Source organism: Corvus moneduloides, chromosome 4, assembly GCF_009650955.1.
Source record: "Corvus moneduloides isolate bCorMon1 chromosome 4, bCorMon1.pri, whole genome shotgun sequence".
NCBI classification, from domain to species: Eukaryota; Metazoa; Chordata; class Aves; order Passeriformes; family Corvidae; genus Corvus; species Corvus moneduloides.
Window position 1 is genome coordinate 29,299,918 of NC_045479.1, and position 71,052 is coordinate 29,370,969.

Sequence of the window (71,052 nt, forward strand, 5' to 3'; positions counted from 1 at the left end):
TCTAATTTCAATTCACTGGGCACTGCTCTTCCATCTTCCAATTTAAGCCTGAGCCTGGTTGCACTCTCTCTCTCCAGCTAGTGATAGCACCATTCATCTCCTTCAAAATTTTTGTTCTGCAATTTTTCAGTCCAGATCATCTCCTTCCCTCCTGCCTCAGGGATTTCTCCAGAGCCATCCTCTGCTCCCATCAGTCTTGTCTTCTGTCCTACCAAGAAAATTACTCCTGCTGCTTATGCACCTCAACCTGCTCTATGCTCCTGGTGCCAAACAGGTTGACATAGTAGTGTAAGCTCTTGCTCAGGTCCGCCCAGACTTATCATCCTACAGCATACTTAATCACCTGGCTCTGTTGACATAGAAGGAACTATGAGTTATGAGTTGCAATGGAGATAAATTCCCCACCTGTGGCTTGCACTTTTCATTTCCCAGACCTGCATAATGTGACTGCTGCAACCTGTCTGTAACAACACAAACCCCTGCATGATTCCTTGGCAATACATCACTGTTTTGAAAGATGAAAGGTAGAAAGCCTCTGGAACATCCTTTTCTTCCATGGCCACCGCCACTTCTGAGGAGGCTCAGAAGTGTGGGAGCAGCCCACACCATGCAGGAAAAAGCCCTGAGTAGCTCAGAAGTAGCCATGGGGACTCAACAGGTGCCTGGGGACTAGAAGTCCCTGCCTAGACGCTCCCACTTGGAGGAGAGAAAATGACAGTGGCAAGGTGAGCAAAATGCTTCCCTGTGGCATGTAACTCAGCACTGAAAAATTAGAAAGATGACAAAGATCAACTTCCTGCACCTTTTAACATAAAGACATAGATATAACACTGCCTAGACAGATGTTTGACTGCTAAGAGTAGATTATGCACTAAATACCTTTCAGTGAGCATTTTGGTGGTGGTATAATCCTAGCAGCTCAAAATGTGTGTCACTTTTGAAATGCATTACAGAAGGCAGTGTGGTAGTCTTAAGACACTGTCATGCTGCTTTCTAAAACAGAATTGTTCTTAAGTTGTCCAAGTTCAAAGTGCAGAAAATGACACATGCAATATTTTGTAGTTCTTGCAACATGCTTGCCTCCCAGATTAGATTCAGGTAAGTAAAAAAATGACTGCTCAGAAGTGCTCCACCCTTGCTCTCCTAATGGTCCTTTGCTGACACCTAAAAAAGTAATGGTCTGGAGGCGAACAGTAGATGTGACTGTGTCTTTTCCTATTTTCAGAGCCCAAAACTGCTGTTGAGGTATGGGGACCGGCGCTATTGAACCCATCAGACCATATGGGAGCTAAGCCAGTTGCCAGGAAAGAAGGAAAAACCTCTTAAGTTTGCGTGGCTCCATCGCTCAGTTACCAGAACAGCCGATAAAACAAGAAACGTCTTCAGAGCTGAGTGACCCGGGGTTACTTGCGGTAACTTAAGTCTCTTGTTTGAAACCGAGCTGGGCCGGAGGAGGGCTGCATTTTGCAGCTTCTCTTCCACCCTCTCCGTCTCGACAGCGCCCCCGGGCTCGGAAGCCGAAGCCTCCGGGGGTTGACGAGGGGTAGCCCCCTGTCCCGGAGCGCGGATCTCTCTCTGTCTCCGGGCTCCAGCCCGCCCGCCTTGGGCTGCCGCGGCGGAGCCGCCGGGGCTGCGGGGACGGCTTGGGTGTGTGCGTGTTTGGGTGTGTGCGTGTGCGTTTGTGTATGTATGTGTGTGTGTATGTGTGTGTATGTGTGTGTATGTGTGTTTATGTGTATGTATGTGTGTGTGTGTATGTGTGTATGTGTGTATGTGTGTGTGTATGTGTGTGTATGTGTGTGTGTGTATGTGTGTGTGTGTATGTGTGTGTATGTGTGTTTATGTGTATGTATGTGTGTGTGTGTATGTGTGTGTATGTGTGTGTATGTGTGTTTATGTGTATGTATGTGTGTGTGTGTATGTGTGTGTGTATGTGTGTGTGTGTGTATGTGTGTGTGTGTGTGTGTGTGTGTGTGTGTATGTGTGTGTGTGTGTATGTGTGTGTATGTGTGTGTGTGTGTATGTGTGTGTGTGTGTGTGTATGTGTGTGTGTGTGTGTGTATGTGTGTGTGTGTATGTGTGTGTGTGTATGTATGTGTGTTTATGTGTATGTATGTGTGTGTGTGTATGTGTGTTTGTGTATGTATGTGTGTGTGTGTGTGTGTATGTGTGTGTGTGTATGTGTGTGTGTGTATGTATGTGTGTTTATGTGTATGTATGTGTGTGTGTGTATGTGTGTATGTGTGTGTACGTGTGTGTGTGTGCTTGTGTGTGTATGTGTGTGTGTGTGTGTGTGTATGTGGACGGGTGCCCTCCGCTGCAGTACCGCGCCCGGCCGCGCACCGGCAACAGCCCCCCGCGGCGCCGCGGCCCCGGCGGGAGGGCGGGGGCCGGGAGGGCAGGGCGGCGGCGGGCGGGGCGGGGCGCGGGGCGGTGCGTGGGCGCTGCGCGGCGGGCGGCGGGCGGTGCGGGGCGGCGCGGTGCGCGGCGGGCGGCGGTGCCGCGCGGGGCGCTGATGCCGCGCGGGGCCGGTCGCGCCGCGGGGCGGCGGGGCGCGCAGGGCGGGCGGCCACGGGGCGCTCGGCCATGGGGCGCGGGATGCGGCTGGCGCTGCTGCTGCTGGGCGCCGCCGCCGCCGCTGCAGGTGGGTCGTGACCGGCCGCGGTCGGCGTTCTCCGTCCTCCGCGGGCGTGCGAGGTAGATACGCGCCGTGTGTGCGTGTGCGGGTACGCGCGTGTGCCGGAGTGCCCGCGCCCGTGTCCGCGGGGTGCACGGGCGTGCGCACGCACGGAGCGCCGCACGGGCGTGTGCGCACTGTGCACACACGCGTCTGTCTCTGCACGCACGTGTCCGCACACACGCACACACGCGCGTACATACGCGTATATGTGCGCACAGGCTGTGTGCGCGTGTGTCCGCACATGAGGTGCGTGTCGGTACGCGGTGTGCGCCGATGGGTGTGGAAAGGCAGGGGCCGGGATGCGCGTTCCCCCCGCGCCCCGCGCCGCAGACAAAGAGGGGTTCGGCCGCGCCGCAGCGCGCTTCGCGGGGCCGCCCCTGCCCGCGGAGCCTCGGGCGGGGCGGCGAGGCCGGGTGGGCTCGGGCCGGGGCTTCGGGGGATGCCGCGGGAGTGGGGCCCGGCTGCGGAGCGCTGCGGGTGGCAGCGGCGGGGCTGTGGGCTCCGCTGGCGCTCTGGGCGGCGGTGCCCCGGGTCGTCGGGGTGCGGAGGAGGGCGGGCAGGGTTCTCAAAGCCCCTTCCCGCAGCGTAAACACTTCGCGCTCAGAGCTGCCCGCAGCGGGGTCCCGCAGCGGAGACACCCGGGCATAAACAGTTTGCGTAACGCTTCCTCGGCCGGGTGCAAGCCGAGTGCCAAATGTCTTTTCTAAAAAGAAGGGAAAAAAAACCTGATGGGAAACAAACATTTAATCAGGCACAAGATATAAACGAAACATCACAAGTTGGCATGTGTTGCTAAAATGCTTAAGCAGGAAGCATATGATTTTCCATGGATGTTTTTCCAGGTGAGTCATGGTATTCTCTGCATGCTCTTACTCATTACTGAAGATCCCAGTCCGGTGGCATGTACAGTGTATAGAATGGGAAGATTTAGTTGGGCAGATGCATTAAGTCCAAGCAAGGAAAAGCACCTCTTGCAGTGGTGTGGCAGAGTAGTCGTGAACCTGTGACTGCCAGCATAGAAATCTCTATGCTCTCAATTTGTCCTTTTACTGAATTCCTGTGGCAGCCAGCGTTACACTAGAAAGATGTCACTTTTCATAACATGAAGTGCTCTGCATCGGTCATGCAACTCTTTTCCAATTCAAGTGAAAACAAACACCCTTTCAAAGGGGGTTTCCTCTCCCCCCTTTCTGGCCCTGGGACCCACATCTATGTGCCAGCAGCATTTCCCAAATCCTACTGGAGCCAAGGTCCCTTGCCCCAGATCTGACCCCAGGTGAGGTCAATGCCTGGCCCAAAGACAACTGCGGTAGTGACAGTGCATGATCAGGGCTGGAGTATACCCTGAACTGGGAGCAATCAAATACTCTGGGCTCCCAGGGTCTCACATGAGATTTGGTAGCCAACCCCTCCCAGCTGGGGTTAGCTTGTCCCTGTCCTGGGGCCAGCCATGCCAGCCCTACCACCAACTGCAGTCACGGGGAAACCTCCCATTGACCAGGTCCTCCTCCACTGCATTCCTGGAGGCAGCAGTCTGGTGTGCAAAAAACAAAAGAACTTGATTACACAAACAGTAATCTCAACCTGTCTGATGGTGCTGACTGAGCCCTGCTCTTCCTACCACTTCCCAAACCTGCTTTGCAATCCCACAACTGAGGGAACCGCAGTAAATGTTCATCTATTTGTGTAGCGGCCAACTGCACTGTATAACACGTAGCCAAAGAATCCAGGAAAGCAGCCAAAGACATAAATTAGGCCAACTACTGGCTAGCCTAACTGATAATATGATAATAGCACTTAACTTACCTACCCCTCAGGAGAGCTACGTAGGTTAATGTTTATAGAATGCTTTGAAAAGGATGTTCAGGAGTTGTAAGTGATATCATATTAACCTTACAGTTCTATTTGTTTACTTTTCTAGAGCAAACGTCTTCTGCACAGTTACTATAGGTCATCTCCAACACAGCTTTACCAGCACACTGTAGGAAGCTAACTTGACTGAGCATTTCTTGTTCACCAAAATTTTCCCGAGACTGCTTACCCAGTGAAAACCAGAGACTAGATTCAGAAGTGCCTTGTACTGGGTGCATAGCAAGCAGTGGTCTACAGCTGTTCTGAGGGAATGCTATAGAAAACCTATAGAGAGCTTTGGTGGTAGAAATGTTTTTATGGAGTGTTTCTTGAGGAGCAGGAGAAGTGGGGAATACTGTCAGGCTTGGAAGGCTTAGCACTGCTAGTGCATAATATAGCTTAATTGCAACTATGACACTGTAGGCAAAAGCTGAATAAGCCCCAAATAAAGGACTTACTGGATACTAAACTGAAATGACCTTCAGACATAACAAAAATGCCAAGAAGACATTAATTGGTGCACAAAGCTGACTGTGTATGACTGGCCTGGTGATAAAGAAGACATTATGCTCCTCAGGATGCTTTGACCTGCACACATCCAAGTCAATAGAGATTTTTTTTTTTTATGTTAAACAATTCACCAAATACCACCTTGACCTACTCTTACAGTTATTAATAAAAAGTTGGAGAGCTTCTAATCAAGCATTCCTGCACCAAGAGTTACATTGATTACATGTGGAAGTTACATGGTTTCACAGTAAAGCCCATGGTGATTTTATTTTTCTTTGACACTTTAACTGTGGATTTTAAAATTGACAGGACTTCCAGAAAAGCTTGAACAAAAACCACAGAGCCTCAGCTGTGTGGCAGCTTGCCAGCATAATTTCAACCAAAACTTCTTTTTTCTTCCCTTTACATACACCAGTAACAGGCTTTCCAAACTTAAGCAGTGCTACAATTAAACACTGATGTTGGCAGAAGTTTCTGACTGTGGGAAGATTTGGGGTACAGCTGGAGTGGTGGGAAAGGGGTGAGGACTTGAGGTCATTGCTGGCAGGTGATATTCCTGTGGGCTCTCACATCCCGGACACCTGATGTGCTGCACGGTGGGCTGGGTTGCAGCAATGCTGTTCCCCATGGCAGCCTCCTGGCCTTGTGGCAGCAGGCTGCCTTTCTTCTGCTTTTCTCCACTTCTCCAGGGCCACCTGGATCCCCTTGGAGGCCTCGAGGCATGGGTGGCATGGCCCTGAAGCCTCAGCCCTGCTCTAGTCCCTCAAGGCGGGAGGGCAGGGTGTACTCATCTCTCCTCCTGCCTGCTCTCCATCTCTTGGTAGGGATTTTCCCAAGTGCAGGGAAACCCTGAAGAGTTTTGGGGTGGGGTTTTTTTGCTTTTAAAGACAACACTGAGCTCCACAGAGGGGAGAGCTGAGTAGCGGTGCCACACTCCCACAGCCCTTCCAGGGCTCGGTGGGTACCAGCGGCACACGGTTTCGGCGGTGGCAGCATCCCGCGTCTGCTCCGACGGGATGGGGTGCTCCCACCTCAGGAGCCGCCTTCAGCGCCCCGCTCTCTGCCCCGCAGGTCTGGGCGGCGTGGCGGCAGCGAGCAGTCCCTGCGAGAAGGCCTGCAACCCTCGGATGGGTAACCTGGCGCACGGGCGGGCGCTGCGCACCGACACGTCCTGCGGCCGCGGCGCCGCCGAGCCCTTCTGCGCCTACAGCGAGGACGCGCAGCGCCGCTGCCGGCGCCCCTCGTGCGGCCGCTGCAGCGAGGCCCAGGCCGGGCTGGCGCACCCCCCCGCCGCCATGGCCGACTCCCCGTTCCGCCTGCCCCGCACCTGGTGGCAGGCGGCCCAGGACGCCCCCCGCGAGACCATCCGCCTGGACCTGGAAGCCACCTTCTACTTCACTCACTTGATTATGGTCTTCAAGTCGCCCAGGCCGGCTGCCATGGTGCTGGAGCGCTCCCAGGACTTCGGCGAGACGTGGAAGCCTTACAAGTACTTTGCTGCTAACTGCTCGGCCACCTTCGGGCTGGAGGATGATGTGACGCAGAGAGGAGCCATTTGCACTTCCAGATATTCGAGCCCCTTCCCCTGCACTGGAGGAGAGGTAAGTCTGCCTAGGTTGGGACGAGAAAACCCCTGCTCCAGCCCCCTTTCTCTCTGCAATCTCTGCACCGGTGTTTACGCTTCATATTTCACTACACCAGCATCTCTTGTCATCGCACAAGGTGAATTAACGTAATTCATTCCTAGGTGATGTAAGCACCGCCCTGCCTCTTGCTTTGCGGAGTTCGTAGTCCCTCTCTTTTCCAAAAACTTCCTTTTCTTTCACCTGGTGAACTCCCCTGCACAACTGCAACCTAGGCAGGTGCTGCTAATTCCTCAGGAATGCATAAGGGAACGTCACTCTGGACAGCTTTCTCCAGATCTTGCAGGCGTGTGGTTTTGAGGTGATGCAAATCAGTCTGACCAAAATGCAACTATATTAAAATTAATAATCACCAGATCGACTTCTAATAGTAACTGCCTTCTTTGAGAAGTAGGCGTGTAACCAGCCAAAGCTACTCACCACACACTGAAGTATGGTTCCCATAAACCGGGTTAGCCAGGTAATTTTAAAACTTGTATCTTGTCTTCTTTTTTCCTGTGCACACTTATGTGAAAAGAACTTTGGAGAAAAAAAAAAAAGGAAGAAAGACATCATATTTGCTAAGGAAAAAAAAAATATGTGAAAGATGATTTTCAGTATCAGAAACAGCAGATAACAAATGATGCATTTGGAGGCGCTACCAATAATACTCTTCCCTCAGTGCAATTCTGTCCCCCAGTGCTGGAGAGCTTCCCCTCGGAGCCGCGGCCATGGGGCCGCCCTCCTGGGTCCCCGTCTCGTGGGGACGCATCCCCGGCGGCCAGCTCTGGACTTTAAAGGCTGCTCCCTCTAGTGGCCTAATTTAATAAACTTGCCTAAAAGCTTAATCAAAATTCCCCTCCGGTCTAACACGGAGAAAGGGTAAAATCTGGTTAGTGAATCAGGAGATCACTTACATCATTGTAGTTTCTGCTGAGAACTGGTTTTGAGGTGAAAGCCCGATCCTTGGAGACCAGCATTCATGTTGAGAAAAATCATGTATTCAGACCCCTTTGCAATCATTTGTGGTCACCTCTAGCCATGCTCTGGCTAGGAAGCCACTCTCTGCAGAAATACTGAGAGCTGTTTTTTCACCAAAGTGCATCTCTTAGCTGTGTCACAGGAGGCAGCCAGTGTCTTGCCCTAGGAGAAGTTGTTCCATGCTCTCGTCAGCTCAGAAACATCCAGACCTGTCAGACAGATCCAGAATGACTATTCCATTACATTTTAAATCAAATGGTTGGTTAGAAAAAGTGCTATCTTTCTTTCTTTTCCTGACATCCTTTGCTTGTGCCCCCCAAAAGCTGCCTAAACTTCCTTTCAGAGTGCAATATATAAAGGGGCTTACAGGAGAGGTGGAGAAAGACTTTTCAACATGGCTTTTTAATGACAGGACAAGGGGCAACCATTTTATACTGAAATTGATTTAGATTGGACATAAGACATTTTTTGATTATGAGGATCATGAGGCACTGGAACAGGTTACCCGGAGAAGCTGTGGATGCCTCATCCCTGGAAGTGTTCAAGGCCAGGTTGGATGGATGGGACTTCGAGCAACCTGATCTACTCAAATATGTCCCTACCCATGGAAGGGATGCTGGACTAGATTATCTTTGGAGGGCTCTTCCCATCCAAACAATTTTGTGGTTCTGAATCAGGGCTAACTACAAAGTGAGACCCACAAAAGAAAGGATGTATGTACCCCACTGGGAATTTCTCAGGCCCTCAGTATTTGTGCCAGCCTCTGTATCCCACCACCTGAATCCTAAACCTATGCCAGCCTGTGATGGAGTGTAGGGACTGAGATCCACAGCTCTTAGGCCAGCCAATGGGACTTCTCTGGGACATAGGACTTTTTCAGCTTTCCAGTGATTTTTACTCAGGGGTGAGAAACCCAGGACATCCCACAAGGCAGCATTTGCCTCATTGGTGTTGGGTCCCATGTTGCTAGCACCCTGGTGCAGTTTTCATTGTGGTCACTGCACACCAGGATGGGGGTTGTGCCTGGAGAGAACCTGTGCAAATCCTGGCCTCGGGCCAGCTCCTCCCTGGGTTGGTGCAATGTGTGGGGACAGTAGAACCAAGGTCTTGTGTGCAGAAACCAATGCCTGTCTCAAGATGAAAAGTAATTTGGTAGTGTTTGATGCATCTGCAGTAGCATGCTGCAAAAAGAGGCTATGTACCAAGCTTGCTTCTGTGGGATCTCTTCTTTTGGCATGGCTTTAGTCTGTGTTATTGCAAAGAAGCATATAAATCAAGAGCATTTAATTGTTCCAGGTTTTAAACAAGTATTGCATCCAAGGGGCTGGAGGTTAGAAGATTTTGCTCGTATGGTACACTTCAGTTTCCTGCAATTAAATACCACTTTTTACCTGCAAAGTAATAGCAGCAGCTCTCCAGATGGCAAGCCTGCATGCTTAGCAAATATCCCATTTAATTTATTACAGTGTGCTGCATTCCAGCAATTACTAGTAGCTGCCAATAGCAACATGTATCTGACCTAAAGAAACATCAGAGTTTTGTGTTCTGTTTGGAGTTATGTTGTGCTTTACTCCCACTTTGGAAGCACTGAATTTCAGACATACGGAAACAGTAATTTCTCTTGAAACAGTGGTTTCAAATATGCAGTCATCCAAAATGTTCATGTCTGAAGGGTATTACTCATTACTCTGAAGGGTATTACTCATTTTCTTTAAAGCACAACTACAAATTCTGTGACTGCCATGGGATTTCTTTTTTAACTTTTGAGATTTTTTTTTTTTTAACTGTGATGTAACAACTGTAACCCATGATCCAAACTGTGTGTCCCACTGTCTGTATACTGCTTTCTCACACTTCAGACATTTCAATGCCACATGTGCATTTCCGGGCATGGTGTTAAGGGCTCGCAGGATTTTGCAGGATGCTGGGGTCTCTGTATGCTGCTAGCAGCTCACTCACTGCTATCCCCTTGGATGAGCAGTTTGTCTCAGGTGAGGCCTCAGGTGGTGGTGACTCACCCCAAATGTCACTGGAGGTAGGCACAGACCTATGGCTTGTAGGGCTGGTGGTTTCTGGTTTTACCCTCTGCAAAGAGCAGGCGGTGCTGATCCACCTGCATTTCTGCCGATTGTTAAAGAGCCTACAAGCCCCAGTTCAAGGCATCGGAGTGCAGAACCCCGCAGAACTCAGAGGCTTAGGGCCTCTTTTCAATATATCACCTGTCTTAATTTGGGTCAAAGGTGTATCTGCTTCACTTTTGATTGAAAAGAAAGATTAGAGTTTTTGCATTCTGCCCTCATCATCATGAGTCATTCCTTAGATGCTGACTTCAACTCTTACGACAAAAATCCTCCCTCATCAGAATTTACCATGATGTTGATCTTGAGGAGATTTATGGTAGTGAAGAAAACAAGCTGCCAAGCCTCTAGGTTCATTTCAAAGATTCAGACCTCAGAAATGCTGAAATAGCTCTGGGAGATGCCTTTCATCCTTCTGTAGCAGTGTGGCTCTGGGCTTCCCTTTGCAGTGGTGGGACTGGGATGGTGGAGAGCACTGGGAGAGAGATACTTCTGGAAAGTGGCACCATGCTGCAGTCACCTAAGCTGGGTGCCACCTCAGCAGCAGGAACCAGACGAGAAGTGTCACACGCCATGTGCAGCACTTGGAAGGTCTATTGATAGGTAGAATCACCTCATCAGGGACTTGGCAGGTCCCTGCTCTTCTTTACTTCCTGTCCCTAATGCTGCAAGTCCACTGAACATGGTTATCTCTGATGTGGATGTGGCTCCAGCCTGAGGCAGGCAAGAGATGGAGGATCAACCACCCAGTGGTGGGATTAGGAAGGAAAGGACAAATCTGGGCAGAACTGCCAAGCAAAGAGGTTGAAGGCTGTACCGATGTTTGGAACACTGCACTAAAATGCCATGGGTTCGGTCTAAATGGTTTTCTTGGTGGAAGTAAGCATGAGTTCACAGGTCAGCATGTGCCCAGAGAGCTCAGGGGCTCTGCTGAGCCGAGCTCCATACCAGGGCAGCCTGGCTGTAGTCTGACCTTATGCAAAGAAGAAACACTGTTTCAACAACCAGCAAAGTAGTCAGAGATTTCTCTGCAAGGATACAGAAGCTAAACAAACCAACTGAGCCTCTCCTCCGTAGAGAGCAGGAAAGGGGGGCAGATGGTGGGTGCCCATCTCCTGCCCTGGCATCCCAACCTTGGTATAGCCAAGCTGGGTTTCCAGCAAGGTTCAAGCATCTGCCTATTTGAGGTGAATTAATTAATACAGTGAATTAATTGTTTCACAGCAGCAGTTTGTTTAGCATAGGCAGAAACCTCTAAATGTTAGCTTTGTATCACCAATGTTTTAAAAGAAAGGCTACGGCCAAGTTTTAGCCTGAATCATAAAAAAATGCTACAAATGCTGAGTATCTTCGCTGTTTTTCAGGGTGTAACCCTTCAGCCACATTATTGCAAGGGAAATCAGAACTGGATTCACCAGCCAAACATAATCTGATCCCAGTAAACAAGATGCAGAAATAAACTCTTTCAGCTTCATGCTTAGACAAGAATACTAATTTTACCAGTATGCATAAAAGGCTGTCTTCCCTCCCATAGTTCAGATCATATTAGTATTTCCTTTTTGACACTCTAATCTTAAAATTATCCTTGGCTAGGGATCACTGTTGAGGGCTCATCCACAAGGGGCCCTTAGCAGATGTTAATTCTTTAACTGTGAGTGAGAGTGACTGTCCACTCTGCAATGCAATTATCTCATTCACTTTACATTCCCATCTGTGGTCAATTCAGATTAGCTCGCCTGAGTGTCCCCATTTAGACAAGTTCCAGGATAAAAGGGCTTACTGAAGCAGAGTCTCCTTGACAAGATTTTAGTAAATTAGTAACTTATTTTAGTGTTCATCTATTTAGAATACTGCTAATAAATCACTTGGAGACCTCAGCTATTGTTGCTGTGTGCTATTTATAGAAGAGGCATATTTGCAGCTTGACTATATTCCAGCAACAAATTCTAACATGCTTTTAACTTTTGAAACATCACATTACCACTGTCTTGCTGTGGGATGCGTGTCTTACTGAGCATTTTATTGATCTCATGCCTTCCGTAACGGAAAAACCTTCACGTTTTGCCTTTCACTGTTGCTGCATGCAGCCTGCCTCTCTTCCTTGAGGATGTGGACACCAGCCCTACTGGTTTTGCCTGAAATTAGCTGCATAGAGCAGAAGTAAATTGTGTCTTTCTACTCACAAGTCTCACCATGACAGACTGTGAGTGGTTGTAACACTCGCTGCTGACACAAATAGGAGTTAAAGACAGTCAGTAACTTTTATTTTTGAGTCCTCATTTTGAGTTGTAGAAACTTCTGTCTGGTTGGGGTTTTTTTACCTTTTAGGCCCGAATAAGCTTGGTTTTCAAGCTTATCATCATTGTCCTGAACTGAAGATGTATTTTCATTGTGCTGAGATCCTTTAAGGATCTTGTGGGTAACAGGAGATTTGAGTTCAGTCACTTGTAGTGCTCCACAGAAAACCTGGGCAAATATGCAAGAATAACCTCAAAACAGCCTGGGATGTCAACCTATTAGAGGGCTGCAAACATCTTTTTTAATTGTCCTGTGCCACCAATGTCTGCACAGAGAGAAAACAAAGGCCCAAACTGATGAGAAGGAAAGAGGTATCCTGACAGGCGTTCAGCAGTGCTCAGGACATGCAAGAACATACCCAGGGAAGTATGTTTTCATCTCTACATTTTGTAGAAGTGCCCTTTGTAGGAAAAAGACCTCTTTAACAGCATCTTCCTGATCATCCTATCATTGGAAAAACACAAATTGTTGGGCTCTGTTCAGAAATGCTATGTGCAAAGGAGAGTCTGTTCAGCTAGGGGTGGTTGGGGTGATGGCCAAACCCTGTCCAGCTCTTTGCATTATATCACTGAACCCAGCAAGACACAGGGACCATTGTTGCAGTGCTAGGTTTGGCTTAGCAAGCTGCAGCTTTCCCAGAGAGCTCAGCGGAGCTGCTTAGGGCAGAGTGACCATTTCACCCTCCTGCAGTCCACTTCGGACAGCTCGCACTCTTGTTCCTGCAGCTATCAGCCTTACAGCACAGTGATGGTGAAGGAGGTGAGAAGGGTTCCGCCACGAGGGCTTCAGAGGGCCTTTAATGGTTATATCTTTTCCTGGTGGTCCCCAGAGGCAGAAAGACCCTGTGAGCCAGTCGCAGGGCGGTTTTGTCAGATCGCAGGGGCGGTCCATGGGCGGAGTTGGGGTACAGGAACCAATAGGGAGAGCCTGAGGGAGTGGCCAGGGCTAGGGGCAGGGGAAAGTGGGGAGGGAACAATGTGAAAGACATTTAATAAATGAATCAGTGGGAAATACAAACCCACAGACCATTGTTCCATAAGCATAAGAATAATGATTTCTAGGGAAATCGTTAATGAGGTGAAGTACATGAAACTAGAGTCAATAAAATTATATAGGAGCCTAGAAATCCTAGGCTGTGGCATCTGGCAGTAGCAGCACACCAGCAGGACACCATCTCACCACCAGCCACCTTGCTGATGGCTGTGGTGAGGTGCATCCCTTGGTTTGGTCCTCAAGCTTTCCTTCCTGGCAGGGAAGCCCATCTTCCCAAGCACTGTGGAGGGTTTACAAGCCAGTTCAGATTTCCAGCAGTGGAGGAGATTCTCCCTTTAAATAATGGGGCAGCAAAAAGCGAATCAGGGGAAAATGGGAAACTTTAGCTCCGTTTTCACTTGTGCCTGGGAGGACAGGAGAAAAGGGCCATTCTGGGCACATATGGAGACGAACCTTTGGTCTCTGACGAATTTTACCATAAAAGATACTTTAGAGTTCAGTCACCAACAGGGCTGAGCAACACAACAGTTGTTTTCAGGGCACCAGCACCTGCCTTTAAAGTGTTCTGTATGTGGAGTACCAGGCATGATACTGCCAGATCTGTGGGCCAGGTTGTGATAAATCCCTCCCCCTCTCCCATGGGCCATCCTAGAGGAGTGACATGGCCGCTAATGAGGCCTCCTAGATGCTCAGCATCTCTGAAGGACAAGGGCATGTGAAGAGCAAGATGCTTCTCCAACCTGCCCCATGATCCTCTGCATGATTTCTCCCATTACAACTAGCCCATAGGATCGTCTCCTTTTCTTCCTGGATTTCCCAGTGCTTTTGGCACTTGGGGGTTGGCCCTCTGCTTGGCCAGCTCTCAAAATGCAGCTGCCTTTGGGATGGAGCATAGCCAGTGTTTAACAGTGCATATCAGCAGTCCCGTTTGGAACAGCAAGTTTCTAACAACTGCTTCTGGATCCACCTCCAACTATGGGTAAAACGAATTATTCTTTGGAGGGAGCTTGACCAGTCTATGAAAGGGGATATATTGTAGGCTGCCAACAGCAGGAGGGAATGGGTCCCAGGGCTCCAAGAGACCCTTTCCAAACGTCTTATGTAGGATGTGAAGAGCGCTGTACCCACATGAAACAAGAGCAGTTTGGGTAGGCAGAATTTAATTCTGTAAATTGGCATCTGGCCTTGTTAGTGGGACTATTGCTTCCCTTGAGAAAAGTGCCACAGGATTTTAACGGTGCCTCCAGAGCCTCTCTTCAGGCACTGCACCCCACTGCTTCATTTCACAGTTCATTTTTGGATGAAGAGAAGGCTAGCTCACTTATTCAGCTTCCAGTTCTCTGGCTGGAAAGTAGGACTGCCACATTTCTCTTTGAGATTCCTGGATACAACTGGTTACATGGGAAGCGTGTAACCTAAAGCAATGTATTGACATGTCTCAGAAGTTTTGGATCAAAAGCTCCTTTGAGATTAATCGCCATGCAACAGTGGGTGTCGGTGTGAGACACCCAGTCTAACAACGTTCAAAATCCTACACAAATGGTGAAGTTCTCAAATTCTCCCTGGGTAACATTTTACAGGAAGAAGTTAATACCCAGAACCAAATTTACTAGATGCATATGCTATGAGTATTTTACCACCAGTCTCTCTGCAGCATCCCTCATTCCAGTAATCAAAATCTATAGCTATGGGTTGAAGGAGGGGTGCTGTTCCTTGTGACCTTTTGGACAGTGTGTAGTTACGTAGAATTCAGACAGGTGTTCTTTTTCCTAGAATTAAGTCTAGCTCGTGGTAGCTGGGTAGTTTAAGCAACCTACAGACACAAAGCCTTTTCATTATAAACAAGAGCAACTGAAAAATATTCATGGAACTGTGTTACTCTTGGGCTGAAAGAAATCCCCTTGATCCTTAGTACCACTACAGTTACTGAAACACTAACCTGCTGCCTTTCAGGCTTTTGCAGTGGTGTGTTGTGCTCAGAAGCTGTTAACGAGGTTATTCTGCAGCTCTGGGGAGTGAGCCAGCTTTTCTTACAGCCCTGCCAATGAAGAAGCAAGTCCAGTCCTTTGTCTGGCTCTTTGGAGGTAGCTCCAGGTTTTTTTGGTCTTCCGCATGCACAACAGGTACTGCCGACAGGCCAAGGCTGAGAACATAAATCTTTTATGGGGATGGGGAAAGGAGGGGAATTGCTGGAGGGAAGAGTATTTAAATACCATCTTTCTTGCTGATGGGTCAAAGGACTTCATATCATCAGCTGAGCTGTGCTGGTTCATTTTCCTGACTAAGCTAGTGCAGCCTTGGAAATGGTGATTCTAAAGATGAGAAAAAGGCAATAATTGTTTTTCTTGGTAGTTCATAGCCAATGATATAATGCATCTGGAGGGTTTTGTGAGCCTAGAAACTGAGTGTTTCTATCTGTTTGATGAGTGAAAGTAATGGTTAGGCAAAATAGAGCCATTGTGGAATAAATTGTCAATTATTGGAGAAGCACTATTAATCGGAGATGAAGAAATCCAAGAGTTTTGAGCTGTAGAGAGATTTTTCTGATAAGAACATTACTTTTGTGATCATTGTCTGCATGAAGACAGGAATGACCTAGCAGTGTTTCATTTTCATCTAATGAAATTGTGTAGTTGGATGTTAAAGAGAAGCTGAGAAGATGGCTCTCATCAGATTGATTATTGCCAGAGATTTCAAGGATCCTGGAGAAATCCCAAAGGTCTTGCCTAGCTCTCCTTGTGCCTTTTCCAGCCCCTCACTGGCCAGCTGCTGCATGTGAGTAGGAGCTCTGCCTGTACAGCTTCTCGCTTTTGAGAATGGCAGAAGAATGCTTTGAGTTTCCCAAAAGATAAAAGTTACCTTGGTATAAATTAATTTGCGAGGGCTGATTATTTGAAATAGCTGGATTTTCCTCCTGAAATCTTTGTAAGATTGCATAACTTTCGGATGGTGAGGCAAGGGATTATTTGCCTTGATTTATGTGCTGTAAAAACTGCAGAAGGGCTGGAGGCATGGGCCAAATGCTGTCTTACATCAAATTATATGAAGCAGTCTTGTTAAGGTTGCTGCAGGAGTGACATTTCTCCAGAATCTCAAGGAGCTCAGGGACTGCTGCTGGTGGTATGCAGTGAGTTTCTGTCATGGTTGCTTGGGGATGTTGATCAAGTGCTAAACACTGTGACCTGCAAGATTCCAATGCTCACAGTGATCTTAGTGTCTCTGATGGTCTCCTCTCTGCAGTGGCAGAGGAAGGGCAGGTTTTCCAATTTCTATTGCTGTTTCACCTCATCCAGGAGATGCTGAAGTATGCACCTCTCCACAAGAAAAAGAGACTGTTCTTCCCTGCAGTCCACTTTGTCTGACAGGCAGAAAAATGAAGAAGGGTTTTAGAGGAGCTGGTGGGTAATACCTGCCCAGCTTAGGCTGATGAACTTTCCACACCATATGATTTATTTGCAGCATCTGCCAAAAAGACCAGTCTTTTTTTAGCCTAGGGTCATTGCAATGAATATAGCACAGAAATGCACAAAGGTTTCTCTCCTAAAATCTTGTTGCTTGGTGTGGTGATATATGAAATAAGTCTGTTTTGTCAGTAGAAGGTACCTGCATTGTGGCTCTAGCAGCCTTCTTCACAGGGGGTAGTAGTCCAACAGGCTTGATTTTGTGAAGCAACGAGATTGTTTTCTTAAAACTTTCAGGAGCTTAACACCTTTAAGGTGTATCTCCAAAAAGTGGTTGAAATTAGACAGTGGTTTCAGAGGTTTTTAGAGTGGACTGATGGGCCGGGACTTGGATACACACGCAGTGCAATGGCACAGGGCCCTTTTCTGTAGGGAACTAATTTTGCAAGCAAAATATTCCTCTGCAGACACAGCTGTCCCCTCCAGGAAGAGCCAAGGAGAGCCTGGCAGATTTTGACCACACTGATGCAGAAAATCACAGAAACTAATATACTGGCCAGGAGGGTAAACGCTAGCATAGAGTTGCATCCTCAATACTGAAAGCGGGAGACAGAAGAAGCTGTCTGCAGAGTATCTGTCACTCTCAGAAGGCATACGAGGGCAGGGAATCTGCTGGTTGTTGCCAGCACTTGGTCTGGTGTTTAGACCATGCATCTCACAGTCGGCGTGCCTGAGCTGATCCTGCACTGGCAGGGCTGAGGGACTGTGTTAAACCAGGCAGCTCCTGTGCCTGAGGCTTCCCACTGTAAAAAAAAAGGTCCCCAAAGGTGTCAGGGCAGGTAGGACTGTTCCTGTTCCCCAAGGGTACCAAATTAGATTCATTGCTGCAGCTTGAGTCTTGCTGCATGACACAGCAAACCTTGAAAGTCAAGCCATCCTCATATGAACAGTAAGACAGTCTCATCTCAGTCTACCCTGCACAGGTTCTGGTGTGAGAAGCTTAATTACTCTTTCCTGGGAAGGCACAGGGGGACAAGCACAGAATGGTCTTAGCTCCAAGATTCCTCTGCAGCACTGAAGGTGACTAAGCAGGAGTGTGTGAAAGAGGTGTGAGAACGCTCTCTTTGAAGGGGGAGCACCTGACTGGCGTATTTCTGCAGCTAAATTTACATCCAGCTCCATCAATCAGGCTTTTGTGGTGATGATGAGCTTATTGCTCTTAATACATTTCTTGGGTGGAAGTTGAAAGCAGACACTGTGCCAGGTTGACAGCTGGCATGCATATTGCATCATTACTAATATTTTCAGTTACACTTTTCTGGAAACCAGTCTTATTGCTGCCTGGGAGCTTTCCATAATGTTTACCAAGAGAATTTACTGCTTATAACTTTTACATCTATTGAGTAGGAAAGCTCAATTGCCATAAAAAAATTTCCCTACTAAGCTTCTCTGAACAAGACCAGCCAAGGCTGAAAGCAGTTGCCACTTTCGGGTAGTGCCTACAGGAGAGTTCCTGGGCTGTTGGATGGGCTGCTCTGGCTGTGGAGGGAGGCGCAGGGGGACAGGGTGCAAGCAGGCAGTGGCTGGGGGATGGCAGAAGCGTACCAGGCAGTGATATAGCATGGCCCATCTCAGCTTGTGCCATGGTTTGAAGTGACAGCCAAGGCCTGTGAACACAAGCAGATGTGAGGCAATGCTGGGCACACAGCTGGGAATCCCAGAGCCAGGATGTCAGAGACAAGGGCTTACTTTCACCTCAGCCCCAGCCCCAGGCAAGCAGTGTCTAGCCTCAGCTGCTTGTTGTGCTGGAGGGAAATTTTTCAGGAGGCAAAGGGTTGAGGTCCTGGATGTGCTGGCAGAGCTCCACCACTGCATTTACTGCCTACATTTTCAGAGCCTTGTCCAGGCACTAAATAAATCAGATCACTTTCAGTGACGTGGAGATTCCACAGGGCCCCAGAATACAGGCCAATTAAGCACATTTATTTAGTGCCTACATACCAAGAGTCACTGCAGACTCCTAATGCAAACCTTAACTTTTCTGTTAAACACTTACTTAGACATCATATGCCTTTTTGTAAAGTGATGCACATCCCTCACTGCTTTTGCTGTCTATCTGGATAAGACAACAAACTTTTCATTCTCTTTATTCATACTATTTTTTCTTTTGCTCCTGTAAAATACATTGAAAGGAATAAATCCACCAGCAAATATCAAGTAAACCAGTACTGAATTTATCAAATGCCCCTGAGCTAATGAATCACTAGTACGGGTAGGTCATTATTGTAGAGTACTTACAGATACATTTTCATGCATCCAGGTCAGACAATACAGGGTAGAGTGCATCAGTCTCTTTTGGAAAGAAATCACACATCACTTCATGCAATGTTACCACCCTGGTTTTCATTTACAACCAAGTAAAAATGTGGTTAATGTTTTTAATATTTGTTTATTGCTTTTATTTCTGCTGTATTCCTGTTTGTTGGCTTGTTCCCATGTGTATATGCTTCTTGAGTCCCCTATCCAGTTGTTCTCTCTGTAATTTATCAATGTTGCCATTTCATGAACCATCTCCTGCTGCCTTCCTGGCTGAGGCCAGGCTCCCAGTTGGAGGTTGGAGCGTGGCACCTCTGGCCAGGTGCCGGGACCCAGGGAATGAGCACGTGCATGGCAGCTGCAGGACCCTGTCCAAAGCCTCTGTAACTGTGCCTGTTTCTGAAGATCTGTGAGGAAGAAGCTTTTTGTGGATCGCCCATGTTTCTTCAATGTCAAAGGCATTTGTATCCTGAAGGATATATCCTGATCCACTTTATTGCTCTGGACATTTGCATCTTGACAAAGATCCGGGCCCTTGCAGCTTCGTTCGGTGGAGGTGAGCCCGTGACTCATCAAGAAACTTTTACTCCTGGAAAATCTTTTGTTGGTTCTGTTGACTTCCTCAGGCAACTTCGACTTAATGGCCTGTTTTGTTGCTGTTGAAATCATTCATTAGCATTTTCCTTCCCACTGTGGAAGTTTATATATAAAGATGTCCTTTTGTTGCCTCTCACATGTAAACATATTAGTGTACTTCTTGCAAAGGGACTTTAGGTATTTATATATCAAGGTCATTGTGGTGCAAGTGGTTACTTGAGTGCACCATGTCCATGGCTGCTGCTTTATTTATATACAGGGCTACATTTCTGCATCTGCGGAATGATGAGGAGCTCAGGCTTCTTCTCCCACTAGAACCTGTGAAATAATCAACAGAGCAAGAGTCGCTCATGACAGCCCATAAGGAAATGGAAACCCTGTGGAAATTTATTAGAGGCTGTCTATGTAATGATGTGACCAAACTGCAGACAGCTGCAGTGGTCTGACTGAAGAGCAGAGCAGAGTATTTTTACTCCATGGTACTTGCAAGGCACTGTGAAACAGCTTATCCACTCCTGCTCCCCTGGGAATGGAATGGCCTTCCCCTGGGAGTGGAGTGGGCTCCCTCCTGCAATCAACAGGCATCGAACTAAGAGGGTCAGGTGAGCCCAACCCTCTTGAGGCACAGCAGTGGCATTCCTCACTCAGAGACTGCAGACTACAGCTCCTATTTGGCTGTGTAGAAAGACCACCACCATGACAAAAAAAGTCTCTGTACAACTTTTAAATCGCTCCTCAATTGATGTTCCTTCATGCAGAGGTTGCTGTTACAGCACATGGGATCCAACAGCATCATTCCACATGTCACAGAATGAACATTACCCCAAGGACTAGGTATTTTGTTTCTTAGTGGTTCTATTTGCCTCCTGGTTGGTGGCATGAGTTATTGCTATATACTTCATTTTCAATGGAAGCTGAGATAAAGGTTCAGTTCCTGGGACTGTATTTAAGAAGAATCCCAAATATCATAAGATTTATAGTGAGCTAGCAACACTGGGAATGAAAACATCTTTCTGATAGGATATAATGTGGATGCAAAGCACAAAAATGCTGGGGGCTTCAATGTATGACTTCCAACTTGTTTTACAAAATATTAAATTTTAATTAGTGCATACATTTCAGAGCTGCTGGTGTAATGATCAGGGCCTTCCACACTTTGCTATCATATGTGGGGCTGACTACTGCACAAGTCACATCATCTGCCTAACATTGTGATGCTGGGGTTTGATATTTTGTTAGTAGGCCTCATACACAGAGACAGACTTGAGTGGGAAAGACGGAGGTCTGGTCACCATGAGGTGCTTACTGGTGAGGCTTGCTGCCAGCAGAGCAGAATCCTGGCTGGACAGTGGCACCAAAGGCCTACCCGGTGGCACCAGGGAGACAATGGGCTTGCAAAACCTCATCAGATGCACAAACATGTTGACAAAATGTTCTTTTCCAATTGTTCCTACACCCTTCCCCTACACTGTTAAAACTAAGCAATATTTTGGTTGAAGAGACCACTGACTACAGTAGCTGGGAGTTGCCAGCAGAACCAGAGGCGTGAAAACCTGGGCAGGTCTGCTGTGCAAGTCATGGTTCATTAGTAGCCCTGTGCCCATCCTACTGGTGGGACAATTGCATGGAACAGCCCAAGAAGAGGTAAAAGCAGTAAATCTGGCACTGCCCATGTGTGTATGTGTGGCTGGGCTGCTGGAAATCACCCATGGCAGCTGTATGAGACCAGTGTGGCTCCAGTCATGTGCAGACTCCTGAGACCAGCTGGGATAAATCAGTGATGTTAACAACTGAAAAGGGAAATCTTGCTGGGAAACGCATCCTTAACCTTATTATGCATTGTCTGAGGGCCTGTAGAATCCCAGCTGAATCTGCTGTGTCAGAGCAGAGAATGGCTATTTGTATGATGCCCTACATGTTATAATGACCAGTTAGTATTTTATTAAAGCAGAGCTGCCAGGGTCTGGGACGGAGGGATGGGGATGTTTACTGTCCTGGCAGCGCTGAGACCAGGCTCACTCTGTTACACAGCTGCAGGGCACAGTGTAGCTCCCCAGGCCAGCGCTGCTGGGCACAGCCAGAGCAATACAGGACAGCCGGGGGGAGCAGCTGAGAGCCCGCAGCCCCTGGGAATTACAGATAGAGCTCATGTTTAGCATCACTGTTTTCATGTAGCCATAAAAAGAAATGTTTGTGGCATTTTAGGGTCTGAGCAGGAATACTGGCTCCGTTGAAATCAGCAGCACAACTCCCCCTGAATTCCACACAGACAAGACTTAACTCTGTCAGTGCAGAGGCACTCAGGGTTATTGATTTCCTTGCTGCGATTGTCTTTACTAGAACCACAAACATCAGCCACATGCATTAAACAGGGATAGATAAATAAGGAAAACTGAAAACATGAGAAGAAAGTCTACAGCTCCATCTAGCATAAATTGTTCCCATTTATATATTTTCTTCCCTGCTCTCATCTGAATTAGGACAAAGAATTCTCTGAGATGCAATTTATGTAATATCAAGACACCCAAAATGCTAGTTTTTACTGAAAATTCTTGACCCGGCATTTTCTACCAACTCCACTAAAAGGAAATCAATGTCTCCAGTTTGGATTTTTCCCAAGGAATTTTCTTTCCATATCTGAAAGCATCTTGTGTTCACAAAACCACTTACAAGTAAATGTGATCAGAATGACATTGATTTAAATTTGGGTAAATAACAAGCCTTGGGTAGAAGTGCAGGACTTGGTAGTTGGAGTTCACTTGGGTTCCTATTGATATCTGGTTTATATTTTTATTTTAAGAAAGAAGACAAACTCTCTATATCCCTAAAAGAGAGGGGGGAAAAAGACCTCTTTTGAAGTGTGTTACTGTTTATTAATACCCCTCACTGGACTCAACACTTCTGCACAAGGAGCGCGCTCAGCAGCCTTGTCCCTTGACCACCTGTCCCAGTTAACCTTCTCCTTTACCTGTGTCTTTCTGGCAGAAGATGCCCAGATACCTTTGGGAGGGAGTGTTTGCAGCATGGCAGTGCAGAACTGCAGCCACGATGGGTTTGCCAGCATGCAACACCCAGCTCCAGCACAGCTGAGCCCCGCTGCCACCAGCATGCTGCAGCAACTGTGCTTGGCAGGCTAGCGGGGCACGCAAAAGCATGCTGCCGCCATTCAGCTCCAAAACAAGGGCTAAATCTCCTTCCAGGCTGAGACAAAGCTTCTTCTGGCTGGATTCTGGCAGCTCTGGAGAAAAGCCAGGTCCCAGCCAGGAGCAGTGCCAGCAGTGGTGGGGCTGATGGAAGCAGCAGCTGGTAGGCAAAGCTTGTGGGCAGGCCAGCTGGCAGCACTGTGGTCATTATTTCCAGGATCTGTGGATCCTGATCAAATAAAAGGGAAGCCTTCATCAGCTGAAGCATATCAGCTGCTTTCTCTGGAAGGAGTGGATTTAGGGGTAGGAAGCTGTGATCCCTGATAGCAACAGCAGAAATTTTGTGCCCTGCCTCTCACCAGGTGGGAAATAATAGCTACCTTCTTGCTGCCTGCAAGAGGCTGGCCAGCATTTTGGGTGGCGTGGGTGGTTTCAGCAGGGCAGCAGGGTAGTTTGAGGAGGTTTTAAATCACTGCTGGGTGTAGTGCATTGAGTCATTAGGCTGCATCACACCCTCAAACACCCAAGCAATTTGCTCAAATGTTGTTTTTAATTATTGTAGTTCATCAAGCCATCAGTGACTGTTCAGTGAAAAACTACTGAACTATTCAGAAAGTGTCACTGTAAGTTGAATGTACCAGTAGCTAATACAGGTGTCATAAATGTGTTATTTTATGTCAATGGTAGTCATATGAAGTATATACTTCTGTTTTCTCATTGTAGGCAGCTAGACCAAAAACTTTAAAATAAACCTTTTCAAGAAAATTGGTAATTTTTATCTAATGCTCTCAATATTCAGCTTGAGCCAATATTTACCTATTCAATCAGACTGAAGTTAAAATAAAGAATGAGTGATAAGTATTTATTTAAACTTTGGAAGCCCCCCTCTTTCCTTTCTTTCTTATCTCGGTTTTCTTGATTATCAGCTTGCTGTCACTAATTGCCACACCTAATCACTTTTCTACTAGGAAGCATCCTGGAACTGATAGGAACCAAATATTTGGAAATATGAGCTATATTTGTTTAAAAACATACCCATTCTGGGAGAGGGAATGTTAATGAAGAGTACCCCACATGAACATCACTTGGCAGGGTGCTGGTCCCTGTGCTGGGCCACATCACAAAGCAGGGGCACCCACCCCTGATTTAAATTAATGGCAAAGTGTCACTTGACATCCATAAGGTCCATACTTCTTGTGGAGAGGAACATAAGGGTTCATGGGGAATCACCCTGTGCACACTGAGTTGGAGGTGGATTTGCTGCGCCCACCCCTTGTAGAGGGGAAAGAGCATCATGAGAGCCTGGCGCATGCTCCCAGAGGATGCTGTCGCTGCCATTCCACCCCATGGCCCACCCTGGAGCTGGCTGACATCCTTCTTTCTGCTTCACCTGCTGTGTTTCTCTGCCCAGGTGATCTTCCGAGCCCTGTCACCGCCTTATGCCGCGGAGGACCCATACAGCGCGGAAGCCCAGGCGCAGCTGAAGATCACCAACCTGCGCGTGCGGCTGCTGGAGCGGCAGGGCTGCCCCTGCCTCCCGGCCAGCCCAGCCCCACAGCCCCCGCCATCCCTGCACTATGCCATCTATGACTTCATCGTGAAGGGCAGCTGCTTCTGCAATGGCCACGCTGACCACTGCATCCCTGTCGCTGGATTCAAGCCCATCAAGGCGTCTGGGGTTCTCCATGTGGTACGTACATGCACCCAATGATGTCTGCACTGCAGAAAGTGGAGTTTTAAAAACAGTCAGGGATGGTATAGAGTATGGTACAGGTCTAAGCATGCCATATTTGACATGTGATGCCCTAGATTCCAAGCACAGTGAGCAGAAATGGTCTTTACAAAGGAGGTGGGTCTCCATGTGGGACTGAAGTGCTGAGCTTCCTTTGTGTCTTGGTGTGGGACTCTCACCCTTCAAAGGTGCTCCACGTAATTTATTAATTTCAGATAGATCTTTAAAAATATTTAAACTGCTGACACCCTTCTCTGCCCAAATGCTAACTTACAGTAACAGAATATCTAAAAGATAAAAAATGTAGGGCATTCTGATAACAAAGAAGGAGGAGAGCTTCTCTGAAGGTACCAGGTATCATGTGACTACCATTGTTTCTGGAGGATCCAAGGATATTGGGTTGGGTCTTGAACCAAGGGGATAGAGATGGATTTTGACTCTCACTCACGGGCTTTCCATTGCACTTTGCAATACCTCTCTCTGGAAAAAAACCCCTGTGCTCTGCTTTCCCATCACAGAAGCTCTGAGCTCAAATCCCTAAGGACTCGCCAAGACCTAAACTCCAGGGAAGCAAGAGCAAATAACCCATAGGGCAGGTGATGGGCACAGCAGTGGCCAACACATTGGATGCCTGTGGCATGGCATGCCTGCACCCAGCCAGTCCAGGGACACTTGCTGCCCCCAGCACATCTTATCCTTTCTGCCCATCTAGGCTGGCTCTGACAGCCCTGGCTTTGCTGGCAGAGGAGCAGTAGGGAAAGTCGGAGCAGCCAGACATACTGCACTGAATAATGTTAGAAAGAGAAAAATCATTAAAAAAAAGAAGGCAGTTAGTCAAGGTAAGGGGTCCAGCTCTTCAGAGAGCTCTCATTTCACTTAAATTACAGTCTCAGACATGAAGCAGACAGCATGTTTCCCTTCTAATAGAGCTAGCCTTGCAATATCTTGAAGGAATACCAGCTTGAAAGTGTGCAGCACTGTGATTGATAAGACTGTTTCAAGTAGCAGTACTCTGCTTTCCACAGATGTCCCCTGAGCGAAAGTCTTTGAAAGGAGCTGTTTGCTCAGGATTATTTTGGTGGGATACAATTGCACAGGAGCGTGCCCTGGAGCACCACTGAGAGTTGTAACAGAGCCTGCAGCCAAATAGGCTTCCAGTATGGCTACAGCCTACGGCAACTATAGTGTGCAGGTAACAGGCAGTGCTGTGGGAACGAAGCAAGTGCCAAAATCGCACTGAAAACAGAGCAAGAAATAGCAACAAACCCCTGCACTGGCCCCGAGGGGGAAATTCAACTCTGGTTATAAATGTTTATGTGGCAGGAGTCCCAAAGGTGACGTTTCTACAGTGAGGCTGACTCATTTTACTGTATCATACACCTCATCCTGCATGTCCTGTGGGAGATGTGCCAGTGTAGGGGTGACACAGCCCCATGGTTTGCAGGGAGGATCAAAGCACGGTAAGAGCTTTCCTCTCCCAATACCACATTTTCCATCATAGAACTGGGGCAGTTTTGGCTGAGCCTAGACCGTGCCAGGCTCCTGTGGGCATGAGGCTACTGCTATTCAGGGACTGCAGTGACAGCCGCCTCGTGCAACCCAGCCTGGGGTTTGCCAGTGCAATGTCTGTGGCTGTTTAAGTGGTAGAAGTCAAAAAACTTCTGAAAAGACAGTAGGATTTCAGAGAGGGAGCATTTTTATATATTTCACCTGAAAAACTCACAGAAAATATAATTCTGAAGAATTATGACCAATCATTCAAGAGGGAGATGGAGGCTTCAGTATAGTCTTTATGTAACTCTATCCACCAAGGGTTTTATCAGAACCATCACTGCAAAACTGAGGACAACAAAAGCAGGGAAGCACAGTAGCATTTCACAATATGATTATAAAATCTGGCTCTGTTTTTATGCTTGTTTAGACAAGAGCACTGCTGAAGAATATGCCCTAAGTTAGAGAGTCAACATCAAAATTTAAGTATGTTTAAGATTGTTTAAAAAAAAACAAACAACTTTTCAAAAAAAATCTATGTGCAAGTTTTCTTAACCCCCCCCACTTGTTCTCAGCCTACAGGCAAAATCCTAACTTGCAGCCTTAGTTTCAGTCCCTGCTTGGCCAGCAGAAGACCCAGGTGTGATACATTTATTTTTCTCTTGGGCTGCTTTGGGCAGTAAGTCGGGGTATCCCAGCAGCACTAAGCCAGGTGCCAGGTCTCAGCCAGATCTCACAAAGTGACCAGGAGCATTTCAGCCACCTCACCCAGAGATGATCTGACAAAACAGCGTGGGTATGTGAGAATGCTGGGGGCTGCTGCTCTGGCAGGTTTGGTGCAGGGTTGTGACCCAAGGGGCCAGGACGGTCAGCTTGGGACATGGGCCCACCTGCTGCCTCAGGATTCCTCCTGTTGGATGTATTTTTTCTTGAAATCTTGACAATTGTGTGCTGAGAAGGTGGCAGCTTTGAAGGTAAATATTGTGAATGGCTGAAGTGAGACTGCAAGTCCACTTGGCCATGAGATAATACTGGCTTCGGACACCTTCAGGGATGCAAACAGGGTGGCTTCATGAGCAAAGAGGGGCTCCTTCCACCCTGGCAGAAGCAGCTGTAGCTCCATTCACTGGAGTGGGGAAACCTCAGTCTGCAATTTGTCTGAGTCAAGTCAAAGCAAAGTTCAACTTTACAGAGTCTGATAAGAGATTTGTTTCTGTGCCCTCATCACCATCTAGCTGCAAAACTCTCCATGATGCTCCTCTCTTGCTGGCAATTCCCCCACCTACCATTTCTCCTAAAATATAATGGAATTTGTGTAGGAAAACTCTGGTTTTGTTTGAGTATCAGGAATGCCATGTCAGCCTTTAGGTGAATTCTGAATATACATGTGGAACTTCTGCTCTAGAGGAAGATATACTTCCATAAGCTCCTCAGGAAGACTACAGAGAAGACCTGGCTGCCTTCCTAGGATGGCAAGGGCTGCTCCTTGTGGGTAGTACGATCCTGATTGTCCCTTGTTGTACACTTGTGTGCAACAGACAACTGTCAGGTTGATACAGATACACTTTCTCTCTTTCCTACTTCTCCCAATTTTATTCAAAGGGTCACTACCCAAATCTCATCAGCAACAGCCCAATGCATACCCAGGAAAAGATATGCATGGACAAACAGACGTCTTACCATACCATGCTAAGCAGTTGATCACTTTGTGAGCTGCATTACATGGCAAACCATAAATATGAGCAGACAAAAGAATTCACATATATAGGAGATCCCTCCTGATCTTCAGTGGCCATGAGAAAACTGTTTCTTCCTCTGATCTGTGGCACAGGAGCTTCTCACCCTTTGCCAGTACCTCCGCACATGGGGCCGTTGTAGTGCATGCTTGGCCTCTTACCAGCTAAAGCATCCCTGCTTGCAGCTATGGCAAGTGTCATGCAAGAGGAGAGGCAAGTGTTGTGCAAGCCTGGAGATAAGTAGGATCTTGCAATTTAGGGCTCCAAAGTGGGGAAAGCAAACCCAGAGGTACCTCACCTGGGTTGTGCAGTTCTGTCTCAAGGTGAGAGCTGGAGTTCATCCATCTCAGAGACTCCTTGGCCCTCCCTGGATCTGGATTCGTGCAAGTTAGCCAGCTGATCTCGCCAGGCTCCTTCCATAGTTATGAAGGTCAGGATCCTGGGTGGACTAAGATACTCCGCTGAAGCACTTCTGTGTAGTTAGGCAGGGTGAATATTCCCCCCCCCCCGCTTCCCATGTGGCCAACCCAGTGGCTGTTATAAATTGTTATCATGCTACTGACATCAAAAGATGTTCAAGGTCTTCCAGAGCAACGCTGACAGAAGCCTATTGTACAAGGAATTAAAAAAAACCCACCACACAGCCCCCACACCCTGGACAACAAGCTTTGTATTCTCTCCCAAGAACGAGATAGGATATGAGAATTTTCTCATGCATAAATTTGGTTGTCTGGTGCTTTGGGAAAAGAATACCTCCCCGTGTGCTGACAGCCACCAGTAGGCATTGGTTCTAAAACCGGCACAGCAGTTTGAGCACAACAGAGTTTAAAAGCTATGGCTAGAGACTCAGTGTGAATGCTGCCATTTTCCCTTAGGCTGGTACCATGCCCACTTTCCATGAAAGTAAAAAAAAAAAAAAAAAAAAAGGAGAGAGAGAAAAAAAAAATACAGTTTTAGCAGTTCTAAAAGGAAATTCTATTAAAAGCAGTTGCCCCTCCCAGCTATTTAGACTGTTTATGCTATCAGGTCTTTGGGACATTGATTTTCTTTTAGTGTGCATTTGTGTTGGACTCCACATAGTGGCTGAGTTCTTACAATATAAATCAATTCATAACAGGTGACTGAAAGCATTTTTCCCCCAGCGCAGCATTCTTTGTCACTGCCCAACATTTTGGAACATGATAAATATGGGGGAAAGTATTTTATAGGATTTGACTAAAGAAAAAGCCCTATGTATTTGCAATCCGAAAGGAAGCGCTGGAAAATTATAATTTGGCAACAAAAGGCTCTGGAAGGAAGCATGCCCTAGCAACTGTCTTTGTATGGAGAAATCAGTCGCTCGTTTATCTTACAGAAGGCAACTTTTGTAACACTGTTTGCATTGTGCCCTCTAATGACTGACGTTGCGACGGGGCTGTCAAGCTAAGAAGGGGAACAGTGTGAAAGTGAACTGGGATATAAAGACCCCATGACAAAATGAAAAATGTTATAAGAAGGCCTTGCTGCTTAAATGAGTCAGGAGCCGTGTGAATGCTTAAAGGAGTGAGACATGCTGGGAATTGTGTCTGTGTATTTAGTGATGCTCCATAATGACCCTAGTGGGTACGCCTTACAGTTAACTATAAGTTGAAGTGAATGAAAAGGGAGGAAAATATGTCCTCTTTCCCCTGTCAATGCACAGGGATCACATTCTGCCTTCACAAAGGTGCTGAGATGCTGGAGAAATCCTGAAGGCCAGGTATGTCATTTCCCCCGTCTACCTTGGGTCCCAGCAGAGCTGCTGGGCTGGTTTCTCAGCCTCGTCTCCCAGCTGCTCCATGGCATGACAGGGCATTTGCATGGCAGACCAGTCTTGCAAGTGGCCCTCCTACAGCTCTTACAGACATTAATTTGCCCAGTGTAGGCAGTCTGTTGGCTGTTTTTCACCTGCTGCCACTTCCCTTCTCTTTCTATTACCCCTTCTTGTCCTATCTTTCTCGTATTTCTAGCTCTCATAGTATTTCTTTATAACTAAAAAAAATACACATCTACCTATGGGCTGCAAGAAAGGGCTTGCTAGTATCCACCTTTTTTTTGTTTCCAATGCATAAAAATGTTTTCTGTCATGCTGGAATTATGTAAAAGAAAGAAGATATTTTCTTCAATGGGATAAAGCTAGGTTGGAGAGACTTTAAAGCAGAGCTATTTTGGGGGTAATCATTATAATGCTATTCTGAGAGAATAAATACATCAGCTTGAGGCAAGATTTTTGAATCACTTAGGTCTGACTTTTCATTAAACTTCTGTGAAAAAGGAATATGGAAAAGAAGGTACTAACTGAATGGTTGCACTGAGAAGCAAGCTGTTAAAGACTCTGTTTCCCTCTGCTCACTGGGTTCAGCTGCCCATTTAGCTGTTTTGCTTATTCATTAGTGGGTCTGCACCCCACGCTCTACCTGGCCTAGAGGGGTTGGGGCCACTATGAGATCTGAGGGGACCTTGGAGAGGCAAAGTTTTCTCAACCTGTTTAAGTAGCAGGGCTGTAAAGGCACGGCACCATCAGAATTGGGAAACCTGCTGACTTTTCCAAAGCTTACTCCCAAAGATTGGAGTCTGGGTAGTGCTTCTGATACAGAAGCGGGGTCAGCCAGGCCGTTGCATCCCATAACTCTGCAGGTGTTCACCCAAACTTGAATCCCACTGAGATTATGAGTCCCCAGCCCTGCAGCGAGCAGGGGCACACAGGTTTGCACTGAAGTGTGCATCACAGGCTGGGCTACTGAAAAGCCATGCCAGGCCCTGCCCAGGTGAGCAGAGGGCATGTGGGATCCACAGTGGGATCTGCACTTGGGAAGGAGCAGCTGATGGCGGCTGGTTGTGATAAACCCTGAGGAAAGGTAACTGCAAAGCAGCATCGTTATGATAAGGATGGGGAACACGTTCCTCCCGGCAACAGTTTTTAAATTACATACAACCTCTTTTTTTGGAGTTCACATACAGATTAATATTAATATGTTGGTGCACAGCTATTCAGTGGTTTACTTATTAGCTCTGCATGCCAAATTAATGGTGGAACAGTAGGTTCTTGGGATTCTGTTCTGTTGTATTTTCACCCTCCTTCCTTTATTCCAGCAATGCAGCATGCTCTATTATACTGTACTTGGGTTTTCAGAAAATCTGAGCTCTTACTCTTTGGAACCATGAATGCTCCTTGGCGGGGCATTTTGCCTTGCTCTCTGCTGGTGTCTTGGGATGCTTAATTCTTTGAGGGTTTCTGAGGTGCTGCTGAGTTTCAGATGAGTTTTTGGATTATTAATGCTGAGCAGCCGTTGGATGATTGATTGGGTCCCCACTGATTCTTTGTATGGCTTTGGCAAGGAGTAAGCTGAATTTGGAGGGTAAGGCTACAGGCTGTGGGCACAGGAAGGGGAAGCACACATCCCTAAAGTAATCTCAAGGGTCCCCATGTCTGAGACAATTTCTGTTTGCAATTCTTCTCCCACGTCCTTCTCACTTTGGCATCATGATTGCAAAAGCACCAAAGGACCCCCGGGTTTTGACCATGGCACCCTCTGACTCCTTCAGGTCACCTTCTCTTCCTGATCATGTATGTCCTGGGTCTGGTGGGTCCCTCTACCCTTAAAGCTGGGACAGTCCTGTGAGGAAGGATTTCTGAAGGATTTCTGTGGTCACAGATGTGGTTCAGGCTAGTACAACCTGTCTAGCCATAACCACTCAATGGCCAAAGGGCTTGCAAGAAACTCCTACCAAAAGTGGCATCAAAGAGTTAGGACACCATCAAAACTACCACAAGATGACCAGTACAGGTTTAGTCATTTTCTATTTCCAAGCAGGTGTGTATGCTTTCAAATGTGTGTGAAGTGAATCTGTAACGTTGGTTTCTGTGTGGATCTTGTCTAAAAAATATGAGAGAGAGAAATTCAGTGAAGAGCAGTAATTTAGGAAAGTGAGGCATCTGAGAGTTTGAAGAATATTTTGTTGGTGGTAGCAATAATGAAAATGTGAAAACACAAGACACACTTTGAGAACTAAGTATACCCTCCAAATCTGTTGTTTCTTTTCTATATTTACTTCTCATTCTTCTCAAACATGAGCACACGTTTAAGCTTATATCAATACGGTAAGCCAGACACACCAAGTAGCATCTGCAGTGAGATCAACTAATACCTGTGATGAGGCCAGATAGCACAGAAAACAATGTTAGCTTAGTATCTTCACTTTGGCTTAGATGCTTGTGCGTTCTGACTCCATCTGTACCTATCCATTGCTTACACAGCCCAGTTGCTGTTCTGTATTGTTTGATGATCTGACATTTTAACAAGGCAGGAATGAATTTTAAATGTTTTTGAAAGATTGCTATTTTCATTTCTGCTGAAAAGTCTTTGAAGGACTTTCCAGGTCAGTTTTGACATTTTTTCTGTGCTGGTTACATTTGACTCCTGTGAGATAGCAGCTGAAATCTATTCATTATGAATGAATAAATCAGAAAGTCATCATTCACCAGTAGTGTGTGTGGTGTGTGCATGCACATATGTAACAAGCAGGAACTGTTTACAACATGTTCAAGGTCCTCTTCTGTTTTGTTTACTGTTGAGGCTTTTCAAAGGAACCTTTTGTGGCGGTCTCGGCAGCAATTCATGCAGTTAGGAACAGCGCACTTGTAAAACCACAAGTTAAACAGCGTGGAAGGGAGCACTTTCCAGCAGCAGTTAAAGCCATGCCCCAGCTCCGGGCTGGAGCACCAGGCATCCCAACTATCCTGTGTTCCTCTTGATGCCAAAAGCAGCCAGCAGCTGGTGCAGCTCCATTGGCTTTATGGCCAACTTGTGTCATGAGCACAGGGCTACTGAGGCCCCCAGCTCGTTACTGAGCAGCAGGAGAAGCTGAACCATGTACTTAAAAGCAAAATGTGGAGCAGAGTAAAGCTACAAGCACAGGCACATATCAAAATGGCTACAGTAGGTAGCTACCTGCCATGCTCCATGGGAAAAGGCAGGGCCTTCAGCCTTGCCAGCAGAGCCATGCTGCTGCAGAGCTTGGTTTTGTTGCAGCCAGGCACTGCCAGGCTGCTCATGCCCTCTGGCTACATCCTGTTTTCGTTGCATTTGCCAATAGGGTGAGTAATGCCAGCGACTGACAGAGCAGCTGGCACTAAGTGTGCTGTGCTGGCTTTTCATCTCTAATTACCCCCTTACACTGGGCTGTCTAGCTGTTAAATTATCTGTCATGAACATGTCCGAGTATAGTCAGTCATGGGCCTTCTGCTATCCTTGATTCTTCCTTTGTGGGGCAAAAATTCTGCCTAGGATGAGTAGATATTTATGTTTCAGGGGGTTGGTTTTATTTTTTCTCATACTTATTTGTGTTGGAGATGGCTGGGGATACAGAGCTAGGTGCTGAGATTGTAGGTGCTATTCCTGCAGTACTGCAAAGGTGTATTCATGTTTACGAGAGAGAAAAAGAGAAAGGTTTTACAGTGTTTCCCAAGGATGCTTTGAATCTTGGCTTCTTTTAATCTCTCCTGGAAATTCATGCTGCATCTGGAAACTGCTAAAGACCCTTTTAGATCTCAAAAAGGAAGAAAAAAAGGTACAATTCTACAATACCATGACATGCAGATCTACACGTACTGACCTAATTGAAAGTGTAACTACAGAATATTTGCCCTTGGCTGAACTAGACATCATGTTATATCCCTCTTTCTAGTCAATGCAATAGCATGTAGCTGGCCTGCTATTTCCTGTGTGTGGGCATTGCTTGTGCCCCAGAGACTCTGGCCTTTGCTGTGGGTGATCCTTGCTCTCTTTCCCCTATTAGGTCCATGGGAAATGCATGTGCAAGCACAACACCGCAGGGTCCCACTGCCAGCACTGCGCCCCGCTCTACAATGACCAGCCTTGGCAGGCTGCCGACGGCAAAACCGGAGCCCCCAAAGAGTGTCAGTGTAAGTAGCCAGTCAGGAACGGCGTCTCCAGAGCCTCTGCCAGAGTGAAATCCTTCCTCCATGCGTGCCTCTCTCCCATCTGTCCAAGAGGCAGCACATCCTGGGGTGGGTGGGTGGTAGTCTCCAAGCAGCTCAGTGAGTGAAGAGCCACTGCCACGCCCCTGCCCAGCACCCACCACATGTTTGTGTGGCAAGGACAGCCCTGTTTGCACAGCCTCTCATGTGGAAATCCTCACGAGACCATGATGTCTGTTGGTTTGGCCTTTCTCTGGGACCCAAGTGCATCTCCTGGAGATATGGTCTGCTGCTGTGGGCAGACTGCAGGCTGCCCAGGGTACCTAGGAGGTGACAAGGGGCCAGATTTTTCCCCTCCATAGACACCACTGACAAACACGTTTGCAGGAGGTATGGCTTTCTGCTGCTGGATGTGGGCTCTGCTTACCCCTAGGCACTGAGGGTGGGAGGAGCCTTGGGCTCTGGAGGTTTGAGGATTAGTTGTGCAGTGCCAAGGAGGATACTTAGGGTGAATGCTGGAAGCAGGGGAATGCAGACGTCATGGGGCCGTCTGCTTCAGTAACAGCAGCAGTCTAGTCAGAAGGGCGCTGAGGACTAACCACACCATCCCTCACACACCTCTCCTCCACCTGCCTTTTTTCTCCATCAGCTGCAGGGAACATCCTGACAGCATGCTCATGGCACACGTTGTATAGGGCAGTGCTGATTTCTAAAGCTGAGATGGAAAGATCCTTCCTCAGCACGACCCATGAATGTAGGAGTCTCTCTGTCCTGGCCTGACCACCTGTGGCTGCCCTTGTACTGGAAAAGCTGTATTGGGAATAAAAGAGTTAAAGAAAATACTTAAATGTTATCTCCAGATGTTGGGAAGTGTGGATGAAAATGTAGTGATACTTCATGCATCTGAATGAATAACAGGTTCATAGGTCAAGTCCCCATTCCAAAATGTGGTTTGAGTTTTTGTGTCTCTTTTCTCTAAATCACTATGTGTCACTGCCTTAATGAGTCTTTCTGTTCTCTTTGGCTTTGCCTCAGCGTGCAAGTGTAATGGGCATGCCGACACTTGTCATTTTGACATGGATGCGTGGCTGGCATCGGGCAATCGCAGTGGCGGTGTCTGCGACAACTGTCAGCACAACACAGAAGGGCAGCACTGCCAGCGCTGCAAGCTGGGCTTCTACCGCGACCTCAGGAAGCCCTTCTCTGCCCCAGATGCCTGCAAACGTAAGTCAGCCACCTTGTACTAGTGAAGGGCTTCTCAAGTGGGAAGGTATCAAATGAAAGGTGAGATCTTCCTGCCCCTCCTTGGAGGAATCTTCTTGCTTCAGTGAAGGACAGGGAGCTCTTGGAATTCTCTTTGTGATACTACTTGCAAAAAGCAGTGGTGATATTTGCAGGGTGAAAGTCTGCAGATGCTGTTGATAAATCCATCCCAAGGATCCCTGTAGCCTGAGGACAGGGGAAGAGAGATGATTCATTTACTTTCTCCTATTGCTATTTTTGGAGAGGAAAACTGCATCTTGTTTTCGTGCTTTCCTTGTTTGGTGATTGTTGCAACCTCAGAATCAGGTTCCTCAGCCAGCAGGGGTGCAGCCGATAAACAGCATTGCCCACCAGTTCATGTTCACAGCAGCAGCAGGTGGGTATGGAAGGACAGACAGGAAAACAAGTTAAGTGATATTCCAGGAGGTGGGACACTGAGGAGGCAAGACTAAAGGCACTGATTCAGGCACATGTGAAATTAAATCTTTCCCATGCAAAGAAGCAATCCAAAAGTCACACTCCCCAGGGACCACTGTGAGGATGGTGACTCACCATGGGGGACTCCAGATCCCCAGATCATGCTGAGAACATTACACTGGTCAGCTAAATATGAGGTGCAGGCATGCCCTCCTCTCTGAGCCTACAGCTGCCCACTGGCTTCACCACATTTCTCCTCGCTGACTCACTTACTGTGAGGGGGACCTTCATAAGTGACAGAAAGAAATCCAGCTGACACCCTGCCTGTGTCTTTTGAGGAGACACTGAGCACATCTCTCTCCTCTCAGGGAGAAGTACCTGCATGTAAAGGAAGAGGAAACCCTCCTGCAGCGGGGAGCTGCACCCCAGGCTGGGAGGGTGGTGAGGTTTCACTTTTTTCATTGAGGTCTCGTGGGGAACAACTAGTTTTGTCCCTCTCCCTTGCTGCATATCATCCTCATGAGATTCCCAGCAGCCCTACCAGTTTGTTGCAGGGGTCCTCCTCCTCTCCACCTTTAACTCATTGCAAGGAGGGGCAGCAACAGCTGAACTGCCTGTCTTACGAGCCTAGTTCTCTGTGGAAATAGAATTGATCACAGTTCCCCATTGCTTGTGTAAATAATTACTTCGCTGCTGTACACAATTATTTTTTTTAAAAAGTGAATTTAATGACTTTAAAAGGTTCATTACCTACTTGTATACATCAAAGTTCTAAGTCTCCTCTGAAACATCAGATGCTTTTTCTCCTTAATTATTGCCAGAACTTAGTCAATGAACTTTTGGGTTGGAGTCTCATTAGTAAAAAGACAGGTTTAAGTATTGCATTTAGACCCAAAGCAGAGGCTATATGGTTTTTTCTAACTCATTGATTCATCCTTGCTGAATAAAAAAAGAACTAATAGGATTAATTGACTGCTGGTAGATAATGCAGAACAGAAGATTGAAATAAATTCTGCATGGGACCCTCAAGCTCTGAAACATCATTGTACTGTGGTTCTGCTACCTTTGCTAGGGTTATAATTCCTGCTATTCTTTATGGTCCAGCTCCCATCAGGGAAGCTGAGGCCATTGAAGACAAGTGAAGTTTTGGCACTGAGTTGAGTGCAATTTTCTGGACACCTAAAAACACCGCCCTTCACCTTGAAAGCAGTAAAAGCGGCCTCCATCTCCTCTGTCACCTCATTCAGTCCATTGAGGGGATGGAGTTTCATGAAGGACTCACTGTAGGCTCGTCCTTGTGCCAGAATGCCCAGTCCATAATCTGTGGCTGTTTGCAGGGTTCAAGAGAAAGTCAAATGGCACCTCCTGGGCTGGCCAGCACAGAGCCTCCTTCCTTGCAAAGCCAGACGGAAACAAGAGGTCACAGGACATACTGCTGCAAAAACAGCCCCAGCTCGAAGGGAAGGCTGCCAACCCTGTGCATGTGCCTGTGTGCAAGTCAGGCCACTGCTAAAGAAGTCAGGGAGTACATCACGTCATTAGCTATACATTAGCCAAATTCCAGGGTTCTTGATTAAAAAGTTTCTCCCTGCCTTTATGAGCCAGAGGAAGCTGTGGATATTAGATGATTAATGAGTATTTTTGTTGACATATGCCAGTTCTTGGTTCTCTTGGCTTTCTGCATTAATCTCTGAATCACTGGCCCATGGCATTCCACTTTCCACATTAAAAAAAAAAAAAAAAGTGCGCCCCCATTACTCTTTCATGCAACAATCCAGCTGTATGGACCACTAGGTATTCATGAACTCTGGTATTTAAAAGCCAAAGATAACATATATTTAACAAGAACTGTAAGATACTCTTGAGTATAGTCAGAAAAAGTTTACATTTATTTACCTTCTGTATCAAATACATCTACTTCATTGCTTTTTTTTTTGTCCACATTTATGAATTGCAGAGCATGATACTCCCTCAAGTATCTGAGGAAGACAACTTCTCCTAGTACAAACTGAATTCCACAAATATAGGGATTATCTGAATGCTTTCTTTTCAGAGACCCTGTTACTACAAACTCCCAGATGATTTCTCTCTGGGCTTTTCAAACCCTCACCAATGCACTCCTCCCTAAGACCCCTTCACCTTTTCACTTCTGGTCTCCTGCTGCCAGGAATGCTCCCTGCACCCAGGGACCCAGCATCCCATGGGGGAGATGGCAGCTGCAGGACCATAGAAAATGACTAATGACTGTTAAATTAAATTATATAAGATCAATTGCAGCCTATGCCTGGAACATTTCCAAGGACCATGCCATGGTCTGCAATAACAAGGGACGTGCGTGGAGCCCTATTATTTTTTCTTGGGAAGGCCATGGCATTGCCTGTTTGCTTCTGGCTCAAGACACCATTATTGTTCAACCGCTGAAAATTTAAAAATACCTAGGTCAAAGTAAATAAAGGAGTTGTTAAGCGATAATCTTTAAGGATACTTAAAAGATTCTTGTAGGCAAAGACTGTATACAGTATTTGCTCAGGCGTAGGTGTGTACCTGAAAAATGAGACATTCTGATGTTTAAAACACCAACCTGATGACTCTTTCCCTCTGCCATACCTATGAGTCCTTTTCTTTCCAACCTCATGAGTTTTTAAGCCTCAGCTACAGTACAGTTGCAGACAATAAAATCTAGTGTTATAATTGCCAAGTTTATTTTGCTTTGCAACTGTAGGGTTTTGAGGGTAAATATTTGTCATTTCCAACGATTAGCTGGCAGCCGGAGAAACCACAACAGTATCACCAATCCAGGGCAAGGAAATCCAGTTCTGCTGGAATCCCACTCACTGATTTTCCATCCCAGTCAGCACATGCAATGCCAGGACAGGCAGCTGTTAATTCATATGTGCATGGAAGTCATGTGCAGAATACTGCTATGTAGTACAGGCTGGTAAATTGGCATTTTTAGCAATGCTGCTTACAAATCAAAAAGAAAGCAAAAAGGTCAAGCTTGTGGAAGGTTTCTCTTGATCCAATGCTGGGGCCCAGCCATTCTCTCTCAAGAGCTCCCTTGGCCGTGGAAACACCCAGCCTCTCTGGTGAGGTGGCCGTGGCACAGGAGACAGGTGCTGTGCAGAAGCCTCGCACTGAGAGTCTCACACTCTGCATCTGTGCATCCACAAAGAAATGCCATCCAACACCATCTGTAGCTGCTTTATCTGCTGCTCAGCTGCTCCTCTCACCTTCCTGGACGTGGGTCTCCTACTACCTGTGCTACAGTGAGGTGCAGATTGTGTGGAAGGAGGAAAATGGGGTCTAAAACCAACACAGCACAGCTGCCCATGAGGGACCAGTAGCTCCGACTTTCAAACATTGTATAATCAGTCCTGCAATCTTTTTCTTCCTACCCTTGCCATAGTATGGAAGCACTCCATCCTGCTTCCATTCATTTCTTTCAAATGTGTTACGACACCCTCACATTTGAGCTCTAGAGCTTCATTTCTGTGCTTGGTGCATAGTGATGGGCTTCACTTTATGTCTGCATTGCTCAGCAAGTTCCCACTGCAGCCCATCACAAACATTTTCCGTGCTGAAAATTTGCCACCCAAACCATTCAGATTAATGCAACTTAGTGTCATCCTGGGCCTTCACCCAAGGTCCAAGAGCAAAAACCTTCAATTTGCCAGCCACAGTTAGAAAGCAGATTGACACCTTGGTGGCTCACTGAGGAGTTGCCAGGAAGGATGGGATCCATGGAAGTGTTTATGCAGGCCTGTTAGAAATTACCAGCCTTTACAACACATCTCTTTGTGGCTTTTATTAAAACGTATAGCCAACTACATTCTCATTTTTAGTTGTCTTTTTAATTGCCTATGAGTTTGCTGCTCTTTTTCATAACAACTTTTGTAACATTAATATTCTTGCTTCACCATAGTGTTGCCACTGATGTTAAATTTTCCATTTAAAAAAAAAGTGTAAAAGAATTGTCTAAAACATAAAAGCTCCAAGCCCAGTGGGGTTGTGTGTAAAATTCAGCTGAAACCTGACCAAAACAGGACCAAATCTCTTGCCGAGCAGTGGGTTTATCTCATTAACTGGAGGAGAACTGAAGAGCCCTAAGTGCATGATATTTCCCCTGAAGGGCCTGAGGAATGCCAGAAATACCCACCTCATCTAGTAGGAAAAAAGAGCATTTGGCTGTATGTATCAGGTGTAAAACACTTCACAGGCTTCAGGAGAAAGGTATGCAAGTCTCAGTGTGCGCTCTTGAAAACTATGCTATTAAAGGTACCAGAGTTCACTGCCTGCAGCTACTTACGCAGGTTGTGGAGAGGCTTTCTAATCTTTTAATTTTATATAATTATATTTGTTTGGGAATGGAAAGGGTGGGGAAAATTTGGGGATTACCTTGGCAAAGATGTTGGAATCATAGTCGCCTCTAAGTTAACTGCCAATATTAATCTATCCTTTAATATTTCGTAACTATACTCCAGGTATGTCAGATTCCTGAAACCACAAAAATGTTGTTAGAGCAAAATCAAATGTATGTGTGCAGCAATAAGTATTTTAAGAGAAAAATATATTGTGTTGCCTGTAGTGGCTTTCCTGCTCTATTGCCTTCACAGCTGCAAAATAGAAAGATTGGTATGGAAAGAGGGCTTCGGTGGATCGATGCCGTGTTTCTCCCACAGGGTCCCTCGTGGACACGCTCAGGCGGTGCTCTGCCAGCACCCTCGCGTGCACACGAGCTCACCTTCGCAGGCAGCCGCGAGCAGCCACTCACACACACAGTCTGTGCACGACCCGCAGAGCCGAGAGGGGTTCTCTGCACGCAGTTCCAAGGGGTTTAAGGAAACCAACACACCCGGAGCAAGCAGGGACAAAGAACCAAGAACGACACGCGCACATGGTTTTATCCCAAAGGGCTCCGGGGTGGGCAAAGCATCAGAAGCCAATGGTCTGAGGGCCAGGGGGCAGAGGCAAGGGTGAGTGACATAACAGGAGCCAATGGGAGAAGGGATGGGAGGGGGAGAGAGTTAGGGATCAGTGGAATCTTGGTAAAGAGAGAGCTTTCTAGCACAGAGGTTTACAGAGAGACCACTTTCAAAGCAATGTGGGGGTGTAAAGTGGACTTTGCCACCGCAACAGATTGGTATTAGAATTTGGTGAAAATATTCCCTACAGATAACATGTTCTCAGGAAACCAAATTTTTATGTAAATGAGGCTTTGGGCTAAAGTCTTTCAGCAGGGGACTTTTTGCCATAGTGTGTAAGGCTGACCGTACCATGTGCTGGTCAGAGAACCAAAGCCTGAGGGGAGAAGAGCACAAGTCACCCAGCTACTGGTCCTGTGGGTCACCACATTGCCTGCTGACCTGGTCAGAGGTTTGGCTCATGCTTTTGATAACTGTATTTCTGTTCTTTGAAAATATTAACCTCTTTGGGGGAAAGTAGTCTTGTAAAAAACATAAATTACATTTATGCAAAAAAAACCTAATGAGTAGGTAAGGAATACTTCATACCACCTATTTTAGGGCATCCTTTCTGAGAACCCAGTGTGTACCAGTACACTTCTAGTGCATTGTTCTGATGCAAGGGTCTGTGAGGGAGGAAAGAGAGCAGCTGGCATTTCTGACATGCACTCTGAAAACCTGTGTCCTGGAGAATATGCAAAAGCCTATCTCTGAGCTGTCCGTTTCCTCATTCTTTTTTCCTAAGGTTTTTAAATGATGGCTTTAAAAATCAGACAGAGACAGAGGAATACTTTTTGCTCAGCCTCCACTTTAATTAAAATGATGTTCTGAGGGGTTTTTTAACCTCCTGGGTGCAAGACAGTTGTTATTACTTTAAAAAGCAATTATGCTCTGATTCATTTTTGCAGTGAAGCACCCGCAGCTGCTTAAACATCACAGTGAAGCAGGCACATCCCTGGGTACTTGGCCGGATTAGAATCCAGATGCTGCAAGGAAAGTAATAAAGGCCTGTTTGGCAAAACATAACACGACACCAGGGTAGCTTGACTAATTAAAATAGCTCATGAAAGTTAAAATTCTACAGATTCCAAAGGGAGACTGCTCAGATTTATATGGGTGAGAGAAAAAAAAGCCCAGAAACCCAGAGGTGTCCCTAGGCTTAGAGGTGGTTTTGCAGGCATCTCCTGCGATTTTGTCATGCTGAGCTTGTGCATTCATAGATGCTCCGTCCCTCACGGTGTCCCTCCCCTGCAGCTTGCTCCTGCCACCCCATGGGATCGGCCGTGCTCCCCCTGGGCCCCCGCACCTTCTGTGACCCCAGCACTGGCGACTGCCCCTGCAAGCCCGGCGTGGCAGGGCCCCGCTGTGACCACTGCCTCCCTGGCTACTGGGGCTTCGGTGCCTACGGCTGCCGCCCCTGCGACTGTGCCCGCAGCTGCGACCCCCACACCGGTGACTGCCACAGTAGCAGGTGAGTTGGGGGGTCTTGGCCACCCCCTCCCAGCCTCACCGTACCTCTGTGATCTCTGTTCCAGGGAAAGCGCTATTTACACATGGCAAGCAGGCTGAAAAGTATCCGTTATGTAAAATACTTGGGGTTTGGTATGGCCAAGAAGTGGGGATAGAGTGGAAGCTGAGGCTGTGGTTCCCCTGGGTACCTGGCACACTGTGGCAGGGCACCTGCAATGTTGGAATTTTTGCTCTCAGTGCTGGTGTTAATGTAGCAGGTGTTTTCCATAACCTTCACAGTTGTTTCCTCTCCACAAGCAAAATATGGGCCTCAGGGACATCTGAGTGAGAGGAGACCAAAGGCTTAATATTGCTGTTGTAACTCAGCTTGTGTTGACTGTGCTGGGCTTGGAGTCAAGCTCTGACTTTTAGAAGACTGCACATTTTAATAATACCCCACTCTCCAAATCTGACATGTTGCTTTTTTTACCAGACTGAAGATATTTGTGGTATATAAATCCCTATAACATATTTTAAACCCAAAATGGATTCATGATCCTCTCTGACAACAATCCACCTGTTCACCTTTCAAAACTGCCTCTTGCATTTACCATCATTAAGACACACAGTCACATTGTACCTGGAGGATGGGTTGATAGTAGGATGGCCCTGCTTTCTGCTGGCTCCTAGAGGAAGGTTGACCATCTCCCTTTCCCCTCAACAGCTCAGACGTGACCTGGCACAATGAAGCACCTCCTTTCCAGGCAGTGCTCAACGAGAGCGAGCCCACCTGGGGCTGGGAGGATGAGCAGGGCTTCTCGGCACTCCGGCACTCTGGTAGGACTGTGGCTTTGCACGTGTTTCACCTGCCCTATCCCTCCCGCCAGCAGCCAGTGCAGATTTAGTCTTCTGCACTGGCTTGTAGTTAGCACCCTGGCAGTTGCAGGGGGGAATGGACATTCCCCCACTACCATGTGGAGGAATGTCTTTGTGACCACCTCCTTCCCCTCCAAGAGCCAGAGGAACCTTATGGCTCATCCAATCAATGCAAGGGTGTGCAAACCCCTTAGGTGGATGCTCCGTGCTGAATGCCTGCACCCAGCATTTAGCTGTTGTAAGGCAAGAATTTGCAGTCCCAGCTCTGAATTTCAAGGCTGAATACCCTCATGAATTTCAAGGCTGAATAGCCTCACATTTTACTTGACCATCATGTTTTAAAGGAATCCTTATATTCCCTAAAACTCAACAAACCAGCAACTCTTTTTAAAGGGTGGGGTTTGGCCCTTCACTAGCAGGTAGTTAGGGGATTTCTAGCTCACAATTTATTTCCCCAATACCCACAACAATTTTGGCATCACTTGCAGCTTATGATGCAATTTGAGACGGCCTAGCATGCAGCGGGGGAAGTTATCTCCCTCCTGTGTTCCCAGCCCAGGGAGGTGCATGAAGGTTGGTGCGAGGCAGGCTGGCCCCGTGGGGCAGCACCAAGCTGTCCTCCCTTGCAGCCGCTGCATGCAAGCAGGCAAGCGTCATTTCCTCCATTTTCAGAGAGCGGCTTGATAATATCTCGAAGATACAATAATTGAGTTAATTGAGGGGAAAGCTCCATCATTTGTCTGGGCGACTTCATTTTAAACGTAAATAAGTATATCATGTTATTCTTTGTTCTAAGATCACGGAAGTCATTAATCTGCCTTAACCTCTGCAACATTTCCTTTTGAAATTTTGTCTGGTACATTGCGGTGTGGAAAATACCAGAGAGAAAGATACGCATGTTATTTGCATCCCAAGGCAAAATAATAAGGCCTTTGTTTTCCTTCTCTTCTAATTGTAAACAAGGAGTAATTGCCCTTGGACTAGGATTCTATATTCACTCTCAGTCTGAAAAGAGTTGCAAATTTGGCTTTTTTGCATGAGGCTTGTGGACCACTTGAAAAACCTCTGGCAGTTCCTGGGCTCTGCCTGCAAATGCTCCTGTCTTTTAACCACAATCCACACGCCATTTGCTTCCTTCTTTTTCCCCAGGTAAATGCGAATGTAAAGAGCAAGTTTTAGGGAATCCCAAGGTCTTCTGTGGGATGAAGTACACCTATGGTGAGTTGTGGGTGAGGTGGCTGTAAAGGGAGGTGCTGCAAGGCAGTGCAAAAGTGTATATAAAGCATGAGAGGTGCTGTGTGTGCACCGCTGCATCCTGGCAAGCCCGTGGGATACTTAGTCTAAAGGCAGATCTTCCACCAAAATGTATAGGTATCATGGTTCCAAGTCAAGGTGGGTGAAGCATCTTGTTCTGTTACCCATCTCTCTTGCTATCAAAACACCCTTGTATAAATTCATGGGAGGACAAGAGCTGGAAGTGTCCCTGGGAAACTATAAACCACTGTTACCAAAAATGGGTCACTGAAACTATGTCCGTAGATGAGGTGCCCCAATCAGAGCCTAGAAATTACTGTGCCTGAATGATACCGAACGTAAGGAGGGACTGTGATCACCATCCATGGATAAAACAATTCCAGCAGCTACTGGGAACCTCCCCCTGTCAAAAAAGTTCAGTTGTTGCAATGGGGTGATATATATTGTCTATGTGTCTCTTGGATTTACATGAATGAGAAGAGGCACTTTGTTTCCCAAGACCTCCCCGGTGTGTGCCAGTGAATTGCCTCTTCATACTGTGGCAGAGCAAGGAATGCTCTGTGCTGCACTCCCTTGCTTCATAAGGAATCTCTTGCAGGGGTCTCTTGCACCTGTTTCGTCTCACACTGAAGTTGAAAATGCAGAGAAGATAGCCCATACCTCTGCAGGCTGAGAAGCAACCCACGAAGGGGAGTTCAAGGGGCTGCCAGTTGTTGAAATGTAGCCCTGGCTTAGTGATATTAGGAAAAAATTTGATTCTGTTCTGCTTTGCTTCCCAACCACGATAGTAACTGTGTTTAATCTTGCAAAAGATAAGAAACTGAAAAAAAAAGTCACAAAACCTCAAAGTTCATAAATCTTATTTAAAGTGCACTCAGGCTTCTCCCCCTTTCATCAGTCAACATGTGAAGGTGTCAGCTAAACTAGAGAGACAGATGAATTATGAGGCTCATCATGATCTCCAGGAGGCCACGGTGAGAGGCTGCCCCGAGCTTCCCAACATGAGTGCTGAATAAAGCACCACCATATGGCAATACCTACCAGTATAGGTTGGGTGGAGGAACTCAGCCCTGAGCCTCCACCACTCAGGGGCTCAGCAGTGGAATGCCAGGTGGTGGGAATGTGCCTGTGGGTATGGGTGAGCTCAAAATACTCCATAATTTGCCCCAGTCCCCACCAATGTCTCACTCTCCTCCACTGAATTTGGATTTGGCAGTTCTGCAAAGCAGCAGGATGGGATGAGGCACCAGGGTGGGATGAGGGCAGGTCCTCACACCCCTGCCTACTGCCTGGGCTGTCTGGCTGAGCCAGCAAAGCCTCCAGGTCCATCCCTAAATCCAGTTGATTTCCAAAAGAGCTAAGGAACCCAAAGGGTTTGCTGAGCTCTGGGGGAAAATGGGACCTCATGCCCTAATGGCAGTTCCAGGGGCCATGGCCAAAACAACTGGCAGCATTTCTGCCCATGGGTGTGGGGATGTATGTGCTCTCCAGCAGCTGCTCTGATCCTGGGCTCCCCAGCAAGGGGCCCTGGGCTAACTCCACTATAACAAAGCAATTGTCCTGACTGCTTCTCTCAGACACCAGTATTAGACCAGGGAAAAAAAGAGACCACTGTAAATAGTTTGTATAGTCCTCGTTTTGAATTCCTGTCTTCCCAGTGATCAAGACAAAGATCTTGTCAGCTCATGACAAAGGCTCCCATGCAGAAGTCAGTGTGAAGATCAAGAAAGTTTTGAAATCTACAAAGCTGAAGATTCTCCGGGGCAAGAGGACACTCTACCCTGAATCCTGGACTAACAGAGGCTGCACTTGTCCCATCCTCAATCCTGGTAGGTTTGACTCCCTGAACTGTACATTTCCACCACATATACACAGATTTCATTCCCAGCCCACTATCGCCTCATACCAATGAGCTGAGATTGCAGCCCAGTGTTGATTAAAAGTTACTGGCTTACATCACTTGGATTGCAACTTCAATCTCCACCAAATTGGAATTTCATAGAGAAAAACTTTGAATAGACTTTGAAACATACAATTCTCTTTATGTAGCATAGTAACAGACTTTCAGTTTGACCAGTCTCCGTTCCCAGAGGGAGGGAGGTGCACATCACACCACAATTGCATGTATATCTTTCAAAGCTAAAGCTAATTTGAATCCATGAAAACACATTTAAATCTAATTTGAGTCATGATACTGTACTGAAGTTCTAATCTAGACTCAAGGGAACATTTCTCTTTGAAACTAATACAAATTTACTTCTACAAGATTTGGAAGAAATTCTCTTATGCAGTGAGACGAGAGTTCCACAGTTTTTTCCCATCTTCTTTCACTGAAATGGAGTATAACCAGTGGTGGCTAAACAGTGCATGCAGTCTCCAGTATGGACAAGGACATGCAGATTCAGCAGTGTCTTCCACAGAGCAAAATTAAGCTCCAGCTGACACACCTCTCTTTACAACTCCAAGATAAATGAGCAGTTACCAACTAATTCAGATAAAAGGCTTTCTTTCCATAAGGCACATACACCACTGGGAAATTGGCAATGGAAGCATTGACTTAGGTGCTGAGACGTCCCTTTCATGTGCAGCACTAGGAACTAGGGGGGACAGGGCTGTCTGTGAGGCTGGGTCATACAGTAAGGTTATTCACTGATGAGGTGTTTGCAGTCTTCTTTCATGCCTGCAGGAGTGACTGTGTCTGGTTTTGAAGGCAAGCTGTTCTGATAGCACAGCTGTAGCTAGAAAGTCTTGTCAGGTGCAAAGGTCAGATGAATCAGCAGCATTAGGTAGGGCTCTACTGTTTAAGTGCAGTAAGACTTTGGATATTGCTGGAACACCATAAATCTATAATCAAGTAGATACAGCTATTTTTTTTTTCCATATGCAATGGAAACACAAGCAAGAAAGAACAGATGCATCTGCCTTAATATGAACCTGAAGGAATGCAATGGAAGCTGTTCAAAACTGAGCCTGCAGGGCAGCCCACACCTGACACCCAGCTTTGCTAGTCCACTAACTTCAGAGGAGCTTCACTGATTTTCCCCCAACAGATGAAAAGACAGCATTAATCACAGAATCAATGAAGGTCTCTTAGACAACAGCAGAAAGGTGGAGATGCAACTGTCTTTAGTGATAGTCCAGGTTTCTGACACAACAAGGTGTTACTCCCTTGTTGCTTCCTTGCCAGCTCTCATGATTTACACTGCAAAGCTTGATATTGTTTTGAAATGCAGCTGCTGGTCCCATGAGTATAAATTAGTCTCAGCCTTCATGTTGAAAAGTCATGACGTTTGGTGCTAATAGGAAACTGACAAACATCCGTTGAGTGAATCTTTAAGATTCAATAATGTCAAAGAGGGAAAAAAGGATCCCAGATGTTTTTTTAATTCATTATTTTCTTTAGCTACCACATTCATTTCTGAGTGGTTGGCAATATTAGCAGATTCAACTCTCTATCACAGTAAGAGCTTATGACCTACAGGTGAATAAACCAAAAACAGCTGGATGAAAAGTCAAGCTGACATAAAACAATTTTCTGACATACAGCTATAATGGAAATCACATCTTCCAAAAATATAGAGGAGATCAAAGATAAATATAAAAGTAAGACAAATGTGGTTTTATTCTGTTTTACAGAAGTAAAGGGATACCAAAAGGAGAGTAGGCTCTTAAAGGCTCTGACAAGAAAAGAAAACTCTAAGCATTTATTAAATCTCCATGGGCTATTTTCATATGAAAAACGTGCTTAAGTTCTTACAGGGGGAACCCTTTCACCACCCTTGCATACCCCCTGCTCCCCACACACCCAGAGAGGCAGATTCTTCTTTTGGGGGACACTGAGCTGAAAGATTTAAAGGTCTTGCCTATTTGCAAGGGAACAGGAGCCCATTCCTTCCATGGCTCTGCCAAGCACAGACACAGAGAGGCAGAGAGCAGCCTGCCAGGGCAAACTGCCCAGCCTCAAGTCCTGGCTTGTGGCATCTCAGTCATTTGACTCATTTTAATTTTACAGTTCTGTAGCATCAGGTTGAAAATCTAGAAAGCCCTACACGATCAGCAACCACAGCAATATTTGCTTGCTCTCTGAGTGTGTGTACCACATTTCTATCTCAAGGGAAATAAATTCAGGAACCCTTGAAAAGTGATATTTGTAACAGCAAGATTGACTTGGCCAAAATCAATGTCTTGTGAAGGGCAATGGTGCCACACACGTATCCTGTGTTTACTTGGCAGAAGAGAGGATGTGTGTGCCCAAAAACTCAGATAAAGTAGAAAGCAAATTGTATTGAAATAAAGAAAAGCATACTTGACCTTTAACTTGGGAAGCACCCTTCCTTTATTCTGGACTGCAAAATGAAAACCTAAGACAACACAAGCGGACTCCCTGCTGCAGCCAGGATGGAGCGGGATGACTGAGAGCACCGGGGGATGCCCATCTCCTGTGCCTGGTTTGCAGCAGCACATCGTGCTCCCCAGACTGGTGCAAGTGGGAAGGGGGTACAAGAGGGATCTAATGCTGGCTATACCCTAAATGTGCTGGCAGGAAGCTCCTCCTGCCATGGAAGGGATTATCCTCCTTGTTATCCCCATTTATGGCAATTTGTGGCCCATTTAGGCTGTTTGGATCTGTGGCAGTGTTTCTTTAGCTAATTCAAGCCAAAGGCTTTGCTCTATCCCCCTGTTTAGCAGTTGTTACCTGGTTCCAAGCACTCTTTTGAGTTGTGTCCTGAAAGTCAAGAGCAGACCTGGATGCCTGAGGCAAGCCCTGCAGCAGGGCACCACAGGGACACAATCCAGCCCTTTCTGGCTGTTTCTGGACAACCAGATGAGGCTTTGTCAGATGCTGCTGTCATATCTCTAAAACATCTGGCAGCAGCAGAAATTAGCAGTTCTTTTCAGTGTGGCAGCTGCTCTTTCAGGCTCCTCTAGGGTACTTGTGCCAGCACATTTAGTGTTGCCTCTCATTGGGGTCTGGCATGCCTGTGCCTCCAAGCGGCCACTGGCCACTCCGAGCATGACACCAAGCACTGGACCATCCTGCACTGTTCCATTCCTGGAATTTGCTGAACTGATTCCCAGATTTATTCAGAGAGAAGTGAGGCAGACGACTGCCAAATGAAGGTAATAGCAGTTTCCAAAAGAGGTATAAAAACTTGCAGTGCTGCCCCCAGAGTTCAGCTTTCATTTATATTTAGAAGCTAACAAAATCATGTTTTGTGTACTGCATCTCACTGACAGGTAGCCACAGGGGTCATTTTTCCATAGGTACAGCTAGAGCTGTAGATATACAGATATATGTGAGTCAATATGTATAAACATTTCTTTGTGTAAGTGCTTTTTTACATGGGACTCAATATCCAGGCTGACTTTGCAGCTCAATGGGCCTCTTGAGCATGGTACTGTGCAGTCCCTGACCGCTTTGCTGGTTTGCAGGCTTGGAGTACCTTGTGGCAGGACACGAGGACGTCCGAACGGGCAGGCTCATTGTCAACATGAAAAGTTTTGTCCACCAGTGGAAGTCGGCTCTCGGAAGAAAGGTCTTGGAGATTTTGAAAAGAGACTGCAACTAGAGGTATACAGCTGCCTAGGGCATTTCTTTATGCACAAAATGCAACAGCCTCCACAGAGAGAAGACCTCTAGCATGAAAACTGGAATGTAAGAAAATAGTGCCAAAACATGTAGTGAGGCATTCAGAGTTGTAGGCGCTGTCTAATTTAACCCTTTCTGGCCAATGTTCTTTCACTTGCCTATAGCTTCCTTGTCAGGGCCTCACCTGAGCCCTGCACATCGTTATCTTGAGGGAAACAAAAGGAAGGGTGGTGGATGCTTGTCTCACTCCCGTGCAGTGTTGGAGCAGCTCCCATGAAGCCACTGATCACCCAAGACTAAATTGCCACCCTGGAAGAGCTACTGCTGAGAAGCAAAACACTGCCAGTACCACTAGCGTGGATCCTGAGTGGCTTCCAGAGGCTCCCAGAGGATGCTGTGGGGAAGGCAGTGGCCATAGCAGTGAGTAGGTGCTGGCACCAGTGTGGCAATGACAACCACTCTTTAGAAACACCCTCTTACAGGTTAGGACATGGCACCCATAAAAGAGAATTGGGTGCCACTTGCTTTTAACCTGTTTGCCCTGCTGAAGGTTTCAGGGGCTAGATTCTCTGCTGTTTCAGGGGCTAGATTCTCTGCTGTTGAGGAGGGAGCTGCTGGAGTGAATTGAATCCCTCTGCCTTGGCACAGGCGTGATGCAGGGCAGAGGCCAGCTCTCCACCCACTGCACGGCTGCAGAGAAGAGCCAGCTGCAGAGGGTGCAGCACCTCTGAGCTTTTGTCCCTGAAGTGTTAAAAAATGAACCTAGCCCTAGTGTAAATATTTCATTGTATAAAGCACTTTACTGCCTGCCACTTCACAGTGCAGGAAGTCTGATTGTGTTGGGGAAAGAAGAATTTGAAGGTGGCACGTGAAAAAAACTCCCTGAAACAGAAGCACTCCTGAAGACCCCCCGCAGTTGGACAGCATTAACAGTATAAAGGGAATGGCCAGCCTGGCACTGGCCACTCAGAATATCTGAGGATGCAATCTGAAAGATAAAGTATTTGCACTGAAGTCCCAGCTTCAGACCAGCACTTGGACCCCGTGGGCAGGACTCCAGCAAGACTTTGCAAACAGAGTGAGGAGAAGAAGAGACTTTGAGATAAAAATGCAATTGCCGGAGGAGAAAAACTCCGACTGCAGGAAAAGGAGTAGATGCGGAGAATGGAAAGGACTTGCATTCACATATCACAACGCAGCGATTCGTGGTGGGCCTGGAGTTTATTTTATTTTTATGTAAGTATTTAAAACTGAACATTTTATTTGTTTTCTTCTGTGTTATTGTTTGCAATATATGCAGCCATTATACTTCCTCATTAACACCAATATGAAATATAGCACAGTTTACTGCAGTTTTCAGCACTAAATATATCTTTTCTATAAAGCATCTTTAAACCACATTGTATAGAGTGTAATTTCGTTCATGAGTGTGAGGGAAAGAAGACATACAACACCAGAAAAGTTAGGAGTCTACCAATCCACTTTACGTATGTGTTTTTTCTTTCAAGGTCCTGTGGACTTGCAAAAAAAAGATACTATTTTGGTAAATTTTTTTTGTATCTCATGTATGTAATAAATATAATATTTCAACATCTTCTTCTCCTGTTACTGCTTATGCCAATGGCAGCAGGGTCTTCATGCATGCCCTAGAGAGCACAAGCAAAGATTGCACTGGGTGAGAAGAAGCTGCCATGGGGGATATTTTCCTTTCTGGTTGGGGGGGTAAAATTCAACACATGGAAAGAAGCGAAGTAGCATGGATGGCTCACAAAAATCCCATTTCACCCCTTGTTTTGGGAGGTTTATAAGCTCTTCACATAAGAAGGGGAATCGTACCTATATATTTTCAAAGGTGGCTAAATCCTTGCCTCCACACAGGCTTGAAGGCTGAGCTGCTGAGCAGGTACTTATAAGAAGCAAGTCAGGGATGGCAAAAGTAAGATTTGTTCCCTACATTTGAAACTACTAAGGGGAAAGAAAAGGCTATGGGAAACAAATGCTGTGGCAAAAGCTCTGTAAAAACACTGCAGAGTGAAGTCAAGCATCAGAAATTAGTGGCTAGGGGGTCAAGACTTAATCTGCAGTGTGGGCAGCAGCTCCCCAGGCGGGCGGTTAATCAGTGACTGTGGCAGCACCCATCTCCCTGGCAGAGCAGAGCACAGGGACAGGCTCTCCTATGGAGGCTCTCAGACACTAAGAGCCTCCAATAGCTCTGATTTAAAACTGTGGGTTTACCTGCTTGACATATTTTTAGCTTTGTTTTATTTTAATGCCACTAAAAATACATTTGCAATGGCTAGCTGATTAATGTGACCTTGTGAAAGCTGGAGGGTGTGAGCCCACCATCCCAGCCAGCTCAACATCTGTAGGAAACCAGGATGGCTTTGTTGGCAGTGCTGCTGATGGCATCTTGTCTGACTCCTGTCCTAGCCTTGGAGCTGGGCACTGATGGTTTTATGGAGGAAGGGGGTTAACTTCTGTGGGGCAAATCTGCCCATAAGAAATTTCTGTCAGGGGGTTTTGGCTGGAAGAAGTGTCCCATTACCCGGAGTGGGTGAGCTGGCTATCAAAGAATCACAGAACCAGTTGGGTTGGAAAAGACCTCTGATATCATTGAATCCAAGCTTTGACCAATCGCCATCTGATCAGATAGAAAATGGCACTAAGTGCCATGCCCAGATGTTTCGTGAACTCCTCCAGGGATGGTGACTCCACCAGCTCCCTGGGCAGCTCATTGCAATGTTTAACATCCTTCCTGTGAAAGAATTTTTCCTGAGGTCCAACCTGAACCTCTCCTGGCACAGCTTGGGACTATGTCCTGTTGTCTTGTCTTGTCTCCTTTCAGGTGATTGTAGAGAGAGATAAGGTCTCTCCTGAGCCTCCTTTTCTCCAGGCCGAAGAACCCCAGCTCCCTCAGCTACTCGTCACAGGACTTACCCTCTAGACCTTTTATATCCCTCTATTCATATGAGATCACAAGATGGCCAGCCAGGCCCTCCTTAGCAGGAAAAGCTTCTTTGGGCAGTAAGTCTTTGCAACTCAGTGAGTTAATGGAAGCAGCCTGCCTGGTTTATCTGTTTACTCCCCTCTGTTATGTGTATGAGAAGAGGATACCTGTCTCTGCCCCCCTGAAGAGTAGATGTATTGCTTGATGATTCCAGGATTACCAATACCTTGTCCAGTCCTTCTGTGTGACAAGTATCAGTGGCAGGAAAACCATCCCAGTCATGATCAGAGTTGGCAACAGCACTCACAGAAGGGTCTTTTCTTCCAGAATTGCCCCGCTGATGCAGGCAAAGCTGGCAGCTGAGGCCAGGCTGCCCTTTCTGGATTGTGCTGCCAAGAGGGGAGCAGAGGTGAGTGCTGGATTTTCAGGAACCAAAGATGGGAACTGCCACAGTTCTCCCTAGAGCATCCTCATGCTGTCCTCATGCCTCACCTGCACCTAAAGAGCAAGTACCTCCCTGCTGCTGAAGGAAGCATGGTGGAGTCTTCAGCCATCCTGTTTCCAAGGCTGGAGGCCAGATGTAAGCAGTGGCGGGGGTCAGAGATAGGGGCTGGGGCTGCCTGCCAGAGCCCCCGTGCTCCTGGCTGTCTGTCAGCACTGCAGGAGGGAGTGATGTTGGACACATGTGCTTGGCTGGAGGAGGTGAAGCCAGGTGTGTTGGAACCAGCTGCCACCACAACACTGACCCTGGCTACACACGTCAGTACAGCCCCTCCAGCACAGCAACATATGATCCAAAGCTGTATTCCTCCAAGGCACTCACAGGACACCTCTTTCACGCTTGCTGGTGGACATGAGCACTCCGCTCTCTGGCACATGAGCTCTCAGCGAATGCTTTGGCACAGAGAAGGGAACACCTGGCTCCAACTGGTTTTTAATGCCTCCTTGCACCCTCCAAGGCAAATCCTGTGCCGTAAGTATTGTCAGAACCAGGCACTAAGCCAAATACACACTGCTGAGTGAGTGAAGCTTTCACCACTGTCCTTTGCCACCGCTGCCACCTGTGGAAGAAAGCAGAATAAGCCATGCAGATCTGCCCATTAGTTTTCAATAACCTGAAGCTGGGGTCTTGGAGGAGGCTATACTCAGAGTCATCCCGCATCCTCCCTCAGAGAGGTGGCCTTACACACCCTGCTCACCAGTACCTGCAAGCAAGGTGAGTCTCCCCAGCTGTGCAGGATCTTTGCAATGGATACCTCTGCCCAGCCCATTCATCAAGAAGCAAGAGGTGATTAGGTGAAACATCTGCTTTTATTCTGTTAAAGACCATTTTTCTCTTTGGATCACCTCAGCAGACACCAACCATGCCTACAGGTTCTGAGTACAAGGAGGGCCAGCGGAGAAGCCACCTGCAGGCCCAGCCACATCCACCCCTGCAGCAGCAGCTGACCATGGATCCCCAGCAGCATGGCCACTCTCTCCTAAGGAGTGCTACTGATGGGAGCCTCCTCATCCCAGACCAAGCCCTGTTGGGTTGCAGAAGTGCTGTGCCCTCCTGCCATGGTGAGAGGCTAGAGAGGACTCAGGGCATGTGCACAGGGCCTGTCCAGTCAGTGATTGCCCACCCCCAAGGAATGGAATCTTCCCGTTACAGTGGAAAACTACAGGCATGTTTAATATAGTTGCTCCAGCAGGCTAAATCTTCTGGGATATGACCATGTTGCTGAAAATGACTGAACATCTGGGACCACAGGCCTGCCTAAATGGAAATCTGGGCTGGTATGGGTAAACATAACAATTCAGGAACAAATAGCTGCAGTGTATTTTTTTAAATCTTTATTTTTAGTTATCGTATTGACTTCAATATCAACACATGATAGAATAAACATCTCAAAAATGTCCAGTGGCTGCTGCCTCAGCATCCACAGGAGCTCTCTCTCTGATAAGGCTGGAGGGGATCAGCTGTCTGTGGGCCTTCTGGGCTGATGTGTTGATTTTTTGATGACGGTGTTTCCAAAGCATGCTCTTACCCAGGGGTCACAGCTTCTTGCCACACTTTTCCCACAGTTCAGCACAGAAACTTCATGAATGCCTTGTATTGCTTCAAGGGAATGCAATGATGCCTCGGCAAGGCTCAAAAGCTGGGAAATGCACTATATATGGGAACTTGCTGGCATATTGAAAATGTTAGCATGGCCAAGACACCAGTGTGCTGCAGCAGGCCTTGGGAGAGCCACTCTCTGTGTCTAGCCCATCTCCTCACTTCTCCATCACTCTTAGGGGTCCTTGGGAGCAAATATAATGCTGGGTTGCTTGAACATGTGATGTATCACTGGTGTGATGCACTCATGGGTACACTTAAGCCTGAGTCCTGTAGCCCAGAAAAATACCATCATGCCCAAGCTTTGTTGCACCGCAATATGCAGTTCGAGGTATCTGGACACTTTCACAGCTGTAGAAGACAGATACGAGAAGTTTGCCAGGCTGCTGGAAGGTCTAGGGGGGTTGCAGGCATGGATGAAGGTGTGTGTATGTGCATCTCCATGCTCACTTTTACATTTCCCAGATGGTGCTTTCTCTGCTCATGTCTCTGAGCTCCCCCTGACCAGGCAGGTTGCTCACACTGACAGCATTTCTTTCTTTGATATCTTGTTTCAGACTTATACATAGAAATGAAATACAAGACATGGCTTTTAAGTCATCTGGAAATTAGGGCTGGCAAAAGGCCATCAGATCTGTATGAAAATTGCTGAGAAGAGTAAAGTTGCTTCCTAAAGCAAACATTAGTGAAATTTCCCTGAACTGACTTGCTGTGGACATGGATATGCACCCCTTCTAGCAGATGCAAAATGCAGCCCAGCTCCAGGCTCAGGACACATGCTGAGGTACACAAACAAGGCAAAAAGATTAAAACCAAACAACCATCCATTAGGCTGGCATTAACCTGGAGGAAAGGGCATTCCTCACTGCAGTTCCTGTGGCAGATTCACACACATGATCTCTACCTGGATCAGTAGGAGATATTTCTCGTATTATAACTTCAAGATGTATATGTGTAAAAAATATGTTCTCTCTCTGTCTCTGCCCTTCATCAGAGCTTTCCTTGATTTGCATCAGATGCAACTTGCCTCTGTACCTCAAGCATTTGTGAAGCCTCCGTGTGGTCAAATCTGCTGCATAATTTCTGCTTGGGCTTTATCTGAGTAACACCTGAAGGAGATAAGAAAACATTATTGCAGGTACACAGACAAGGATTAGAGATTCACCTCACCTAATGTGAGGTGCTGGTGGCAGATGGTGGTTGGGACAGGATCCTCCAATCCCCCCAGGATTGCAGAAGAAACCCAAGAGCACCCTGAGGGGTCATTACTGCCCAACTGCCCCACAGGGGCAGGTGAGGGGGCAGGAAGATGCACAGGTACTTGTGTAGCTTGAGGAGCATCAGCAAGATGCTCTTGGCACAGAAGCAGAGGATTAAACTAATGCTGCATAGGGGCAGGGAAGTTAAACACAAGTCCAAGCAGGGACACTGTCACCTCTGCAGCTGTAGGCACATACAGGGACAAGGGACCCCAGCCACGGGAGACGAGGAAGCCTCAGCATTCACCTTTTCCTGGACATGGCTGCCTGGACCTGATCAGCCTCTCTTTCTCTAGAGAGCTACAACAAGAGGCCATTTCTTGACCTGCACAGCAGGTCCTTGAAAAGGCCCCCAGAGCTGCTGGTGTGACCAGAACAGGGAGGCCGATTCAAGGGAGCCTGAACCTGGTCATGGCAGCACATGCAGCCTGCAGTCGCCTAAGGGGGTTGAAAATGCTCGCGCGGAGCTGTGTGTGCAAAGTAAACGTGCCCAGAGCCACTCTGCAGTGCAAGCAACCCCCGTCTGTGCCATCAAACACCTCTGACAAAGGCATTTTGGGAGGGATGCTGCCCTTGGGCAGCCCCCAGGCCAGGGGGTCAGGAGGGGATGAAGTGGTGCAGGGCTGTGCCACCAGCCAAGCTGACAACTCTGCGGTACAGATTCTCACCTACCAGTGCCCGGAGAAGTTCCTGAAAGCTATGTCATTTATTCGCATGTCTGTACCTCCGCAGAAGCAGCACATCCTGCCCCGTGACTTGGCCCTGGCCGCAGCCAACATCTACAAAGGCAGGAGGAAAAAAACAACAACAAGAAAACAGAAGCCAAGTTATGCAGCAGAGGGGGAATAAAAATATTTCCCTTGTGGCGGCGGGTGACCGGCAGAAACCCCGAAAGGCACTGTAAATACCATGTACCGCAGCTCGGACAAAGAGCCCGGCCTCGGCGCTCCGAGGAGCAGCCCCGGCGGCAGCGCTCCAGGGACCAGGGACAGTGGCGGTGCCGGTGGGACGGGCCAGCACTCCCAGTCCTGCTCGGGGACATAAACAGGACGCCCCACCTCTGGCTGATACCGATCAGCTGGACGAGGCAGAAGAGGGAAGAGGCCGGGCCCCCGCTGCTCCCCGGTCGCCTCTGAAATGACAAAGCATTATTGCAAATGACAAAATACAACTCACATTGCAAAGAGCTCCCACACCCACGGGCAAGAGGAGGAGACGATCCGTGGAACTCCTGCCGCAGACTGCAGTGGGGTCTGCTCCCTTGCCTGTGCTCCATGCTGCTGACTCTTTAACACATTAAAAGCAATAACGACTGCGTTCTTCTGGGCAAAAAGCACTTGTAATTGGATAATGACCACTGAGCATCAGTAGGTGGGTTGCCTGAAGCCTGAAGGAAACCACGAGAATTTTTTTTCCACCCACAGCACTATTATGAAGCTGACAAGGTCCTGCTCTCTGCAACTCCCATTAATTTTACTGCCTGACCTTCGGGATTTATGACAGCTTTGTCTGACATTCATGGGGCAGACAGGTATTGTTACACGCCAACATAACCCAGGTAGCAGGCGCGGGTTGTTCTCCACAAATGACTGCACTCCAGTCAACTTTGGAAAACTCCTTGCTTTTGTACGGGGAAATACTAAATAAATGAGATTCACTTTAAATTCCAGTCTCCCTTTCCACCCTCAGGGAAACACAACACATGCCAGAGAACAGAAATCACTGTTCATCCTGTATTCAAACAACAGGCAAGCTTAAATCCTTAGAAATCCTTGAATACCCAGCAGATGATGACATACACTGAGGCCATACCATACCTGTCATTTAAACCCTCTGTGACTTGAAAAAAGTCAAATACACTGCAGTTACACTAGCCAGGGGCAAAGGAGGAGTGACCAGCTGGCATTCTCATTCTTTTCCTTCCAGGACTCTGGCAGAGCCTTTTTTTATCCTCTATGTAGCATCAAAAATAGAGAGAAATCAAAAAGAACTAAAATAGCAACACTACAAGAAAAAACACCATCAGGAGTTCCTGTTCACAAGGCTATCCTGGCATTCATCTGGGGCTGTTGACATATTTAATAGTCACCCAGTCTCTGCCAGCTGGATGCCAGCTCCAAACTCAAATCCACAACTGTGATAACTTCTTGCTTCATGTTACAATTCCTGCACTGTTATTTTTCCTGCAGCATGAGTTAGCAGCGCAGCTTATTCTGAGGAACAGCTTATCTGAAGGCATCCTGAAAAATAGACCTGCATGGGTCATCTCCACATTTTCCCTCACCTGGGGAAGCAAGGATTTGCTTTCTTGTTATGTTAAGGAAGGTTTTTTTTATGAGTTAATTGTAGTAAAGAAAGCCTATTGCTTTGCTGGCAAAGGAGTATGAGCATTACCGTAATTTTAGTATAATTTCTGTAATGTTATGAATGTTTTTTCATTAAACTGAAAAAACATTTTAATTTTAATTGTCTGTAACCCCTGGAGATCTATGTCTTCCCAATTCCCCCTCTCAAGCTGGTGCAGAATTGCACTCTTGGTGGATGCTGGTGCTGGGTTATACTAAGTGCTGTCCAAAGACGTTTTCTCCCAAAACACTGCAGTGTCTGAGGGCTCTGGGGAAACCAAAGTTTGGGGGAGAAGTGTTGTCCCCTTTGTCTTCTTTGGAGGATTTTGTTTTCCTTCCCTGGCATTACTTGGGAGCGGCATGGGGCTGGGCTTTCACAACTGGCAGTGCTTGCATGGTAAGACCACCGCACCTCCCACTTGCCACAGTCCAGACAGACACTTTGTAGCCCATCCCCTCCACCAGCAGGCCACCGTCAAGCAGCAGATGCCACAAGGGTGGAGGCAGAACCCTGTCCGCCTGCAGGAACCCCAGTCCCAGGGAACACATGCTGGCTCACAGCCTGCTGGTGAAAGCTTATCTGCTGTGGAACAAGCCTGCTGAGAACCAGTAATGTGGTTTTGAATCCACCCACCTTCCCATCCCTGGAAGTGCTCAAGGCCAAGTTGGATGGCACTTTGAGCAACCTGGTCTAGTGGGAGGTGTCCCTGCCCATGGCAGCGGGGTTAGAAACAGATGATCTTTAAGGTCCCTTTTAATCCCGAACCATTGTGTGATTCTGTTTTCGGCACACATGAAAGCTGTCACAAAACATAAAGTGTGGCTTTGGAGCCCACCAAAGGCCTCTTCTTGTAGGTTTGGGGCGGGGGGGATCCCTCACTGAGCATGCAGACATCTGAGAGCCAGTAAAGTTCACCTATTGCAAACCAGAGGTGCTACAGACCTCACTCACTGCAACCAAATAACTCACAAGCTGCTAAGCACTGACTTCCACTGCAATTGTCTCCCTGCCACTCACTGATTAAACACTCTTTTAATAATAATAAGCCATAAAGATTACTGACTCATCCTTGCTCTTACAGTTAAGGAAATGGTCAATTGGTCAATTGTATTAAGCATCACAAAACTCAGATGAGATTCCTGTTAAGGGATCCACTGTTTTGCCCTTTATAAACTGAGAAACAACCTTCAGATATCAGTTCCCAGCCAACACAACATTTGGCTGTGTTATAATTAGATATTGGTTTAGTTGCTGCTCAAGCTTGCAGTTACAGTGCTTTCCACTGCAAACCCACTTGAGCTGTGGGACTTGGCCAATGGTTCTGACCTTTTCTCATCAATGAAATACAAGTTATTTTTGAGAGAGCTGGTGCCTCCACATGCTTTTTTTCCCTTGATGCTGTCATGCACCCATGATAACTTTATTAAGCAGAGAGGGAAACAATAACAGTGACCTATTGTAGCACATACTGGGAAGGATTGTTTTTTAAATGCAAATGGTAAACAATAAAATCCATTTTGACTCTGTATCACATTATGTGACAAGAGAGTGAACAAACAGAGATAGCTACTGTTCTGAGCGAACAGACACAAAATAACACAGTTAATAAAATTTTTCCTTGACTTTGCCTCCCTCACATTCACAGCCTTGGAGCCCTCCAGTATCTTTAGCTGCTGATATGTTGGCCACTGTACTGGGTGTGACAGTGAGTTGCAGATCCCTATGCCGTGCCACCCTCACTCTTCTGGGAAGGTCCTTCCCGGCACTGGCTTCTGTCACATCCTTCATGCAGGAGCAGCACAGGGGGCCCTTAGGGCTGGTTTTCTCCCACATTCACAGAGGTTCAGCACACATTTCAGGGCACCCTTGCACTGTGCTGGGGGAACATCCCTGCAGGCAGCAGGGGCTGCTGGCTGCCATGGTTCTCGGGTGCAAGGGCAGTGCTGGTGCTGAGGGTGAGCACAGAGAGCTTCTCCAAAGAAGTGGCTGCACAAAACAGAGACAGGAAAGGGGGTGAAGTGACAATAATGTCCAAACGGGACAGAGCTGGTTGCTGCAGCCAGCAGTGTCCCCACTATGCATGAGTACCATGCATGGGCATTGTGAGTTTCTCAGAAGAGAGCATCTAAAAATATCCTTTTAAAAAGAGAAATGGTGGCAAGTTGGTGGTAAGGAAGAATCTGTAGGAAGACATCAAGTATGGCAAAAAACATGGAAGCGGGCAAAAGAAGACAACCACTCAAAATAATAATAACCACCTCTAATAACCTAGCAGGCTGGTACTCAAAGGCTTGAAAGAGCTAAATATAGTTAAGTCCTGTTTTGTTTTCCAATGCAAATCATCCAGGCACATTACAAAACACTGAAAGCTTGCAGTTCATGTTTAGTAAGCACTTTCACTGGCAGGTATGGGGACACATGTAGGGGAATCTCTGAGCAGCACTCTCAGCATAGGTGCTCAAAGAGTTGCCTTTTTTTCAGCTATACCTCTTGGTTTAGTAAAAAGTGGCATTCCTTGATGAGTACCTTCTTACACCTCTTCCCTTAGACCATCACGGACACAAGGCTGACTTGATGGCACTCCAAACCTCAGCTCCCTAAAGGCAGAGATGTTTTTGCCCTCACCAACGCCTGACCCCACTTGGGCCAGGGGCTGGCTCCTGCCCACAGCCAGCCAGGCGCCAGCCGGGAGCAACATCCGCATTGGGAACGGCTCCTGGCTGGCACCTCGCCGGCCTTGCTCCCAGGCAGCTGAGGGCAGAGCTCAGTTTCTTGGGTTGATTGCTGCACCGAAGGTCTGCAGGGCAAATTGCACCACACTACCTGGCACTCTGCAGGAGGCATGGATGTGCAGCCATAGGTCTACAATTTACATTTAAAGAATTAATAAAAATTCCAGGCCAGAGAGCCTCTGTGAAGTTTATAACCTTGACATTTTTTTATCACCCCCTGGCTTGTTCCTTTCCCCTTTTTAACCAAACCAACCCATACAAATTAGTATTTGAAAGTATGCAATTAGCAAGCTGCTCCTGCAGCTATGCAGTTCTCCTGCCACCCATTTTCCCAATGGGGGAAATCAACAATAAAGAACAAAGAAAAGAATTTGCTGCCTCATATTAATGACTGCTGTTTGAGGACAGCATTTGTATTTTAAATGAATAGCTTGCTGAGGACAAAAAGGTCAGAACTGCATTTTATGGTAGCGGTAGAATAGCAGGAGGACAGAAGAAAGGCGAAAGCTGCGAGCAGACAGGCGGAACAACACGCTCTGCTTGCTGGAGAGGCTGGGATCAGCGCCCGGCCACACTGGGGCCACGCGTTCAGGAGTCAAAACACGGGCACGGTCCTGCAAGGTGGTGAGGACAGCAGTGGGAGAGGAGAACACACATCCCAGCCAGCTCACTGAGGTCTGAGGCATACAGCATGGTTCAGGCATACAGCTCAGCCCAGTGATCCCCCCCAAAATCCTTCCCTTCTCCAAAGCCATATGGATCCATCTCCTTGCAAATGGAATTTTTTCATGAACTCCGAGGCCCTGATTGTGCGTTGTCCCTCAAGACGCTGCCTATGGATACACAATAAAACCCTGCCAACATCCAGCAAGAAAGCCTGTGCCTGTGTGTTGAGTGCAGAAAATGTGCCCTTTGCTACCTTAAAATCTCCAAATTGCCTGAAGTTAAATCTAAGTTGTTAAACCCAAAAGAAACCTGATGTTGATTCAAGTATACGGCAGAACTCCAGCCCTTATCCATAGGTATTGATCAGCACCTTCCTGAGAACGGAATCTGCTGGCTCTTTGAGGCTTCAGGATAAAAATGAGCCAGTATGGGACTATTTTAACTAATAATATGCAATCAGAATGAAATAGCCACACCACAACGGATGACAAAGCTAGCCAGAAAGGAAATCCAAAGTCACCCAGGGAACCCTGAGATGGACACTCCACTGGGGTATTACCTGAACAGCCAACTTACAGCCAACCTCTGCAAAGCTGTTGAGAGCAGCAAGAAGCTTCTCCAAGCACAAGGGCTTGTGCCACTAACCTTTGCTGGCGTAAAGCAGCCCACGGTCCCACTGGGCCACAGGGACTGGCTGGATCCCCGCAGGCTGTGTCTGGGATGTATGGCTCCCTGCCAGACCTCTGGGTGAGAGGTGCCACACTTGGCACCCACAGGACATCTGCCCTTCCTTTGCCCAGGAACATCCCTGGCCTCCTGGGGAACCTCCTCACTGCTTTGAACTCTGGCACTATGACTGTGCAGCTCTAGCAAGGACCTAACAGCGAAATCAGATTGGTACCCAGTCAGAGAGAGGGCAAAATCCTCCCACACCATCCCCCACTATTTCCAGAGGTTTTATTCCTGGTGCTCTGCAGTGCCCTCTCCTCCTCCTTCTTGGGGTCCTTTCTGTTGCTGCCATCACCTCCAGCTCATTGCACATCTCCTGGCTGCTTTACCAGGAGCCCACAGCGGCCAGTCTGGGCCTGGAGTGTTTGCACCCATGTAGGGCCTTCCTCAAAGGAAAGATGAACCTCTTGCCTGAGCCCTCACAGCAGCTCTGATTCCAGAGCAAGGCTTTTGAGAAAAAAGTAGGGTATGTTAAAGCTGAGTGACTGCTGAGCTCTCTTATTGACCATAATAGGACAGTGAATAACTTTTCATTAAGTGCATGTTTCTGGCAGTGTAACAAGCCCTTACTTGCAATCGTGTGTGAAGCACAAATGGCCTAAAGGCATCACACCTGAAGGAAAAATTCCAGGCCCTTCAATAATGTATTAACATTTTTAGCATACATTCAAAATGTTTAGTGCAGTAGAAAAAACATGTGTTCTGGTCTCTGGAGCCTTGGTAGTCCCTGAGAGACAAGAAGGAAGGCTGCAGCTTTCCAGCAGTGACTTCCCGGCATGCATCCTTCTTTGAAATATTCAAGCCAAGAGAGAAATCAGAAAATGAGCTGGAAAGCAATGATGGCTGAGCAAATAAATGCACTTTTTGAACCAGAGTAGTTAAGAATGTGTTCCTGGAAAGAGTGACTGTAAATCTGTGAGCCAGATAAAACTGATCTGCTGCCACCCTGATTCCCCTACCCATGATTCTCCTACAGCAGCTCAGAGATGCCTGAGAATCACTTTGGCCTTTCTCCACGCACTTCAGCTATGAAAAGAAACAGCCAAAAAAGTATCTCTTTAAATAGGTGTTCCCATGGTGCAGGTTAGCCCTTGTGTTGAGTAGAGCTGGCAAATAATCCTGCTCCAGGCAAGGAGGGGTGGGAAAAGGTGTTATTTCAGGAATCATCACCCAGTAGGATTTACAGGCTGTTAATAGGGTATTTTTGTCTGTGATGGAGCTGAAGAGAAAGGGGTGCTGGTGTTAAACAGGATGCAGAAGCCAGGAAGTCTTTACTGATTTGTCCTCCATCAATGGCACCCAAGGTGCTGCATGGAAGCCTGGCTCAAGAATCCATAGAGACAGTGGCCGACCATGACTGGGGCACATTGCTCTGGGCTTCTGCATGGCACCAAATGCACCTGCAAGAGCAGCTGAGAGGTTGTCACAGCTTCATCAGCATTCACTGAATGTCCCCAGGTGCTGGGAGGGGCTGGTGAGAGCTGGCCATGACCCCAGGGCAGGGTTTCCACAGCACTTCCAGCTGCTGGAGCACCCCCAAGAATAGGTGGCACCCTGACATGCAACACTCCTCCTCCAGCTCTGCCACAGGCTTCTGGAGGCAGAGCAGCTATTATGGCCATGATTTTTCAATTCCTCTTTTCTTAAAAACCCAGTTTGTTTCTGGCTTACAGGTATCAATAGGGGAAAGGTGCATGGATACAGGAAAACAACTTCAGACATGCACCTTGCAAAGATGATTTATATTTTTGCCTTTTTTCAGTGCTTGTACCAAGGTTTCACCAACCTACGGCCCGAAAGTCTTCCTGTAACACCTGGAAATTTTCTGCATAAACTGTGCCAAAGTTCAGGAAAACAAATTTGCCTGGCACAAGCAAGAGACTGGGAGCAGGAATTCTTGAAAAATGCTAATAATGTCTCAAACTATTTTTCCTTTAGCTGGGAAATCATTCTGCTTGAAATAGAACGGGCAGGAAGATGACAGAGAATTTTTATAGCAGTCCCTGAGCCACAGAATATGAGCAAATTTTGTTTTGTTTGGGATAGCTTAGAAAACACTTCTGGCCCTTTTGTGTAGGTGAGTTTTCCATTTGGTGGAAGGGAAAATAGCAGTATTACTAGCCTCTGTTTGCACTGTCAGCCTCTGTACCTCCATAGAGATGGAGACACAGAATTTGCATCCATTTTCCTTCACTTTGCATTAATGTGAATGAAACACATTCGCAGTATGTAAATAGAGGACTTAGCACAGCAGCCCTGCTTGCATGAATAAGTCTTTTAAGCTCCTCTGCTCTTTCTGCCCCACAGCTGCATAGATAAATTAAAAAAAGTCCTTATTATATTTGTGGTGGCTAAAATTAAAGGTCTATGCTAAACAAAGTAAACAAAGCCTTCACACTTGTCCCCTATCACTTGCTTGCTGCTCCTTAAATCCCTTTGCTTAGGTTCTATTAACTTGGTGGGAGAACACTGTTCTGGGAGAGTGTTAGAGCTGGAGATACAGTTGTGTACTGACAATGGTGGGGTCTTTGCCAGATATGAAGCACAAAGGCAAACAACTGATGTGCTGCATCCCCCATGTTCATATAAATAGAGAGTGCTTTATCCACATCCTTTTTATAGTTACTGAGATGTTGTTAAAAGGGAGAGAGAATCCGTGACAAATTTTCAGACTTGAAAGCCCATCTGGTTTGAACATGGTCAGTTGGGATATAATTGTCTGGGGGGTAATCTGGAAGAGGATGAACCAATCACCCCTTGTCAATTATGCATCCATCCATTCATACAAGCATGCACACATCCAGCTGACAGCTGACTTTTTTTTGGAAACAAAAAAAGAAAGGAGAGGGTGAGGAAAGACTACCCCAACACCACATCCCACATGCTGCAAAGCACAATTTTGCCCCTCACATGTGCCTCTGTTCCCCTCGAGGTATCATCCCAGTCTTGTCCAGAGCCAACTGGACCACTGTATCGCGCACCGCACTTTTCCCAGAACCCTCCCAGCTCCTGCAGCCACATCAGAACTTTCCTTCTCTCCAGATATCCCCAGTTCTCTTCCCTCTGGTCCTGGCCATCACTCACCCTTCTCCTCCAAGCCTCTTTAGTTCTCCTGACCTCTCTCCCAGTCCTGCTCCCTAGGTGTTTGGGGAACAGGGCTGTTGTCCCCTCACTCCCTTGTTGTTCCCTAACATGCCTGCCACGGCTGGTGGAGTCACCTGGCCCATGCCTTGGTGGGTTCACAGATCCTGTACAAGCGGGTGAAATCACAAGGTATGGCACCACGCATCTTCCAGGCAGCTCCACAAGACCACGGGTCTCACCTAAGTGGAGTTGAAGTTTTTAGGGGATGCAGAACCAGAGCTGGGATGCTAAAAGTCCCAAACCGCTAACGTATGAAAGTCCCAAATTGCTAACATCTACGGACATGAGAGACCTTTCCTATCACTTACCCTGACCTCCCCACCACAGCCTGGACTCCTTTGTGCTATGACAGTCCTCTCCTCAGGAAAGCATGTCGCTTTCCTTTAAGGAGTGGGAGAAATTGCAGGGTCTGTACCTCTGGCCCTGTGCCTTCAGTCACCTGTGAAATGTTTAGGAGTAAAAATTAGGGGCTGAAGGTCATGGCAAAAAAGGTGCTGGGAATGAGTGGATGAACATCTTCAGCATCTCTCAGAAAACCTGAGAAACATGCAGCTTCCCTGGGTTGCTTCAAATGTTACTTTTCAAAGAGAGAAACCTAATGACTAAAACAAGCTCTTGGTGTTTTCTGCAGAAGGTAGGTGCCACCTCTGGGTAGCAATCAGCATCCTCCTCTCCATACTCTTGGCGCCTTCCAGCTTACTGCCTGCTCCCAGAATATCCTCCCACGTGGCAAACCTTTGGGTTTGCAGACTCAGAGCAACTACCATTTACTGCTCACACCTGGCTCATATCACACTCCTCCTTGCGGAAATAGCCCTGTAGCCACAAGCTTTGCTGTGTCTTCAAGGTGCTCACCCCATCAGACCAGGGTGTGCAGCACAAAAGAAAATTCAGTCCATTTTTTATCATTCCAGTAATTCTTCAGGGAAAGAGAGCCATCTCAGTGTCTGGGCAGTCGAAGAGCCAGCACTAGGACTGGCTGAAAGGACTTCATCCCTTCCACACTTGCTGTCCCTGCAGCAGAAATATTCCTGCTGTGCTAATGGGGTTAAAAAGATGGGTACCCAGGCACTAAGAATTAAGAGAATTTGAGTTCATAACATGGTTGAGTTTTCTTTTGAAATGGCTGTGTAAGCTCACAAATGACTAGCATGTAGACATCAAAACTTCCACATTAGTAAACACAAAAATGGACTTGGCACTTTTTCTTAAACTAAAATGTTATGAATGTAGTGGAATTTATTTGTAGGCCAAGGCATTATGGTAACAGAACATAAACTTTTAGGGCAGACAGTTATCTGGCATAATAATTCTGTCTTTACTCATTAACAAACATCAGTAAATGCGTGCTGTAGACACCAATATTGGGAAGTGTCGGGTACAGTGGCTTCTTTGTGAATAAATGGTCTTTCTCTGAGAACTAGACCGCCGGTAATTAATTATCTCAATGTCTTTGATCTATTTACTTTGCACATATTTCATCTGTTTTGGTTTGTTACTTGCATTTCAATGACCTCTCACATTATGGAGCAATTCCTTCTGTTGGGAAAATTGCCTTTCCCTTTCCCATGGGAGCACAGCAGTGGACTAACTGCTTCTCAGAGATGACAGGTCCATTTTTTACTTCTGTGAGCATGACTGCACTGATTTAAGGAATCTGCCTATATACAGCTGAGGACCTCACTTTGCTCCTATGAAGCCTACGTGTGCATTTATAGCAAACTGCAAATTCCCTTTGGAGTGTGAAGCTATTTGCCTGTTCTCTCAATTTTAAAGTTTAAATGTAGACAGAAATGGCAAAGGAGCACTTTCATTAAAGATGTCTTCTACTCATAAAAAGCAAGATCATCCCTATTTCTAACTACTAGTTACTCACTTAATTGTATTTAACACAGTAATTACAGTGAGATGGGGTGTGTATTGATTTACCTTAGAATTTCCCAGGGGCAGTTTTATGAAGTATTACATGTTGTGAACTTGAGTTAAAAAAACAGGCTGCTTCTTCTTTTTCTCTTTTTTCCTTCTTCTTTTTCATTTTCTTTTTGCCATGGCAGACAAAAAAACCCCATGCCAATAGCACATCCATGAAATCCATGTGGGGGGTTTTTTCAGATTATTGGGATTGGAGTATGTTGGGTAGTTTCCAAGTCCTTCCTCCCACAGGCTTTTATTTCTGAGTATCTAGACCTGAGGAGGGTCTAGGAAATATTTTATATACTTTTGGTTTTCACTCTTGAAACATTCCACTCATCTCAACATTGAAAAAAGCACAGCAAACAACCTTTAACTGGAACTACTGAAATAAAATCAAAGTTAATTTTGCATCCAAAAGCTATGGCTGAGTTCAATTGTAGTTTGCTATAACCTTGCCCATTCCCATACAAACCAGCACTTCATTTTAGACAAAATTAGTTCTAGGTTGATATATACTGGAGAGATTGAGCTCAAGATGAGAAGCTAAGGTTATATTACCAGAAGATAGGTTATGTCACCTCATCACTGCAGGAGAGGAACAGAAGGGCTCTGCAAGGACACTGGAGTGCAATTCACACCCTGTGTCTGGAAGCCAGGGATTCAGTCTCCCACCTTTGAGCACTGCTGTGATTTGAATGTAGTCTGCTTCTGTGCTCCAGCATCACACTGTCACCAGCCCTCTCTGGTGTTTGCCTCCCTTCATGGTTCTTCTTACAGGAAGGGCCAAGATTGATTGGTTTTGCCTTCCAGGGTGATATTAGGGCATAAACAACATTTGCTCTCTTTCAGGTTTTTTTATTGACTGAACAGCTGCCCTTGAGCTGCACCATGAAGCAAATGAATTTGTCTGAGTTAATAAAGTGTAAAATGTATTGGACAGAGAGCACAGCAAAAGGATGTTTTAACAAAAGATGTTTTGTGCTTACTTTGAGTCACCACGATGCCCAGGCAGAAGAGGGAAGAAGAGGTGGCATCCCACCAGTTCTCCCAGCTCTGGACCTGAAGTGCTTGCCGCCAGCTTTGGAGTTGTCCTATCTGCCACTGCCCCACCAGTCCCTCAGCAGTACCATGAGAGGCAGTAGCCACTGCAGTTCTAATCCTCTTTTCCTCTACTTTTTGTGCCAGGGAGTGGCCAACAACAGCAACCAAGGGCTGGAATGCCAGTGCATTTTATATCTGACATGGAAGAGCAGTACTGGCATCATTTTAAGGCACTCTGCAAGAGGCAGTCATTGAACAACGCTGTGGGAAGCATCCTGCATCCATTCATCAGTGGCTGATGCTTAGGGAACACAAGTGCCTTGCCCAGAACCACAGAAAGATAAGTTGGGGATTAAAGAGGATGAGATTTTGTCTTCCAGATCCCAGCAATCAGACTAGCAGCAGGCAACCTTTCAAAGTCCAGTACCATGCTGGTGTTTTCAACATTAGAGATTATGTGCACTGGGAGAAACTCAGCAGGAACTAGGAGGGTCATGGCTGCCAGTCCCCTTTTGGCAGGACCTGAGCAAGACTTCAGAGCCCCTTATAAACACTTCTCCAAAGATGCCATGGTGCCCTGTGGATACTAAAAAGCGAGCAGAGAAATTTTCTAGCTTTCTACAGCCACTTGTGAAAGTCTCATTTCTCACGCAGAATAGCTGGGAAACAGTTTGAGATTTTGTAAACTATTTCACAGGTGCAGGGTGTTGTGAAGATTGTTTTTGGTACACTGGAAAAATATTTTGGAAATGGGTGTTATACGATTCAGCCAATCACTCTGGTAGGTGGTTGATCAATGGACCAATCATATAATTCCTCTATTACAAACCAAGTTATATAAACGAGTTTGTAATTAATTAAATAATCCCATTTTATCCTGGACTTGAATTCTGTGTCGTTCTTCTCACCGTCCCCAGTACCACAGCGACAGTGCCCCATCCCTGTCTTGCAGTTACTCTGCTCTTTCACCATGAGCATGTGCTGCCATGATTCACTCCCAACATTAGACCACATAGTTTTTCCACGGAAAGAAAAATTCAAAACCTGCATTCCTAGTAGGAGAATACAGCTGTGCAAAGAGGAAATCTCATCCCTCTGACTCCTGAGTTCAGGACTCAGACAATATTTTACATCTCTTCCAGGAAAACAGAAATTTGTGTTTACTGCAAATGCTTCCCTTTTACACTCATTTTATGTCACCAGTTGCAAAAATCCCTTCTAAAGTTTAGTATAATTCTTCAGCTTGAGACAAGTCATTAACACCTATCAGTCTTCTTTTTTTTTTTTTAAGAAGAAAAAACTCAGGGCCCAGCAAGATAACTTGCTTACAAGGTTATCTCAGACTGCCCTCTTATGGCAAAATTTTAAACTGTAAGTTTTCTTAGGCTTTTCAAAGGTTTTCCAAGTTCAGTTACTGAAAATTCTAGCCTTAAAAATTACCGAACAATGAGAGGGTAGAAGCCATGGTTGCCTGATTCATTTCTGTCCCATCCAGGTCCTGTCACCAAGTCATCCTGCCAGCCCCAAGCACTGCCAATTCCCTGGTCAGCAGCTTGGCCAGCACCTGGTACCCTTGTGTTTGCCCATCCTTCCTCCTCTGGCTGCCCAGCTATATCCAGCTGGTGCCCTCGTTCAGGAACACATGTGTGCTTTACACACACATACACACTGCTCTTCACATACATTAGAGAAGGCCTGACTTCTTGGAAGTGTGACTTTCATGCAGGATGAAGGCTCTCAGTGGTCTCCAAATCCCTACAAATTGGAGGATTTTCTCAAACCCAGGGCCAACTGTGATGAGGTTTTGCTGAAGCCATAGGTGAGTTCTGCCGTGCTGCAGAAAGCTCAAAAAAACCTGGACAGCAGGATTACTGGCCACCAAAGTGATCCTAAAGGCCACCTCAGCTGGCTGTGGACAAACGTGTGGATGTTGCAGAGGTCTGCATGGGTGGAAATGAGCAAGCAGGCAGGGTAATCTGGAGCCTCCAGCCCAGCTCTTCGATGCTGCTCCGACCATTGGTTGGTCCTGGCTGCTCCCCCACCGGGAACTCATCTTGCCCCACACACGGTGGCCTCTTCCGTGGGTGAAGAAGACACACACAAAGGAGCTTCTCACCATTTTAGAGCAAGGGTGGGGAGGAATCGACCTAATTCGTGCACTCATGTCATCTATTCAATGTGCAAACGCCTTAAAAAAACCAGCAGTCACTTACTTCAGACCCGCAGTTTACACAAGTGGTAGAGAGAGGACTGGAGAGCGCGCTTTCAGTGCCCCCTAAGCCTCCGCCGTCCTCACTGCAGTCGCTGCCGGGACCCCTGGAGCCTTGCCGTGCTGGCATTGACCACGTCCAGCTGTGACTCTCGCCCGAAATTCCCAGCAGGGCTGGGGCGCTGCCGTGCCCGAGCTCTTCCACAGCCACCCACTAGAGAGCAGCAGGAGCGTGTCCATAGCCAGCGGCTTGTCACGGCCCGCAGGCACGGCGAATGCATCCCCCATTGGGGCATAAACACACCCAAGTCAGCAGAAAGTAGTCTGTACACATGACAGCAAGGAACTGATAGCTCAGGTGACATTTTGGTAGCAAGGTCTGGCCCAGGGAGGAAGCCAAAAAAACCAAGTCTGCTTCAAAGTATCATCAGCTTAAGCCACTACTACTTTCTTCTGGGACAGTGCCCTGGATCTTCCATAGCTGTGTGACAAGGAAAAATGCCAAGGATGTCATCTGCAGTGTACAGATCCTTGCCAACTGCATAAATTCCCAGGCAGAGAAAGGAAACTATAGCGGCAGCACTGCTTGTTCTAACAGTGGCCTAGAGAAAAACTGTCTTTCATTTCCAGCCATGCAGAGCCAGAGATTATTTAATCCACAGATCTATTTACATTCTCCCTCCAGCACCAGTGTGTCTGAGGTACAGCCCTCTCCTGACTGCAACAGCTTACAGGCTGGAGAAGGGACATACATCACCTGCATGAC

General features: G+C 46.9%; 1 protein-coding gene and 1 long non-coding RNA gene across 6 annotated transcripts; one reads left to right on the forward strand and one right to left on the reverse strand.

Annotated features, from left to right (window-relative positions):
- The first annotated feature begins 2,512 nt into the window (after positions 1-2,512).
- On the forward strand, positions 2,513-50,718 carry NTN4 (netrin 4). 2 transcript variants are annotated; one of them, XM_032106296.1, is made up of 10 exons: positions 2,513-2,644; positions 6,113-6,642; positions 23,882-24,160; positions 33,247-33,373; positions 34,424-34,612; positions 41,284-41,500; positions 42,203-42,315; positions 43,504-43,572; positions 45,267-45,437; positions 49,042-50,718. In XM_032106296.1, exons 1-10 carry the CDS (start codon positions 2,587-2,589, stop codon positions 49,176-49,178), a joined length of 1,890 nt encoding a protein of 629 aa, XP_031962187.1. In that variant the 5' UTR covers positions 2,513-2,586; the 3' UTR covers positions 49,179-50,718. The 2 variants fall into 2 exon arrangements, with proteins under 2 accessions (XP_031962187.1, XP_031962188.1); XM_032106297.1 differs by lacking the exon at positions 2,513-2,644 and adding an exon at positions 3,188-3,522.
- A 3,259-nt stretch (positions 50,719-53,977) lies between these two features.
- On the reverse strand, positions 53,978-56,771 carry LOC116443559. Of its 4 annotated transcripts, none has more exons than XR_004239975.1 (3): positions 56,178-56,733; positions 55,282-55,355; positions 53,978-54,597 (listed from the first exon to the last, which is right to left on the reverse strand). It is a non-coding gene; the product is annotated as an uncharacterized LOC116443559 (long non-coding RNA). The 4 variants fall into 4 exon arrangements; XR_004239974.1 differs by lacking the exon at positions 53,978-54,597 and having other exon boundaries at positions 55,241-55,355; positions 56,178-56,284; positions 56,682-56,771; XR_004239973.1 differs by lacking the exon at positions 53,978-54,597 and having other exon boundaries at positions 55,241-55,355; positions 56,178-56,284; positions 56,414-56,733.
- Between the last annotated feature and the right edge of the window lie 14,281 nt (positions 56,772-71,052).

What these genes read in the sequence shown, in the direction of transcription:
- NTN4 (XM_032106296.1), top strand. Translation starts at nt 2,587, where the DNA reads ATGGGGCGCGGGATGCGGCTGGCGCTGCTGCTGCTGGGCGCCGCCGCC. An exon ending in CGCCGCCGCCGCCGCTGCAG is followed by an intron (nt 2,645 to 6,112) that starts GTGGGTCGTGAC and finishes TCTGCCCCGCAG; the next exon opens with GTCTGGGCGGCGTGGCGGCA. An exon ending in TGGGATGAAGTACACCTATG is followed by an intron (nt 43,573 to 45,266) that starts GTGAGTTGTGGG and finishes CTGTCTTCCCAG; the next exon opens with TGATCAAGACAAAGATCTTG.